At 53.8% G+C, this 63,122-nt stretch overlaps 1 protein-coding gene across 1 annotated transcript; it reads left to right on the top strand.

Annotated features, from left to right (window-relative positions):
* Positions 1 to 3,486: 3,486 nt before the first annotated feature.
* On the top strand, positions 3,487 to 59,015 carry ARHGEF17 (Rho guanine nucleotide exchange factor 17). The gene is made up of 21 exons (XM_006203358.3): positions 3,487 to 7,429; positions 39,800 to 39,877; positions 45,071 to 45,253; positions 47,437 to 47,553; positions 47,742 to 47,834; positions 48,062 to 48,238; positions 48,541 to 48,591; positions 48,835 to 48,944; positions 49,050 to 49,135; positions 50,723 to 50,841; positions 51,203 to 51,416; positions 51,961 to 52,034; positions 52,611 to 52,810; positions 52,988 to 53,286; positions 53,844 to 54,093; positions 54,343 to 54,429; positions 54,732 to 54,799; positions 55,038 to 55,186; positions 56,050 to 56,224; positions 56,339 to 56,608; positions 57,510 to 59,015. The coding sequence occupies exons 1-21, from the start codon at positions 4,235 to 4,237 to the stop codon at positions 57,704 to 57,706; spliced, it is 6,192 nt and encodes a 2,063-aa protein (XP_006203420.3). The 5' UTR covers positions 3,487 to 4,234; the 3' UTR covers positions 57,707 to 59,015.
* The last annotated feature ends 4,107 nt before the right edge of the window (positions 59,016 to 63,122 follow it).

Raw genomic sequence — 63,122 nt, 5'->3', positions numbered from 1 at the left:
CAATCCTTATTCCTTCCTGCCAGATCTCAGTATTCCTCCCGTAGAACAATCTGGCCACAGCTCTTGGCTGCTTGTAGGCCACGCAGACCCCATACTGACAGAACCAGTCATGGCAAAGGAGCCTTCCACCTGAGAAGGTTGAGTGGGCAGAGGGAAGGACAGAGGGACAGGGCAGGGAGGAGAAGACTGTATAACTTATTCAGTATTTTTCTTTTAGCTGCCTAATCTCCAAGGCATGTTGAGGACATTTAGAAAAAGACTCTGCAGGAGTTAAAACTCCACAGTAATGTCAGAAACATGCTTGCAGCTGGTGGAAAAAGGGGGAAAACCAGGCTCAAGCCATCTTGGGAATCCTTTCAAAATGCCCTTACTGGAGAGACTGACAATTTGGACAGAAGGAACTTTGATTCTTTGGGTCACAGTGAGATAGATGTCTGGGGACATCAGAAGACAGAGACTGGTTCTTAGTCCCTACACAATGCAGTGCTAGGTCAAGCAGCCCAGGTGTTACATGAGAGAGAAATAAATGTCTATCTTTTTTAAGCTACTAGTTTTTCAGGCCTTTGTTACCCACCGCCAAAACTAACCCCTTTACCCAGGTTCCATACTGAGATGGTGGACCTTGGTGGAGGCCAGGCAGTGTCCTGGCCTGGGGAGTGGGCCAGGGTCTAGCCTCGGGGTGAGGCCTCCACCTGAGTGGGAGCTAGGAATCAACAGAACCTGGAGACACCCAGGAAGGCTTCCTAAAGAGTTGCAAAGCCTCGGGAATGAACATCTGACTTTTGGCTTGAGGCTGGGAGAATGGATGGGCTTCCTGAGGGAGACAGTAAGAAAAAGAGAGGGTTCTGGATCAGGTCTTGGGAACTTCAACATTAGGGGGCTAGGAGGAGGAGGAGCCAGAGAGGTGGAAGGCCAAAGCCTAGGGTCTCTGAATGATGGTGCCATGATGGGGCAGTGGAGTTGGGTGAGTGAAGGAGCAGCTGGAGGGGAGGAAGTGGAGGTGATGGGTGGGGAAGAAAAGAGAGAGGAAGTTTCCAAAGGAGGCCAGGCCCAGGGAAGGTGCTTATAAGACAGGATACCTGTGAGTGTTGGCTGCGGGAGATTGAGGACCGGGAGCCAGAGGGCAAGGCCAAAGATGGAGAAGCCTCAGAGTTGGTAACTGGGGCTTGTCTCAGATTTCCATTCCAAAAGGAAAAGCCCAGGGGCATTGGATCTATCTTAACAATGGATACTGCTGGATCCTCCTTCCCTCATTCATTTGTTCAACAAATACTCTCCAGGGGAGGGTATAGCTCAGTGGTAGAGTGCATGCTTAGAATGCACAAGGTCCTAGGTTCAATCCCCAGTACCTCCGTTAATAACTAACTAGATAAATAAACCTAATTGCCTCCCCCCTCCAAAAAAGCCCCATTCTCAGCAGCCCTATCCTCAGAAATAATCCAGGGTGTTGAGGTACAGACAAGGATACAGTTCATCCAGTAAACATTTACTGAGCACCTGCGTCATATTGGGCAGTGGGTCCCTGCCCTCAAGGAGCTCCTAGGCTAATGCCAATAATGAAATAAACAAATACACATCTGGATCATTACAGGGAGAGGAGTTCAGAAGAACATAAAGAGGGCCGGGGCAAGGAAGTTCTCAAGAGGAAGATCTCAAGAGGAAGATAGTCGGGGTCCAATAAAGGCTGAGGACCAGGGGAATCCTGACCCAGTTTGAGGTACAAAAAAGTTGTTTTAGCCGAGTCTTCCAGCCTCTGAAGGCATTTGTTAAGTGCAGGAGGGCTGTTTCTGACTCTGTGACTTTGAACAAGCCCCCTTCACTTTTCTGAGCCTCTATTTCCTTACCTCTAAAACAGTGACAATTCTACGAGCCCAAGAGTATGGAGCATGGAAAAGTTAGGGCAGCATTTTCATATAGTACAAGAGAGTATTATAACCCAATAGAATGGGCAGGAGGCACAAACAGGCACTTCACAGAAAAGGAAACACAGATTATCAAAAAACATCGAAGAGATATTCGACACCAGCTTGACAATGCTTCCCAGATCCTGAACAATCGCATGGCCATTGCCCTAGCACTTCTCCGCATATGAACCTGAGGTTATGCACAATGCTCAGAGCAGCACTGTTCACAAGCGCAAACAGTTGCAAACACCCAAATACCCACTCACAAGAGAGTGGATGAATACCCTGTGCTATAGGCACACTTTGGACTATTACATGCAGCCAGAAGGTACTGTACTGACACGCAACAATATGGATAAATCATAACAGTATAATATTAAGCACAAAGAAATCCCCCAAAATTATACACAGCAAGATGTCCTTTTTATAAAGTTAAAAGTAACTTAAATGAAAAAATATATTTTGAAGGAATAAACAGATGCAATAAAACTATATAAAAAAGAAAGCAAAGGAATGTTGAACACAGGAGGTGACGGTTATTATGGGTGGTGGGGGACTATATAATGAGATGTAGGACATTGTAAAGGCCCTGGTTGTTTGGGGGTTTTTGGTGGGAATCAATTAAACAACTGGTGAGAATGTGTCATGAACAAAAGGTTACAAATAATCCAATTCTGTATCACATATAATTCGACACTAGCCAGACTAGGGCAGAGACGGGAGGGGAGTTCAGGGTTGTATCAGTGTGAAGCAAGAGAATTGAATCACACCTTGCCTGTCAAGAGAGTGGAGCAGCTGCCGGTAGGAATGTAGGTTTGGCAGTGGTAAATCGAGGAAGGGCCTTCCCGTAGAAGCGCCTTTTTTATGTGAAGCCGAAGGAGGGGCAGGGTGCTTTGAGAAGGGATTAGGTTCGAAGCGGTTCCTGAAGGGACTAGTAAAGGACTAGAAGCAAGTAAAGGAAGTGAAGTCTTCCCAACTTCCCGGGGTTTTTTTGGTGTGTGTAGGAGGCAGGGGCAAGGGGGTGGGGGTATGGGGGTGACGAGCGAGTCCAGGGTTCCAAAGGGTTGGGCGAAGTCGGCCAGTAGAGGGCGCAAGAGCCACGTACCATAGAGTGCAGGGGAAGGAGGGGGCGGGGCGAAGGGCGGAGCATCGAAGAGAGAGGTGCCTAGAGGGCGGGGGAAGGTGGAGGAGCTTGGGTAGGGCGGGCAGCTGGAAACATGGGGGCGTGGTAACAAAGGGTGGAGCTTCTGGAGGGGAGGGTTGGGGGAGGGTCGGGGGGACAGTCATTGCTGGACTGGCCGCAGAGGTGGGATGGGCGGGGCGTTCGGGAGCGCGAGGAGCTGGACCCGGTCTCAGTTACAGATGGGAAACCTGGTAGGAGGCGTGGCCTGGGCGGAGTGAAGGGGCGGGACAGGGAGCGGCTGTCGCCCAGGTCGGTCTGCGACGCGCACTGCTCCCCCTGGCGGCAAGTCCCGCCCTTTCTCTGCTAGGAGGGTGTTTCTGCGTGTACCTGAGTATCCGTGGTGTGTACGAGTTAGTGGGTCCGAAGTTGCCATGTTCGGGTCCCTTGGGCAGGAGGTGTCTCCGCCCGAAATCAGTGAGTGCGCTGCCCTGATTGGACTCCCGCGGAGCTGACCACATCCAGAGTGTGCGTTGTGTCGGACCGAGTGCGTGGGTCGGGGGACAGTTCAGCCCGCTGAGCTCCCGAGGGGCTTATCTGGAGGGCCGATTCTGTCTGCCAGTATTCAAGCAATCTTGTTTCTCCTTTGGCTCCTCCCCGATTCCCTCCCCCACCCCAACTCCGGATTCCCAGCCTTGCGTGCGCCGGGAGCCCACCCCCTCTTTTGGGCGCGAGGCCCCGCCCCCACCCCCTTTCCTCAGCCACAAAGTTTATTTGCAACAAAAGGGAGTGAGGAGCAAGCAGCCAAGAGGGAGGGAGCGGGAGCCGGAGCGGGAGCGCGAGGGGAAGCAGCCAGGCCGGCTGGCGGGCGCAAAGCCGAGGAACGGAGCGCTGGGATCCAGCCAAGACCGAGTCGGGCCGCGATGCTCCAGGCCTCACCGGGCGAGGCGGGGGCTGGGCCCAGGAGTCGACGCTGAGGCGGGAGGGGTCGCACGGGATGGAGCCGATGCTTCCCAAGGCCGCAGAAACTTGAGCCGCGGCAGATAAAGCTCTGCTCCGGTCTGTGCACGCTCTCCGCAAACCCCCTCGCACTGCGGTTGCGGGACCCAAGCCTTCAGACTCCCGCCGCTGCGCTCCTTCGGGGCGGGGGCGCAGGGGGGGTTGGCCGCGGCTCCCCGAGGCCAGCCCCCCCAGAGTGAGTGCCGCCACTATGGCGGACGGGGCGACCCGGTCCCCGCTTTATCGCAGCGTCTCGTTCAAGCTGCTAGAGCGCTGGAGCGGCGGACCTGGGCCGAGGGAGGAGGCCACAGATCTCCCCGGGCTGCGGCGCCGCGCCTCGTGCCGGCCGGCCTCGGCCGTCCCGGGCCAGCCCTCCCGGCGCGTGTCCAAGCTGGCGTCGGGGCCCCCGGCCGCCCCCGCGCAGCCGCGCCCGCTCCGCAGCCTCTCGCCGTCGGTGCGCCAGCTCTCCAGGCGTTTCGACGCGCCGCGTCTGGACGACAACTCCACTGGGACCCGAGACGGGGGCGTCTCCCCCGCGGCCGCGGAAGAAGCGGCGGAGGGAGCCGCGCGCGGGGCCTGGCCCAGCGTCACCGAGATGCGCAAGCTCTTCAGTGGCCCTGGCTCCAGGCGGCCCAGTGCCGACTGTGAGGCCTCAGGGACACCCAGCCCCGACGGTGCCGCGTGGGAGCCCCCGACCCGGGAATCCCGGCAGCCACCGACGCCACCTCCTAGGACTTGCTTCCCCCTGGCGGGCCTGCGTTCGACGCGGCCGCTGCCCGGCCCAGGGACCGAGGGGAGGAGGCGGCGGCAGCAGCAGCAGCAACAGGAGCGAGCGCAGCGTCCGGTGGATGGTTTACATTCTTGGCATAGCTTCTCCCAACCGCAGGCCTGGGCCCGGGCCTCCTGCTCCTCCTCCTCCTCCATTGCTTCCTCCTATCCTGTCAGCCGCAGCCGGGCTGCCAGCTCCAGCGAGGAGGAAGAGGAGGGTCCGCCGCCGCCGCTGCCCAGGGCACAGAGTCCGGCCTACCACGGCGGCCACTCCTCAGGCAGTGACGAGGACCAAGACGGTGAGGGCGGCCACTGCTGGAGAGGGAGGCCGGGGCCCAGGCCTGAAAGCTCTCTCTTGGTTAAGGACTGTAAGCCGGACAGTTATGGGTTAAATCTGGGCAGCATGGACTCGGCAGGGCGAGCCAGGAGCCCCGATCCCCCAATATCTCCAAGAGCCCCTATCGAGGAAGGACCCCCGGAATGGGGTACTGGCTCTCCTTGTGTACAAGGTCCCCAGGAAGGACTTCGGCCCTTGTCCGACACCGTGGGGGGAGCTTTTCGCGTGGCCAAGGTGAGCTTCCCCGCGTACCTGGCCAGCCCTGCAGGTTCCCGTGGTAGCAGCCGTTATTCCAGCACGGAGACCCTCAAGGATGAGGACCTGTGGGCTAGCCGGGGTTCTGGGAGCTGGGGCGTGTATCGCTCCCCTAGCTTCGGAGCTGGGGAAGGGCTCTTAAGGCCCCAGACGCGAACCCGCACCAAGGGACCTGTGGGCTCCTCAAGGGTGTTGAGGGATGGAGGATTGGAGCTGGACAAGAGCCGGCAACGGAAGTCCCTGTCGAATCCAGATATCGCCTCAGAGACCCTGACGCTGCTCAGTTTCCTGCGTTCAGACCTTTCAGAGCTGAGAGTCCGAAAGCCAAGTGGGGGACCCGGGGACCTTGGGAGTGGCCCCTTAGATGGCAGAGACTCACCATCAGCCGGTAGCCCAGTGGGGCAACTTGGGCCCATGCCCACCCCAGCCCCAGCCTTACCTGGCACCCGCCCCACACTGAAGGACTTGACAGCCACCCTTCGAAGGGCAAAGTCATTTACCTGCTCTGAGAAGCCCATGGCCCGCCGTCTACCCCGCACTGGTGCCCTGAAGCCCAGTTCCTCTGAACTCCTGCTGGCAGGCCCAGGTGCCGAGGACGACCCACTGCCCCTTGTCGTCCAGGATCAGTATGTGCAGGAGGCCCGTCAGGTTTTTGAGAAGATCCAGCGCATGGGTGCCCAGCAGGATGATGGAAGTGATGTCCCGCCTGGAAGCCCTGACTGGGCAGGAGACATAACCCAAGGGCAGCGGTCCCAGGAAGAGCTCTCCGGCCCTGAGTCCACTCTGACAGATGAGGGCATTGGGGCGGACCCTGAGCCTCCTGTTTCAGCCTTTTGCAGCCTGGGTACCACAGGGGTGTGGCGACCCCTTTCCTCATCTTCAGCTGAGACCAACCATCATGGCTCTGGGGCTGAAGATGGTCTGGGAGGGTGGGCCCTAGTGTCTCCTGATACCCCTCCCACACCAGGTGCCCTCCGCCGGAGACGTAAAGTCCCACCTTCAGGCCCTGGTGGGACTGAACTGAACAACGGAGAGGCAGGTGAGGCCTACCGGTCTCTGAGTGACCCAATTCCACAGCGCCACCGGGCCACCACCTCTGAGGACCCCTCTGGGTTCTCTGTGGATAGCAACCTCCTGGGCTCTCTGAGCCCCAAGACAGGGCTTCCAGCAGCCCCAGCTGTGGACGAGGGCTTGACCAGCGGCCACAGTGACTGGTCTGTGGGCAGTGAAGAGAGCAAGGGATACCAGGAGGTTATTCAAAGCATTGTTCAGGGGCCTGGTACCTTGGGGTGTGTGGTGGATGACAGAGTGGCTGGCAAAGCCCCCAAAAAGAAATCTCTGAGTGACCCCAGCCGCCGCGGGGAGCTGGCTGGTCCTGGATTTGAGGGCCCTGGAGGGGAGCCCATCCGAGAGGTTGAGCCCGTGCTACCTCCATCCAGCAGCGAGCCCATCCTTGCAGAACGGCAGGCAGAACCTGAAGAGCCCAATCCTGCCAGGGGCCGGGCACAGTCTGAGAGGGCCCTACCCGAGGCCCCACCTGCCCCCTCCACTGCCCATGACTTCCACCTTGATCCTAAACTGGCTGACGTTCTGTCCCCACGGCTCATCCGCCGTGGTTCCAAGAAGCGCCCAGCCCGGAGCAGTCAGCAGGAGCTACAGAGAGAGGAGGGCACTCAGGACCAGACTGGTAGCCTGTCTCGGGCCCGACCCTCCTCCAAACATGTTCGCCATGCCAGTGTGCCCACCACCTTCATGCCTATCATGATGCCTGAGCCGCCAACTTCCATTAGCCCCCCTGTGGCTGTGCCAGAGCCCATGGGCTTCCCTGCCCAAGCCCACACCATGTTGCAGGCACCATCATTTGAGGACATCACTAAGCAGCACATGCTGACCCTCCACTCCGGTGAGGTCCCTGCCCCAGTGCCAGTGGATATGACCTGCTTGACTCAGGTTGTACCGCCCTCTACTGAGGCCAAGCCACCTGAGGCAGCCCGGGCTGCAGGTGAGCCTGCTCCAGCCAGCAAGTGCTGCAGCAAGCCACAAGTGGTGAGTCTTTGTGGGGGGGGGGCCTTCAGGGTGGGGCTGAAGGAGGGCCATGGACAGTGACTTCTGCAGGAGCCTTTTGAGTGTGCTCATAGGACAGGTGTCCAGGTCTGAAGGAGCTTCACTGGTCCTGGAAGTGCCTAGGTAGTTTTAAGAATGTTAATGACACAGGACTCCTGTCTACTTGGGCCCCAGAGGCTTCAGGCATCTGCTGGTACTAATGTCAGAGGCTTTTAGCTGCTCCAAGATATTCTGGGTGATAATTAGAAGGAATTCTAATCTAATCGCTTAGATGTTTTTCAGGGACTGGTTTTAAAGATTCCTATCTGGTTCTTTGTTATAAATATATAAGGAGATGTAAGGCTCATGGAGCTTTCTCAAGAGCCTTGCTGCCCTACTGGCCAGACCCCTTATAGGATGTTTGAGTTTGGGGGCCCACAGTTGACATGGGTTTGCCCTTCCTCATGTGGCTTTCCTATAGCAGATCAAAATGTGGATCTGTCCGTGGGAAAATTGGAGAGGTACAGAGCATTACTTTATGTAATAGTGGAGAGGGTTCCATAAAGTACATTGGCAGCCCTGGCCTTTCTCTGTAATTCAGCCTCCCCTTCTGTGAAATCAAGAGGGCATGTGGACAAGATGATGCCTATGTCCTCATCCAGCTGTGCTGCACAGATTTGTAAGGAGTCTGTGGGTTGGAGTTGGGGGACTCTTCTGGCCTGAGATCTGTCAAGGCCTCTTCTGATTATACTGGGGGCTGCTGAGGGAGGGCAGAGTCAAGGAGGGGCCTTGAGAGAGATTGGGAGCAGTTCTGGCCCCCATAGGCAGGACTGTCTCTCTGGTTTAGGTTGGGGGCACTGGTCCCCCTTCCTGCCCGCTTACATCTTCTCCCCCACCACCCACTTCCTGGTGACTCTGTGATGGTTCCCTCTTTCTCTTCCAGACCCCAGGCCCTGGGGGCTTGGTCTCCCTGAGGTCTCCAGTTCTGCCTTATGGCTTCAGCTGTCCCTCAAGTTTTGGCTGTGGGTTCAGATGAGTTCTAGGCAGTGTGATACCCTGGAAACTGGATTCTAGGCACTGGGTTTTGGCCCTGGAGTAGGGATGGCCTGGGGTAATTTCAGCCATGGCCTGCACACCCATTGTGTTCCCTGCCAGAGTGAGGAGCCTGGAAACTGTAAACCCTGGGCTAATTTGGTCATCCCCCAGTTCTCAGCGCTCTCATGACCTGCCTGAACTCTCTCTGTTTCTCTCCCTGTTTCTCCCTTTCTCTAGTTGCCCCTGGTCCTAACTCTGGTGTCTCTCACAGAGGCCGCAGAGTCAGTAGGCAGGAAGTGGGGAGAGGGGAAGTTTGGGACCTGTCCTTCCTTCTGAGAGCCTGGTAGGACAGCTCAGGTGCTCTAACGCCAGGGCCAGTTGTCTTTGGAACATGGTGGGGTTGGGGAGGGTGAGACCAGGGGCAGCTCCTGCCAGGGGCCCCTTCCCCAGATGCTTTTCCCATATAATTATCTCCTCTAGAAGACTTGAAAGGTAAATTAGGGGAGAGAGTAGGAGGGAATTAAGGGACTCAGGGAGGGGGCTGCTCCTCAGAAGAAGCATTGAGACCCAGAGAGGAGGTGGGAGCTTTTGCAGAATTGGTTCCTGGTCTACTCCCTTCACATTGTCCCCTTGTCTTAGTTTGACCTCAGGGAAAAGCTTAGGGGTCCCTTCCCCAGGGGTTTATTAGGTGGAACATATCTGCCCATAACACAGGCTTCTCCCTGCCCTCAAAAGAAGCTGTCTCCAGCCTCCAAGCCTTTGCCCACTCCAGTCCTCCTACCTCTCCAGGCCCTTTTAGGGGAGAGAACTGGTGAGTCTGTCATTGGAAGAGCAGGATGTGAGCCCTGGCTTCAGATTCCTGTGTGGCCTACAATCAGTCACATCCCTTACCCTTCTGTAAAATGAGGGTAATAGTCTCTGCCTGGCAGACTTGTGTACTGTGAGTGGGTAGTGTAATCACTCTCTCCCTGGGGGAAGGAGAGAGGGGCAAAAACTGGCTCCATGGCCTCAACTGCTTCTCAGCGACCAGGCTTGGCACCTCCTTCCTGCCCCACACTGGTTTCTGAGCACAGGGCTAGGCATTATGGGCCTCAGTATAACCTGGCGGACTTGAATCAGCCCAAAAGAGATTTCACCATCCCCTAATTCCCCACCCACTCATAAAGCCTGGAAGTTCTCCCATCTGCTGGCCAGAATCCTCCTGCTGTCCCCTTCCTTCTAGCTCCAGGAAGGTAGGGAGCAGCTGTCCAGCCCTCCTGTTGGCCTCCATGGAGGAGACAATGTTCCCTTGTTCTGGGCTCGGGCCACCAGTCATGCTTCCTGAGTTGTGGTGATGGGTGGAGATGGTGTGGTGTGGGCTCCAGAATAAGAAGGGAAGAGGCAGTCACGCTTTGCTGATGAGGCAGAAACCAGTGTGAAGCCAGTCAGGGGCTGACAGGAGAGTCCCCGGGGCAGAGTGGGCCTCTGACCCGCCCTCAGCCTGCAGGGAGTCCCTCAAAGTCAGATCTTTCCCAGCCCAGAGTTCGTATTTACCCAGGCCTGGCTCAGCCTGTGAGTCTCTCTGAGACCTGGACAGAGTCATCTTGGGCCTCGGTTTTCCCATCTGTGCAGTGGGTAGTTAGACTTCCTGGTCTTTGAAGCTCTATAGGAAGGGCTCAGCCTGCAGGGTAGTCAAGGGTAACAAGATGAATCGGAGTGTGGCTGAAGGGAGGGAAAGGCAGCTCTATGCAACAGCTGTAAGAACCTCGGAGCCCAGGGAAGGAAGGATAACTCATGGTTGCCTTCATGAACGCCTGCTTGCGGATGTGCTGCGGGGAGGAGGCCCAGCTGTGGAGCCTCCCTGCCCTGCCCCCTCCCACGTCATTTCCACTTAGGCCACCATAGCCTGGATGATCAGCGATTCTTCATCCCAAGGCTTCCCGCACCCTGGCCTTAAAGTACAGAATCTTGTGATCCAACCTTCTGCCCTCAGGTACCTGATATCCATTTGACAGAAGTGACAATGATAGCCCAGAAACTGGAAGTGACTTGTGTCTCAGAATCAGATGGATAGACTCACAGAGCTTTAGTATATTGAGGCAGCAGTAACAGCGTCTAACACTGATTAAGTGCTTCCTATATGCCAGACACTCTGAATGTTTCATTCTTCAAATGTGAAAGCTGTGGGAATCTCACAGTGCTGAATTCTTAGAATTGCAGAGTCTTAAATTCCCACTGAATCCTAGAATGTCAGTGTCTTAGAGTTGAAGGGGCCTGAGGGTCCTTGTTTCTTGGTGGGATTGGCCTGCCATCTGAGTAGTGGGGCAGGGTTGGGGAGGCAATGGGGGCTTACCTGCATACCCCTAGCTGTCTGAACAGCTTCACGGTAGGTATTTAATTCACTGGGGCCTGGGTTTGCGGTGGAAAGAACTCTAAGACTCGTAAAGGAGAATGCCGACTTTAAGGTCACATAGTAAGGCAGGCAGAGCCATGTCCAAGCACCACCCTGACCTTGCCTCACCCCCTTATCTTGCCCCCAACAGACTCTTCCCCCATCCCCCAGCTTGCCCAGCCAGCTCCCTGCCTTGCTGCGTGTGGAAGGCCAGGCCAGCTGCAGTTCTTTGTCACCTTTCTTCTCTCTGTCTCTCCTTGGCAGGGAACCCAGGGGGGTGGGGGTTCTCTCCTTTCCCTCCTTAGCTCTGCTATGATTTTTCCATGGAAACTGGTTCTGGGAGGGGAGGCGATTAGGGCATTTGGAATTCTGAGCGGTACCAAATATCTATAATTAAATGTCTTGTCACCCACCCGGAGGAGGCTGAGAAGGGAGAGGACAAGCAGAGGGCTGTCCTTTTCCTCTGTTTATTCCCGCCACCTCCCTACTCCTTCCTAAGGGCGCTGGACTACTGGGGGAGTGTGGCCCAGGAATGGGTCATTCTTCCCCTCCGCCTCCCAAAAGGGAAAATTTGGGGGGGAACCAGAGTTGAGTCTGACATTTTCCAGCCCCACATTTCCAGGACCAGCTGGATTTGGGAGGCTAGGAGGCTGCTGCTAATCCTGTCCCCAGCCTCCTTCCCAGTGAAAGGACTTGCCCCCCTCTGTTTCCTTCCCACTCATCTGTGATCTCTCAGGCTACACATGCTGCCCCGCAGTGGGGTGGAGTCACCCCTAGGCTGTCTGGGGAGCTGAAACACTCAGAGTATTCAGGATCTAGAAGCAGCCTAGAAGGGGCTATAAAGTGTTGAGAGACTGGCCTGAGGGCTGTCAGGAGAGGCTTCCTGGAAGAGGCTCTGCAGCTTGGCCTTGAAAACTGGAAGAGTTTGAATATCCAGAGAAGAGATGGAAGGGTTCGAGGAGGAGGGCACAGCATGGGCAGAGGCCCGATGGTGGGAAAGAGCATGGCAAATTGTGCATTTATCCATTTAATAAATACTTGTTGAACCCCTAGACGCTCAGGCACTTTTCTAGTCCCTGGGATACGGGAGCAAACAAAACAAAGGTCTGGCCTCATGGAGCTTCCAGACTAGTGAGGAGACCTGTCTGTAAATGGAGACATTGTGCATCAGGGAGAGATGGGGGTTGGGGAGCAAAAGAAAGCAGAATAAGGGAATAGAGAATGATACGGAGGAGGCACTATATTAGATTAAGAGGTCTGAGAAGACCTCTTTGAGGTGAGATTGGAGCAGAGGCCTGGAGAGAGCAAGACAGGTGGCTGTCTTGGGTGGAAGAGGGGGAACAGCAAGTGCAAAGGCCCTGAGGTAGAAGTCAAGAGGATTGTGTGGATGGAGTTAAGTAGAAGATGAGGTCAGAGTTAAGGGAGGGTGGAAATGGGTTGGGACCAGATGAGGTAGATTTCATAGACCAATAGGGGGTCTTCCGCGTTTATTTGAGGTAAGATGGGACATGCACTGTTGGAAGGTTCAGAATAGAACAGTGACCTGAGCTGACTTAGGCTTTCACAAGTCTGCTCTGACCACTCTGTGGTAGTGGATTGCAGAGGCCCTGGGTAAGATCAGGGTGGCCAGTCAGGAGGCTACTGGAATAATCTGGGCAAGAGATGATGGTGGCTTGGGCTGGGGCAGAGGCAGTAGGGTAGTGGATTTCTGCAGCCTAGAGGGCTTTGAAAGGGCCTAGACTCCAGCTTTCAAGTTGAACATAGAGCTACTACAGCTCCTGTGTTTGGGCAGTGTGTGAGGGGTCACCTAAGTGGGGAAGGGAAGATTGACAAAGCCCCCAGGGTAGACTGGGGCAATAGGCTGCACTGGTCGCCCCCTGCAGACCTCTGCTGGCCTGGCTCAAAGGCTAGGAGGATGTAGCTGCCCAGGGCCCCAGTGAGGCAGGTGACAGTGCCTTATCCCACTGGTGTCTCCTCTGTATCCACTGTGACAGTTCCAACTTGCATGTCTCCTGAGACAGGGAGCTCACACTACCCCAAGGCAGCCCTGTCCTTTCCATCTGGTCCCAGTACATGGATGAAGAAGCAGGCCCAGAGTAGGCAGAGGTTTGCCCAAGTATAGGATTTGGCCCAAGGTGTCCTGACTCCCAGGCCATACATTGGCCCTACAGAGTTCTCACTGAGCAGAGTTGGCGGGGATGGTGGTAGAAGGGCGGGGGAAGGGGGAGCCCATGTTTCCCAGAAAGGCTCGCAGCCCTGGCGTACTTATTGGGAAATGTGCCCAGGCAGCCTGGCGCCTTGCTGGCAGGCCCTGAAACGGGGGCCCTGGGTCCCCTGGGAAGCAGGAGCCTATTAGAGCCATGCCCCACCCCCCCCCATGGGAGTCTATCCTTCATGCACCCCCACCACTTCCCACCCCCAGGCCTCCGGGGCATTCCAGGGGTGGACAGAGGCAGAGGAAGACTGCCAGGCTGCCATGTTCTGAGCTGAATGAGCCCCAGCCCATGACTTGCAGGGGCCTAGGGCCCCAGCCACGATATCTGGGCCCCCCTTCAGTAGCTGTGGGGCTCACGAGGGATGACTGGTATGGCACATGGAAGTCTGCTTTAGGGGTCCAGAGGCCTATTTTCCAGCCTTAGTCTCTCCAGTTTACTACTGTGTCGCCTTAAGTAAGTCCTTTCACCTCTCAGAGCCACAGATTCCTCCATGCTCTTGGGCACCAGGAAAAACGTCCTCTCCTGCTGGGAGAAGCAACAGCTGTCCTTAGTAGGATCCCAACTTGTAGACTGAAGTGCTGGTGGGTGGACCTTGGCTCCCAGCCCCCTTAGGCTGCTGAGGAGACTGAGGCTCAGATTAGGGCTTGGACTCCCCCAGGCCTGACCCCCAGGGTGCTTTTCCCTACCACCAGCTGCTGCTGTAGGCTCTGTCCACCTCCACACATATGGAGGGGGCCTCTCGCCCCAAGCTCATGGCAGGCTGTGGGGCTCACTCTGGGGCCTGTCCAAAGTGTTGATAATTCTGTCTCTAAGATGTTAAAACTTCCTCTGGGGCTTGGGGAAGTCACGGGGCTCTCAGACATTCCCTGGGCAGGGAGAGAGTGAGAGGATGAGTCTTCAGAGGTACCTAAGGTGGGAGGGACATGAGCTGATTCCAGGGTCTAGGCTGGCAGATAGATGGTGTATTAATTTCCTATTGCTGCTGTAGCAAATTACTATGCATTTAGTGGCTTAAAACAATACAAATATTATCTTACAGTTTAGAGGTCAGAAGCAATGGATTTCACTGGGCTAAAACTTAAGATGTTAGCAGGGCTGCATTCCTTCTGGAGGTTTTAGTGGAAAACCTATTTCCTTACCTTTTCCAGCTTCTGGGGGCTGCTGGCACTTCTTGGCTCATGGCCCCTTCCTTCATTTTCAAAGCCAGTAGCTAGCATCTTCAAATCTTTCACTCTGTACCAGACCTCCTGCCTCCCTGTTACAAGGACCCTTGTGATTACTTTGGGTCCACTTGGATCATCCAGGATAATCTCCCCATCTCAAAATCTTTCATGACATCTGCAAAGTCCCTTTTGCCATGTAAAATAACATTCACAGGTTCCGGGGATTAGGACATGGACATCTTTGGGGGGCCCATTCTGCCTATCACAGGTGGGCAGAGGGCCAGTCTGTTGAGTCTTGGGAGCCAGAGCCGCCAGTAGGTGCTGGTATGGGGTAAAGCCAGTGAACTCAGGCCCACTGCATTTATCCTGCGTTCATTTCTTTCCATGGTCATTTGTCATTTATTCGTTCAGCCGTCAATTGTTGAACCCCTTGATGGGCAGCAGGGACTCAGAGGGAAAGCGTGGACATTATCCCTGCTTGCCAAGAGCTCTCAACAGGGTCCTAGCCCTCTGAAGTGAGTGGGGTCCAGTGGCTGAGCCCTGGTTTGATGGGAGAGGGACAGAAGAATCAGTGGGTCCCCTGCAGACAGGCTTGGCTTCTAGAGGCACCTGGCTAAAAATTGGGATGAAGCAGCTCCCAAGAAGGGCAGTTGGCAGGAGACTTCAGGGCCAGGGCAAAGAGGGAAGGTAGGGGTGGGGTAGGGGGAGTCAAGTCTCTGCCAGGCTGGCCTGGTTGGACTCAAGGCAGATGGAGAGGAGCTCCCTATCCCCATGTGCTGGGAGCTCTGTGTTGGGGATTGGTGACCCTGGTGCTGTTGAACCAGAGGGCCTATCGAGTCCCTTCATGCCCTGAGGGGCCAAGGTGCTGCCCCGGAGGTGGCACCTGGAAGGCAGCATGTGGAGGGTAAGGAGTGTGGTCTGTATCCCTTCTCTCCCTGGGCTGGCTTTGGGACCCTGGGCAAGCATTTACAGACCCCTCTGAGTCCATAAAATGGGTGCATTATCCCCTCACTCCACCAAGGATTATTATTAAGATTAAATGAAATAATGCCAAGAGAGTTTGCTCAAGAAATGTTAGTTTCTCCCCTCATGACTGAGATGCTAAGATGTTAGGATTCTAAGATTCTAAGAGACACTGACTCCAAGATGCTCAGATTCTCAGCATCTTTCCAGCGATGAAGCAGAGGACAAAGCTCTGGACAGGAGGGCAGGCGGAGTCCTTGGCTACATCTGGGTGGGGTCGGTGGCCCCACAGTCTGGGCCTTTTGAGGCAGGTAGTGGGAGAGGGGCTGGGTGGTTAGGTGGAGGTGAGTGCCCACTGATCTTGCTTCTGTCTCCAGCTCCCCCTTCCATTTTGTTACCACCAGGCCCAACGTGGGAGCAGAGCAGAGTGGAAGCCCCAGACCCATTGGAACCAGACTATGAAGTGGGTCTTAGTCCCCTCTGCTTCCTATTCTGGGCTCAGAGCCCCTCCAAGGCAGGGAATCTGAGGTCTGTGTGCTCCATGGGCTTTGGGATCAGATGGATAAGGGTTAACATCTCAGACCTGACTGACTTACAGCTGAGTGATATCTAAGTCATTGCACCTCAGCTCTGAGCCTGAGTTTCCTGCTCTGCAAAATGGGGATGCTAAGGAGTTACTGTGAGGGCCGAAGAGATAATGCTTGTGGAACCATCAGCCGTGACCCCAGGTCTGGGAGCTCTCAGAAATGTGGCCACTTTTAAGTGTGTGCTTTTGAGATTGCCAGTTCAGAGTGTAAAATCTCATGGTTTCAAGATGAAGTCTGAGTTTTTTCCCAGAAGCCCTACCTCTTTGCTTGATTTATTTCGTGCATTTGAGATTGTCACTTCTTGGTTTTGAGATTCTGTGGCCAGGGAGAGGTGGGGTTGGTCTTGGGCCAGTGGGAGGGCAATTAGGGTACAGTGATGGTGGGGACTGCGATGGAGGGGGCCAGGCTGAGGGAGCAAGCACCAGGTTGGTGTCTGTTTCCTGTTTATTGGTTCCCAGGGGGTGAGCAGGCCCTGCTCCCGAGCAGCAGTGTGGAGCAGGAGGGAGGGAGGCCTAGGGTCCTGGCTGCCAGCCAGCCCCAAAGCGAGGCCTCCTGGGACTGCTGAGACCCCTCCCCCAAGCCCCCTTGGACAAACATCTAATCCTTTCCCAGGACAGGGCATTGGAGGTCAAGGAGCAGATGTGAAGGGAAGGGTGGAAGGACGGGAAGGGACCCCCCCCGCCCCAAATCCTACTGGCTCCATCTTTCTCGGCTGCCTGTGTCACAGAGGTCTTGCTCCTGTTTTCTCACTGTCCCCTCTGTCTCTCTCCCTGTCTCCCTGGGTGGGGCTTGGTAATGAGACATCCAACTTCTTGGCAGGCCTGGAGGCAGGAGAAGGAAGAAGAGTGACAAGGCCTTGAATGCCAGAATGGTCCACCCAGAAAGATTCTTAGAAACCAGCATTATTCAGAGGGGAAACTGAGGCCCAGCCAGGGAAGGGGTCTTGCCCAAGGCCATACAGTAGCGGAACAGGCCCAGCAATCTGCCCTCTGCAGCTCACTGCCGGGTGTCAAGGGCCACTGGGAGTTCTTGAGAGAGGAGGAGATGTGGGTCACTTGACATTTCAGGGAGCTGGGCTGAGCCAGGTGGAAAGGAAAGCTTTGATGTATGTATGGGGCCAAGAGGGCAGGGAGGTCTCTGTTTGGCCAGAGCACATGGGGAGAGGCTGTGTGTGCAGAAACCAGGTTGAAGGCCTCCAATTCGAGTTAAATGGTTGGGGCTTTGTCCTGTGGACAGTGGGGAGCTATGGAAGATGAGGAGCTAAGGAGGAGCAGCGTCAGATGGGTACATTAGAAAGCATCCTCTGGTTGTGGGGGAATGATTGGACTGGAGGGAGCTGGGAGATAAGAAGCCCGAGTTTAGAGGAGCAGGTGATACAGGGATTGAGAAAAAGACTTACTAGGGAGATAATTTGGAGGTAAAATCTGACATTTAAACTTAGTCTCAGAGGCCCTGTCAGAAACCTGGGTAGGGGGAGTAGGGCCTGCCTCCCTTATTGAGGTTAGAGAATGAGGCAGTGGGACAGGATGCAGTGTCATCTGAGACATCCCTGCCTCAAGGCAGAACTTTTCTCTGCATTTCTGGAAGGGTGAGGGGTCTCTGAGCCAGCTCAGCTCCCTGCCTCTGGGTCCCATATGCTTCTTGTCTAACTTCAGTCCCTCCTTCTCCAGCGGAAGTGCCCTGCTTCTCAGTAGGGTCACCAAAGAACAGCGGAGCTCCAGGCTGCACCCCTAATCCAGCCCTTCTGGGAGCAGCCTGGGTAGGGAGCATGTGCGGGAGAGGAGCAGGCCTGTGCTGCCTGGCTGGCTATGATGCAAGACAAGGCACCTGGCCTCAGTTTCCCCATCTGTGAAGTGGGAGTTCCAAATGTGGCAGAACCCAGGAGAGGTCTGGACATGCAGGTTCTCAGGAGCTGGGGGAAGAGTAACTGGTAGATGGACAGGCAGGCAGCCTTGCTAGCAGTGCTCACAGTGGGTCCTCATGATATTTGTACCATAGACCTCAAGACAAGTGCCATTCTGTAGCCGTACAGTCCTGGAGGCCTTCCTGGAGGAGAGTAGGACAGAGGCTGTAGGGAGAGGAGTAACTCAGATTTGGGGCCTGATCCTTAGCCTCAGTTTCCTCATCAGAGGCCTATGACCCTTCTAGCTCTTTGCTGCTCCTGGGCCCTCCTCTCTCCTCCTGCCTGGACCAGAGCTTCCACGCTTCTCCCCAAGGCCAGCGGGGGCGTTGCCCGGGGCGGGTGAGGAATTTCCGAGGGAACAGCTAAATTCAGCCCCTGGCTAAAAATAGTCCTGGGCCTGGCCCCAAGGCTGGAGGAGGAGGAGGAGAAGGGCCTGTGAGCAGTTCATCCAGCCTGCACCACCTCCCCACCTGGACCCAGGGCCAGGGCTTTGAGGCCCTCCTCCTTGCACCTCTTTCTTCTACTTACTCACGCCAGGCCTTTCCATCACAGCAGGCTCCTGGCTTTCTTCTCTTCTTCCTCCTCTGCCCTTCATCCTGCCTCCTCCCTTGGTCTTGCTCCTTCTGTCTGTCTCTTGTCTCCTCTGACCCTCTATATCTCCCTGCCTCCAACAGAGCCAGACAGAGGCCCCTGGCCAGGACCAGGTCTTTGGAAGAGGGCCCTGTATAGGGCAGTATCCCAGCCTGGGTGTCAAGAACCCTTCTCCCCTCTACTGCCCCAGGACTCAGCTATTGCAACTCTGTTCTGTTTGTGGAGGAGACAGACCTCAAAGCTCTGGGGTGTGGAGATGTGGGTGGGACCCCCAGTTTACCGTATGACCCAAAGCTTGATTCTGGCCAAGTGGCCCCACCCATGTGAGCCTTCCTGTTCCTGGCACATGGTGGGGCATCAAAACACATTGATTAAATAATGTGGAGGGGACTGGGGAAGGCAGGAAGAGAAGAGCTGGGCCCTGCCCTTGGGGAGTACCTAGGCTACTCTGAGCTCTTCCCACCAACAATGCCCTGCCTGAGCAACCAGGCAGATGGGCAAAGGGTACTATCTAAGCCAGTACCAATTGGGAATGGGGGTGGGAGCTAGACCCTGAGGCCCAGAGAGGGTGAGGAGCCAAGCTGAGATCCCAGAGCCCAGAAGGAGTGAGGTGATATTGGAGCCTAGGCTGGCCTCACTCCAAGGTTGCAGGAGAGAATCTTCTCTAATGCAGAGAGGTCAGGGAGGAAGCTGATGGAAAGTCTGAGGTGGTCTAGTCCACAGCACTTGCCTGAATATGGTTCAGGTCAGGGGATAGAGAGTCATCAGTCATGGTAGCAAAGCTCTTCCTGTGTGCCTGGCACTGGTCTGAGTCTTTTCCATGTATTCACTCATTTAATCCTCACAACTACCCTTAGGGAGGGACTGTTTCCTTGTTTCACAGATGAGGAAGCCAAGGTACAACATGGTGAAGTAGCTTGCATAGGTTAGGAAAGCTAACCAAGAGTTGGAGTTCAAGCCCAGACAATCTGGTTCCAGAATCTATGAATGTGACCCAGGCGCCTGGCTTTCAGGACTGCTGGGGGGTATCATCACCAAGGTGAGCACATGGGAAGAAAGAGCGTATTTCACTTTGGACATGGGGAGCACATTTCACTCTGCTGGATTCACAGTCCACAGACCTAGTCCCGGAAACTAGCACACAGTAGTTGCTCAGTAAATATCAGTTGAATGGCTCAGTTGACTAGGAGGGGCCCTTAAGGAGTGGAAGGAGGTGATGGTCAGGCAGAGGAAATGTTTCTTCCTGTTATGGGCCCAGGGTCCTTTCTCTTGGTGCTAGAGAACCTCTGAGGTGGGTGCTGGACTCCTGGCAGGTAGAGAAAGCTCTGGCTCAGGAGGTTGGAAGGGTGCTGAGCTGAGCTACAGGCAGGAGAAGGGGGGTGGTGGGCAGGCCAGGCAATGCTGGCACAGTCCCGCCTGCAGTATCTGGAAAGCAGATCTCTTGGGCCATGGCCGGCGTGACTCAAATGGAGACAAAAAAACCTCCCATATTTGGACAAAGAGCCCAGAGAGGCCCGGACCCATAGCCAGCCCAGCCCGCCTCCTCCACCCCCGGCCTCCTGCCCTGTCTCCTCCCTCTGGGCCCCTAGCCCTAAGCCCTGTCCCATGAGTTTAATTCTTGGTCCTCAGGCTGCACTGTGGCCCCCTCTCCTCAGTCATCAGGCCACCTTCTGTATGGCCAGGCCTGGGCCTTGGGTGCTAGATAAGAAACACCCAGTGTTGGTCCCTGAGCTCTGGCTGGAAATGCAAAGAGGAGCCCTGGCCAAGCCTGCAGGCTGGAGTGGGGACATACCGAAACCAACAATTCCCATGCTGTAGGGTAAGTTGACAGTATACCCCCCACCCACCCCAACATGAGCAAAGCTTGAGGTCCACAAGACATAAATGTGTGTACACACACACACACACACACACACACACACACGAGATCCCCAGAAGACCTCTATACCCACAAAGACATCTGGGCAGATAATCAGAGGTGAGAACCCTAGCCTGAGAACCCCTCATACTTTGCCTGGAGCAAGGTTTGATGGCAGTGAAGTTGGAGTAGATATGGGCAGCCAGATGTCAACTTAACAAGTGATGTAAGCCAGCATTATCCATCTGGGGTGATGTGAATAGAGCAGTTCATCCCTACATTGAAAGCCCTGAGTGACTGGGGAGAGGGCCTCAGCCTCCTTTTTGCCTGGAGTGGGACCTCATTCCCAGGGGGAAGCCTAGCGATCTGACTGAGGACTAGGGTGCTCATTGTCACTGGTGGAATAACTGAACTGACTGAACAGCTACTTCTAGCTTTTCTAATTAGCCTTGGGTAATTAACTCTGTGATCAGCCTGGGTAATGGGTTGGGAGACCCCAGGGTAACCTTTAAAGTTACAATTCCACAGCCATCTGCTAGTGCCTGTGTGTGCAGGTTGAGCACATGGGCTATAGGACAAACAGGAAGGGATTCTGCCCCAGGGAGCCCCATCTAGAGCTGAGAATCAGAAGGAAGCTAAGAGGGATGAGGGTGAGAGGCTAATGTGGGGCACTGGCTGGAGGCTTGAAGAACCAGCAGGGCCCCAACAGGCAGAAATGGGGCCAGGCCCTTCAGGCAGAGAGAACCCAGAAGGCAGAGGCCTTTGATGGAAAAGCCCTGGTGTGTCTGGGGTGCCACGAAAGCTCCCTAGTTTGAAGAAATCGGGTGGGTCCTGGGGAGTCTGGAGCGCCGGCACAGAAAGTCTGGATTTGATCCCAGGGTAGTAATTTCCAAGCTTTTAAAAATAGTAGAACCTTTTCTTCTAGAGGAATCTTAACACAGAGCTATAAAATAGGTCAACTTGGAACCTTGTTGATTTAAGAGAAGGTGGGGGTGTGTCTGCCCTCTTGACCACATTGCCCCACCATGTACTCCATGTACTTCATGGAGACCCCTGGGACTCAGGCAGAGAATTTCTGTTTGGGGTAGAGGGGCTCTGGTAGAGGGATTAAGAGCTGGACAAGCCCCTCCCTTCAGTTTCTCTGCAGGCTCAGAAGCTCAACCCAGCCAGGCTTCCTGGCTGTTGGGGGCCAGTTCTCCAGAGGGAGCCAGGTTGATGGAGCACCCCACCTTGGGGTTCCTATGAGCAGGTGATGCCCCGCTACCAGCGGCCTCTAGAGCTGGGCTGAGCCCCACTTGACCAGGAGGATGAGCTGTCAGAACGGTGTGAAGACCCTGATTACCAACTGCTGCTGCCTGGGAAGGTATAGGCCCCTTGTGGGAGGTAGGAGCTGGCAGCCAGCCATGCTTCCAGAACAGGCATGCTGTCTGGTCCAGCTCAGTCACTAACCGGGAACAGGTGAGGACAAACTCTCTAGAGATTCAGGAGTCTCATGGGCTCCTCTAGGGTGAGGTAATTTAGGTTAGAATCAGGAAGAATTCCCCAGAGTTGAGAGTGAGTAAAAGGAAGCATGAACAGTTGCTGGCAGGAGAAAGCCTGGGCTCTGAGCCTGGTGGATCCAAGGCCTCAGGACCCAGGCTTTGCCCACCTCGGGCACTGGCCTAACTTGGCCTGCCACACAGCTGAGGCCTCCAGTTCCTTGGCCACCAAAAACACGGGATGGGCAGGAAATTACCAAACATGAAGGCCAAGAAACCAGCAGATGCTGAGACCTAGGGTGTAAGAGAGTATGATAGGTTAGAGGAGCTACTGTGGCCAGAGCATGATGCAGCCGTAGTATGACACAGGTGGGGAAATTTGATGCTAGTGGGTCAGCAAGGGCCAGGTCACCCAGGGTGTCAGGGTCAGCCTGAGTGCTTGCATTCGATCCTGTGTCCAACTGTGTTGGTGTGATGGTTAGAGTACAGTGGAGCCAGACGGCTGAGGTTCAAATCCTGCTCTTCCTTTTAGATGTGTGACCATCAGCAAGTACTTTAAGCCTTCTGTGGCTCAGCAGTAAAATGGGGATAATTGTGATGGCATTTATTATAGGGTTTTGGTGAGAATTAAATGTGATAATGCCTATAGTGGCTGGGCTGGACCACTGACCACTAGGGGTCAGTGGGAAATCATAATGTAAATTGGAAGAAGAGGGAGGGAGGTGGTCTGGCCTGGCTAAGGAGGGGTCCTAGGGTGGGGCCAAGTGGATGGAGTTACCAAGAATAGCCTAGAGAGTCATCCTTGGAGGAGGAGGGTTATACCTAGTTTCCCAAGGGAGGCTCAAAATTTCCCTTTAGGCAGCTACCCTAGGAAGGGAGCTAAGGGGCTACACAGAGGTGGGGTGGGATTATGTGGGCTTGGGGCTCCGCCAGATTCTTACTGGCAAAAATCCCCACCCTTCTGTAAAGTTGCCAGTTGCCAACGTCACTTTATTGACATTATCTGTGGCCCAGAAAGGAGCAAGATTGCTAGTGTCACCCAGCAAGTTCCAGACCCGGGGACTTCATCCAGGCTGGGGACTCATTTCCAAACTGGCTGAGTCAAAGCCCAACCCTGAGGTCGCTCAACTTAAGGCAGGTGGGAGTGGGGGGAGTGGCCTATGAAAGAGGAATTCAGCAATTCTCCAAAGAAAGGACTGGCGTGCTGAGCTACTCTGTGACTGCAAGGTAGGCAAGGAGAGCATCCTGGAGAAGCCCAGAGATGAGACTGAAATTGTCCAAGAGGTGACCAATTAGGAAACTGGAGGGAGAAAGCTAAGACCAAACTCAGGGTCCCAGAGCAGTCCCCCTTTCTTTCATTGTCTTCATTCGCCTGGAGCCTCTCAAGACTTGGACCTGTATGTAGGCGGGAGCACAGGGCGATATGCAGACACTTGCACAGATAGCAACCCCAGGGGTGATCAGGGCTGGGACAGAGATGCCAGAGGCTGGGGGGGCCCAGGGGTTCCCCACCCAGGAGGGAGTGTAAAGAAGGGATGGTTACTGAGGAAGAGGCTGAAGCGAAGCCTTTGATGGATGAGGAGGATGAGGGCTGCAAAGGCTGTTCAAAGCTGATATATGAGCCAGGAGCAGACTAAGGGGCCGGACTATGAGATGAAGTTTTAAAAAATTCAATCTATATATTTTAAAATGTTCATAGATAATATATTCATGTGGTTAAGAAAAATCAAAATGGGTAAAAAGTCTCCCCCTGAGTAGCCACCTTGCCGTACCCCAGGACACTGGGTTATTAGTTCTTAGTTATTAGTGAATCCCTTTATATATAAACACCAGCAAATGCACTTTCCCCACTTTCCACACAGATGTGGTACACAGTCCACACTGCTCTCCACTGAGTATCACTTGCAGATCTTGCCTTATCAGTACTCCTAGAGCTTCCAGATTCCTTCTTGTACTGCGTAGTGTCTCACTGCACAGATTACCGAACTGTATTTAACCACATATTAAAGGATATTTAGGTTATTTTCAGTCTTTTGCTGTTACAAATAGTGCTGCAGTGAACAAGCTTGTTCATAGGTTATTTTGTATGGGGGCTGGTGTATGTTTATGGCAATTTCTTAGGTGTGGAATTGCTGGGACAGAGGGTGTATGTGATTTTAATTTTGATGCTCTTCACCGAGGTCCACCAACCTGAGTATGAGGCCTCTGCCACACAGCCTCACCAAGTCAGACCTTTCAGTGTTTTCCCAATCTGATGGATGGGCAGTGTATTTAATTTGCATTTGTCTTATAATGAGGAAGTCTGAGCATCTTTCCACATGTCCAAGAGACATTTGATTTCTCTTTTTCTGTGAACTGTTCACATCCTCTGCCCATTCTTCTATTATGTTGTTGGCCTTTTATCAATTTCTAGAAACCTTTAAAATATTAGGAAGGTTAGTCCTTTGTCTGGGTTATGAGTTGCAGATATTTTCCTGATTTGTCACTTGACTTTTAACTTTGTTTATGGTGTATTTTTGCCATACAGAAGTTTTTATTTTTGTGTGGTCTAATTTATCAAGCTTCTATTTTATGGCTTCTGGATTTGGAGTGATGGTTAGAAAGGCCTTTCCCTCTCCAAGGTTATAAAGCAATTTTCCCAAGTTTCCTCTGGTATTTTATGTTTTCTTGTGTTTTACATCATCTGCGCTGTGTGACTTTGGACAAGTCCCATCCCTATCTGGGCCTAAAGTATCCATAGCTGAAGGGACTCAAGATCACCCTGATTCCCTGGATTGACTGTGAGGAAGGACTTGGCCATCAGGAGAGGGTTGCCTGAAGGCAGGGGCACAGAAGATAGCCAAGGATCTAGTCCCCACTCAGGCCTGGCTGAAATGGAGGGTGGCTGGCAGCAGAATTCACTGTGTTCCTGGAGTAGACAGGCTGGAAGGCAAAGAGGCAAAGAGGCAAAGAGGGGTGGGCACCCATTTAAAAATACTCACTGTAGCCTGGTACTGCAGGGAGGGGTGGCGGCAGGCCATCTGCCAGCCCTCCGGTTGCAGGGGTGCGGGGGGTTGCTGGGGGCAGGCACAGTGTCCCTTGTCTCAGGACTGTGGACCCAGCCCAGCCATAGCCATTTTTGGAGGTCCTCTTCCCACCCCCACCATGAAGCAGGCATCCTTGTCCTCTCCAGTGGAGAAACAGGGAAGCCAGAGTAGACAGACCACCCCCCAGGATCTAGTCTTGGTATCTCCCTGGACTTGCTGTGTGATGTGGGGCAAGTCCCTGTCCCCTGGGGTCCCTATGCACCAAAGGCGCAACTGGCCTTGCTCTGTTTACTCCCCACTCCCCGCCGCAGCCCTCACCCAGATTACTGTTTGAATTAGAGCTGGAAAGAGAGATCTTGAGATCCATGCCTCTTCCTCTTTACAGATGGGGAAACTGAGGCCATGGAAGGGGCCTTGACCCCCTCCTGCCTTTGCTCTTCTTGGCTTTCCTGGGCCTCTAGACTCTCCTCCCTGCCCCCAGACCGACCTGTACCAACTCCCCACCCCCACTCCTGGGCCCCATGGTCAAATTCCAGGCCTGCCATTGCCATGGCAACAACCAGCTCAGACGGCCCCTCCTCTTGGGGTTCTCCACTAGTCCAGGGAGGAGGAAAAGAGGGCCTCCTGCCCCTGGGGGACTGGAGGGGTTGGGTGTAGGGTAGGGAGGAGGTCAGACCCAGCTGATTTCTTGTTTATTTTCCAAAGGAGAAAATAGAAAAGGCACAAAGTGCTGCAGCAAATGCTCCTTGGTCATCCCAGAGACAGTAGCTGGGGACAGAGGTCATCTCCTGGGCTGGGTCCAAGAGAGCCACCCAGAAAGCCCCTCCCAACCTTGCATCTGGAGAATCACCCCACTGAAGGGTCTAAGACCAGAGGATTTAGAATGGGAGATGGATGATCCTTTCCAAGGTCACCACCATCCAATGCTAAGGCCACCCAGGGACTGAGGGGCCCAGCCCATCTGGGGCTTTCTCCCAAGCAGACCTGCTCCATAGTAGACTGAGCTACCATGATACCATTGTAGTGGGTAAGCTCCTTGACCCTGCGGGTGTGCAAGCAAAGGCTACCAAGGGATGTCTCCCCTGAGTTGGGGGGCTGGTCCAGTCGACCTCTGAGATGACCTGTATTCTAAGGTTCTCTGGTTATGCATAATAGCCAATCTTTATTGCGAGTTCTTTGTTCCAGGCACTGTACTAAGTAAGCTCTTTGAGGCACAGATAGGGGCTTCCCAGAGGTCAGGGCAGCCATCAGTGCAGCGTGGTCTCTGGCTCTGCCCTCCTTTTTCCAGGGACCCTGCCCACCGTTAAAATTCTGGTGTGTGGTGTATTTGCCTCCAGGCTTTTCTCCTTGTATATACACATGTATATTTCATGATGTTGAGATGGTGCCATATGTACGTTTCTTGCTGCTTTTATTTAATATTACACTGAACATTTCTCCATGGCATTTTAAAGAGCTGCATCAGTACACAATTCACTCCACTCTGTGGTCATTCCCACTGCTGTTTCGAAGGCAGTATGAGTGTTCTCCTTGTGCTGGGGGCCTGGGCTGCTATCTGGGTTACTCCCTTGAGCTGGGGTATCCCCTCTCCTGTACTGTGGAATAGGTGTGGATAGCCTGACTCCTTGGCCCTCTGGTGGCACAAATCCCATCTGCTGTGAGACCTTGAGCCAGGCCCTTAACTTCCCTGTGCCCATCATCCTCTTGTATAAAGCAGAGTAATAACAGGGCCCACCCAGGAGGCTGATCTCGAGGTTAAAATAAATACCTAAGCAGTATAGTACCTGTAAGCAGTACATAGGAACCCCCTCAAGAGAGATTAACTCCTGTTTGTATGCCATTGCTCTTTTCCTGTCCTCAGGCATAGTAAGGTTAAGTGATTTACTGGATGTCCCACAGCAGGTCCAAAGCAGTTTGGTGGCAGAGGGGGGATTTGGCCCCAGGCCCACCACCTCTTAGTCTTGAAAACCTGGGCAAGTTATGGCTCCTCACTAAGTCTTGGTTTCCCCACCGAGATGCTGTGAGGATCTAATGAAATTAGGCCCTGCAAGCGTTTTGTAGACTGTGAAGTGTTGAGTGCTGCCCTTTATTGTCCATATCATGATAGCAAGCCTAGAGAGACTCTAAGGTTTCAAGGCTGCAACTCTAGAAGCCCAAGGAGCTCAGAGAAGGAGGGAAGTTGGCAGATCTGGGCTATCAGGACACCTTCCTGGAAGTGGTGGCCCTAGTCCTACTGTCTTCAGAGAGTGGATCTGGCTCAGGCTGACCTTCAGCTGTGAATCTTTTTGTGACCACACACACACACACACACACACCCATGGCTGCCTAGGCATTAGGGCTGATCACTAGTTGCTGATACAGTGCAATAAGGCTTAGAAACCAAGGCTGCATCTGATCAGCCTAAAGCAGAGACCACTTCTGCCAGCATGGCCCCAGCCCAGTGACAGCACCCTGGAGGCTGGGATGAAGGGATCGTTGAACAGGGCATGGTCACTGCCCCTGGGCACCACCCTAGACTTGTCTGGTGTGATGGAAGGGGCTTCCCTGGGCTCTGGGTTGGGCCAGGGTTACCAGGGCTCATTCCAGGGCCAGAGTGACTGATGGATGGAACTTGTCCCCTGGATCCTGGAATAGGGTAGGGTAGGGGCAAGGGAGGTGGGGGCCCTTTTGAACAAGCTGTTGTAGAAAAGCCCCAAGGGCCTGGTTCCAGCCTCAGCTGACTACCTGCTACCCTGGGGGTCACGAGACACTTTCCTTTCTGAGCCTCAGTGCCCATATGTAAAATGGGAAGGAACAGTCCTTTCTCTGGCCCCCTCCTTCATTGGAGGATCAAACATGGACATTCTGAACTTGCTGTTGCATACTCATTACACTGACATTTGCTTTCATTCATACACTAATTCACAAATATGTACGTCGCTTACTAAAGCCTGGGGTCTGTTCTAGGCACGGATACTGAATCCTGTAAACTCCAAAGGGGAGGGGGCACCTCTGCCTTGTTCCAGCAGCATCCATGCCTAGAACAGAGGTTAGGTTAGTAGGTTGGTAGGAGCTAGTAACACTTCAAACTTCCCTGGGCCTTTGTTGGTCTGAGTAGAATTTCTGGCAGCTTCTGGGGAAGATGGCCTCTTTTGGCTGCAGAGCTTCGAGAACCCCCATGATTATATCTACAGCTCAGGCATGCCCTGCCCCCTTCTCCCTATCTCCTAGCTCCCTGGGGCCCTGGCCTGAGGCTGGCCTGGCCTTTCCCAGGGTGCCTGGTCCACAGCTCAGTGAGTCATCTTCCGCTCTAGAGGCAGGCTACCCCATCCCACCCCAACAACACACACAAATGGAGCCCCCCCGCCCCCCGCCAAGAAAAACTGTGTCTGGGACTGAGGGAGGGAATGAGGGAGAAAGGGAGAGAACAGGAGGGGCTGGAAACAGGCACTGGATAACTTCCGTTCCCACGATCCCTCACCTCAGCCTCCCTGCATGCTGGAGAACTGGGTGGAGGTGACGGAATGGAGCGCTTCTTCGTAGAGCACCTACTGTGCCCTAGATCTTCACCCTCATTTTTGAAGTGAGAAAACTGAAGACGAGAAAGAAGGTGGTGGTGCTGGGCCCCAACCATATGGGCCTGATTCCCCGTGCAGTGTTCTATGCTGAGCAAGGTTTAGACATTGTGAATGAAATAATTTTTAGAACTGGGAGGGTTGGGCTCTGGAAGCAGACGTCATCCACAGGTTCTAAGCCAGGGCTGGGACCACAGGCCAGATCACCACTGTGAACAGAAATGCACACAGGGGTGGGTCAGTGCAAGTCCTGCTTTAAGGCTTTGTCAGATTCCCAGTGGTATCCTCATCCACCCCCACCCCCACCGCCACTCAGATGTGGGACCCAGAAGATCTGGGTTTCAGTTTCTCTGCCTGTAAAATGGGGATGACAGTCCCAACCTTTTAGGCCATGGAGATGAATAAATTCAGAGCTGACTAGCGCATCAGGAGACGATTTTCACATCTGTTGGGGTCTGACTATCCACTAAACCCCTACTGCTTCCGGCCATTATCCATGATATTAAGAAACTCTTCCTTCCCAGGCTGGAAGATCCAGCTGTATTTCCTTGAAATTAAGGAGGCCGGGGCAGGGGTTGGGGGGGGGTAGAGCTGTGGTTGTGGGAGGGCAGAGAAGAAGGGAAAAATCCACATGAAAAAAGACAGGAGTTAAATTCAAACCACATGCACAACAGCCCCTGCCATGCAGGCTTCTGATGCCACCTTTGGGTGTCTGGAGGAAGTGCAGTTCCTGGAGCTCCAACTTCCTCACTCAAGCCAGAAGGCTGCGTCCTGGCACCTGAAATCAGAGAGGAAGATCAAGTTAGCCACCCTCCATTTCTGGGCATGACCTCACTTACCTGTTTCCCTTGAGGAGCCTGGTGGGGAGTTTAGAGTCCACCTGTGCCTGCTCTCCTTCCCCATTGTTTACAGAAGAGGAGCTGAATCCCAGAGTGGGGAGCAACTTGGCTGAAGTCACAGAGTGTCAGTCAATCAACAGATAGGTATGTTGCACCTACTGTATGTCAAAGACACAGCTGTAAACATGGACAGATCTGCTTTTATGGACATTACAGTGGGGGAGGCACAGACACAGAGACCTTCTTACTTTCCTATTTTTATCTATTTCCAGTCATCCAGGAAAGAAAATACAGCCCACCACCATCTAATTCAAAGTGCCCTAGGCTTGACTTGAATCCTTATTTATGTGCTCTCTGACCCTGGTGAAGTCACCTTCTCTGATATGCTGATTACTTGTGATCAGATTCCAACTTCACCAAATCCCAGTTTTGCCACATCTGACTTCATAGCCCCAGGCAAGTTGCTTCACTTCTTGGAGCCTTTGTTTCTTCATCTGTAGAGTGGCAATAATAGTGATATATAACTCAGAGGATTGGTGTGAGAATTAAATGAGATAGTACATGAGAAACAGCATCTCACTAATAAACATGAGCTGGCAGTAAAAGTAAGTCCCCACCAAGTGTACAGGGAAGGCGTGTCATTCCCTGAGGTGAAGGGTCAGGAGTACAGTGAGTGGGGTGTCTCTTCTGGGCTGAAAGGTGGCCGTCATGGTTGAGCCTAAAGCCCCAGCATAGGGAGTGAGAGCTGCCCCTTCGGTCCTCCTTTCAACCATCAGAGACAGTTTCTGGAAGGGTGGTGATATTTTCTAGTGCTGCTGATGTTAGGGTCCCAGAGGGATTCCTCTGGATGAACACAGGAAATCTGAGTCTGGGCAGAAATCATCCTCTTGCCCTGTTCCTCCCGTCAGGACATTAAGGACCCTTAATGGATTCTTATCCCAGCTCTCCCACGTACTGGCTACATGACTGTGGCTTCTTGACTTCTCTGAGCCTGTTTCCTCAGAGAGATGGTTGTCACTGGAGGTGGGGGATCTTTCATGCAATTGCAGGCAGGTAGTAGCTGGGCTGGAATCACCTTGAAGGCATCCTCACTCACAAATCTGGTAATTCACGCTGGCATTTGAGTAGGAGCTCATCTGGGCTGTGGGCTGGAATACCCTACACATGGCCTCTGCATGTGGCCTGGGCTTCTTTACAACATGCCGCTGGGCTTTAAGAACAAGTGACCCAAGAGAGCAAAGTAGAAGTACGTGGCATGATTATGGCCTAGCTTTGGGTGTCATATAATATCCCTTCTGTTGTGCTCTGTTGGTCGAGGCAGTCACAAAGGTCCACCCAGTTTGAAGGGGAGGGAACGTAAACCTCACTGCTATAGGAACAGTGTCAGCACCACATTGTAAGAAGAGCGTGTAAAATGGAAAATATTGTGCTAGCTATCTGGAAAATACAGTCTGCCACACCTACCTGGGGTGCTTCAAAATGAGATAGTGACGTGAAGTACTCAGCCCATGGCTGGCACGTGGTGAATGCTCAGCTATAGCTATTTTTGGTTATTATTGAAGTGGCCTCTTCACTTCCCACCTGTGCCACAGAACCACATGGATGAGCACCCACAGAGGAGCTGTGCAGTCACATGGCCACAGAAGACCACTGACAGGGGCATACACAGACATGTGGATGAGCCACACCACTGGGACATGTGTCGTGTCTCTCATAGTCCCATCTCCAGGTGCACACAATGCAGTCTGACCTAAGCAGAGCAGTGACCCTGTGGCAGGAAGGACCTGAGGCTCCTTTGGCCCTTGATCTCCCCTTCCCATTCTCAAAGCACATTCCCGAGAATCCTGGGGCCCACCCAGAGCAGCCAGTCCCAAGGGAGACCTGTGGCTTAGACACTGCCTTTGCAGCTGCCTGAGGCCTGGGAACTCTGGAGCCTTGAGAGTTCCCCTCCCTCCCAGAAGGGAGGGTCTGTAAGGGACAGATCATGACCTGGGAAGTCAGGGGGAAAGGATAGATGATGGGAAGAAGTGGGAAGGGGTCTGAGACAGGAACTGATGGAGAGACTGAGGCCTCAAGAGGGGAAGTGTCTTGTTCAAGGTCACATCACCAGTAAGTAGGAGAGCCAGGATTTGAGTCCAGGCTGTCTGGCTCCAGAGTCTGCCCTCTTAATTTCTATACCTACAAGTCCCTCTTTTGGAACTTCCATTAGACCTGAGGACTTGAGGAGGGCAGCAGCCATCAGCAAAATGGATAGCCCATGAGGTTGGGAACATCCAGTACTAACTCCATGCCCGTGGACATCAGTGGAGTCATGAACACAGACAGTCCATCTGGGCCATTAGCCAGGGCTCAGTTCCCGGGGAAGAGGATCCTCGATCCCAGCATTGCCTGTGGACAGCATTTGTTTTTCACCAAATCCATCCTGGGTCAGGAGAATCTGTTATGCCACTGTCTTGGTACAGATGAAGCTGGAGAAAGGCCATTCAGGGTACCAAAGAGGCAGGGGAGGCTGAGAGGAGGTGGAGAGGGGCTCTCCCTCAGTGGAGATGGTGGTTTAAGATCATGGGCCCTGGAGGCAGCAGCCACCTGGGCTCCACCCCTTACCAATTAGATGACTTCCCTGAGCCTCAGTTTCCTTGTTTGTAAAATGGGGGAGTAACAGGAACAGAACCCTTGATGTAGGGCTGCTGTGGAGATTAACTGAGCCAGGGCTTGGAAAGCAACAGTGGGGCGGTCTGGCCCATGAAAAGTGTTAAAATAACATTAGTGATGGTGAGGATTCTAAGATTATGAAGTTGCCAGTGTTCTGGCTTGGGCAGCTCTGGGGCCCAGACACTGTTCTGGCAAATATCTATGTAGAGCAGTACACGTGAATGGCTGGAGCCCCCTCCCGACCCTGCAGGAGCCTAAGACCCGCTGCCCCCAGACATGCATTGTACTTGTCCTTTCATCTTCAATTCCTATCTCCCACAGCCTGTGGTGCCCAGAAGAGCACAGACCTCTTTTCTTACCATTAAGTCTCCAGCTTCATACTTGGTAGGCACTCAATAAATATTTGTTAAACTAATCAACAAATGAATAAAATAAAAACTCAATTAACTTTGCATCCATTGGACCATGTGTCTTTGTATCCATTCATGTTTTCATTTGTCATTGATTCATTGTTCTGTTCATCCATTTTATTCATCCATCACCAGTCCATCCTTTCATTTATTCATCTATCACTTATTATCCATCCATTATTCATCCATATGTCTTCTTATCATTTGTCCCCCAACTGGTCCAGCACTAGCTGCCCCAAGTCAGCAAGAGGCCTTGCAGGAGGTGTTTGGTGGGGCTCATAGTAGCAATGTGTCCAGAGGCAGGCAGGCAAGTTGTTAGGCTTCCCTCAGAGATGTGGAGGTTGTCAGCAGATTGGGTGGGTGTCAGGAGGGTTGGGTGTTCCCTAGGGCTGGCAGGGGGTACCCAGCCAGCCTCCTGGAGTGAGATGGTAGCCTTGTAGAGCAGAGCCCTTTCCTCTCCCTGCCTCTCGCCTTTCTTTGACTGAGGAGGGGTGGGGAACTGTTTGGTGGGGAGGGTGTATGGGGTGTGGTGGGGTTTCAGGTATGGAGATGTGGGCAAGATGGGCCTTTATCAACTACCTTATACACTTTCAAAACATATTCTGAGCCAGACCCACTCCAAACAACTGCAGATACCCAAAAGGAAACTAATGGCTGAATAAAGAGCTCAGGGGAACAACAGTAGAACCAGACCTGCCCAGGGGCGTCCCCATCTCCCACCCCAGCTGACCTCACCTTGAGGGGCTCTGATGCCTGTGCTACTGTGGGGATGGTCCCTGGACACCCTAGTTCAGCAGCCATTCCTGTTCCTTCTCTCACCTTTTCATTTCTCCACCCCCACCAGTCCTTGTGTTGCCACAGCAATGGGCTCCGATCTAATTAGCTGTCCTTAATGAAGCAGCAGCAGCCTGCAGTGCCTTCAGCACCAAGCCCCGCCCCCTTCTCCAGGGTTGGGGCCTCTGGTGAACTTCTGAGCACCCGCATGCCTCTGGATCTCTTGACCTCTGGAACTTGTTCAAACCCTGCCTCCTCCAGGAAATCTCCCCCAACCCCCCACTGTTCACACCCCTCCTTCCCAGGTGACTCCTGCTGAGCCTTATGTGTTGTCTGGGAGCTCCTGGGTACCAGCCAGAATGGATTCATCTCTGCAGGGCCTGGTCCTGCTGGAGGGAGTGAGGGGATGGGTGCACCTCACTAACACGCCCTAGCAATGAACTGCCTCCCAATCCTAACCACTTAGACGAAATGAGGCCCAGGTCATATAGTTGGAGGGAGGGTCCAATGGGGGAGAAGGTGTTCTGAATGAAAATCAAATGTAGGTTAAGTAGCTACAGTGATTGAGACCACCAGCCCTCGTGCTAGTGTGGGATTATCTTTGGGACTTGTCTATTTGGACTGGACGACGGGGTGTGTCCATTCTCCTTGTTTAAATCATCATTCAGTCAACTGGTCTGGCTGTTCCAAACCCTCCTCCAATATGATGGAGAGGAGGAGGAACAGGCTCCACCCCCAGGGGAGCACACAATCCATCCCACTGGAAGGGTAAGAGGTGGAGGGACTCCCTGGATTCCTTGGTCCAACCTGGAGGCAGAAGAGGGTTTGAGGCTCTCCTAGAGGACCTTCATTTCTGCCTATTTGGGGTGGAGTGGGGTAGGGGGGCAAGGACCTGCTCTCTGGTTGTGGTGGTCAGATAGGTTCTAGGCCTTGAGGGCTCTGTGCTGCCAGTGTACAGATTGCTGGGCTCCATTCCGGAGTTTCAGGTTAGTGGGGGGGTGTCAGGGAAGCTGATAATGCGCATTTCTAACACACTCTCAGGAGGTGCACAGGGACTGCACTTTGAGAACCATTGCCGTAGAGGGACCAGGAAGGGAGTTAGTGCAGAGCACTATGTTATGCCTTCATTCATTCTTTCATTCAACAAACTGGCCTAAGAGTTGCTCTGAGTCAGGCCCTCTAGAGACCTAGGGGAGACAAAAGGGCTCAGCACTTGTTCTTTGTGAACTTTGCGATGCCTGTCAGGTATCAGGCCCCACCCCCTAAGGCAGACTCTGGGAGCATCCCTACCTCCTGCCTGTGTAGTGCTCACTGCTCTGGGAGCTCCTGCCCGGTGCGGGTCATACCCGTATCCTCTTGCTACTTTCTTGGAATTCTCTGTGCCTGTTTTCATTGTTGGCTGCTTGGAAATTGTCTGTTGGGGAGTTAACATTTTGGTGTTGGATATTTTGGACTCTCTGAAGATGCCACTACTGGGCTGGGGTGTGGGCTATGGACTCATCTTGGTTGAGGGCTGAACAGGGGGTTGGGGGGCTGGGGGGCAGGACAGGATAGGAGGCTGCAAGGGCCAGCAGGAAAGGTTGATCCTGTGCCATGGGGAGGACGGAATGTTGATGAGCAGGAACCTGCATGGGCTGGTTTACCTCTCAGTGGTGACTGCTTGGTTTATGGGGAAAAGGGAAGAAAAGAGTTATTGTTCATTAGCCAGAATCTATGTGCAAAGTGCTGTGGCTTACACAAGGGACATAGACCCTGCCCTCTGGGAACCTAACGGTCTCCTGGGAGGAGATGGTCATCAATCTAGCAATTACTCAAATGTATAATTACAAACTGTGATAACCTGCTTAAGAAAAACTGAGACTTTCTGAAAGCAAAGAGCAGGTGCACCTGACCTAATCTGAGGATCAGGGAGGGCTTCCCTGAGGTGACATTTTTCACTAAGACTAGACTTAAAGGAAAAGCAAAAAGCATGTGTAGGGGAGAAAAGAGACAAAGGCCAAGACCCTGGGGCAAGAGAGAGCCTGGTCTATTTCTAGGAGTTAGAACGTAAGTGGTAGGGAGGGGAGAGCATATCAAGCAAGGGGGAGAAAGGAGGATGGGACTGGCTTGGGTGATGGGGTCAGGAGGTCTCCACTGTTCAGGAAACCTAGAGGAAAGCAGGTTTGGGAGAGGGAGTCAGTTGGGGGGCACTGGTGAGTGAGAGAGCCCTCAGTACAGAGTAGAAGAGTCGGAGGGGCCCCCAGTCAGCTGCAGGGTGCATCAGAGCCTCCTGGTAGGGGGAGGTGCTGGTGCAAAACAAAGCTCACCCCACCCCCTCCTGACTGAGTCTGTAATAGGTTTGGGAATCCCTGGGATTTGAGGGACAGGTCCTGAGGTTCCTGCTTGGAGACATCCCGGAACACCTTGTGGTGGTGGTGTTGGGGATAGGGTGAAAATGTCTGAGCACCTTCCTATGGTGGGTCATGGGGTTGGGTGGAGAAGGATAGTCCTGGAACTCTCTAGGACTGTCTCAAGCACAGGATATAGGTCAACTGGGTGGGATGGGAGAAGGGATGACTCGAGCGGGCCCTTTCCCTGATAGCCCCCCTCCATCGGGCCCAAGTGCTCTGGCCCTGGATGGGAGGACAGCATCAGTTTCCAGGGACATGTTTGTCTGTGCATCCCTAAATCTGTGTGCCTATTTATGCCTGGTTATAGTGTGAACAGGGAAGCATGTGTCACTGTGTGCAGCACTGGGTCAGGTTCATGTGTGTCAGGGTTCAGGTCTGTATGGGACTATGTTGTGTGTGCCCTTGGCTCTGACCCACACCCGTATACTAATCAAGGCCCGAGGGCACGTATCCATGTACGTGGGCCTGTTCTGTGTAGGTATGTGCATGCCCCTGCTTGTGCCTCCGTGCGTACAAGTGTGGACAAAAAGTGCACGTCGCCGAGTGTACTTGCCTTGGCCACGGGTGTCCGCGGACTTGTGTCCTCAGAGGGAAGTGGGTCCACAAGCGGAGAGGCAGCAGGGAGTAGGACAACTTTCCGTGTTGGAAGAGATGGGGCCGAGCAATGAGGGCGGTGGGGGGGGGTGTGGCGCGGGGGCGGGGGACTCCCCCCCTTCCCCGCGGCGACGCCGCGCGCGGGGCTCGCCGGGCGCACTCGCTGAGCGGAGGAGGCAACAGCGCCGCTGCCAGCCCGGCTGCCGCCATCAGATAGACGCTGGAACTGACTTGGCGACCGCCGCCGCTGCCGGGCTGAGCCCCCGAGGGAGCGACGGTGGGAGGGAGGGCCCCCGCCAGCCCCCGCCACCCCGGCGCCCCCGCCCCGGCGGCTTGCCGGCCGCATGCTGCAGATGGTGAAGACCCTGGCCCAGTTCACCATCGCGTTGGAAGACATGCGCGATCTGGGCCCGGCCGCCGCCTCCGGGGAGCCCGCCGGGGGGAGCAATGGCGCTGACGCAGAGGAGCCGGGGGAGGCCCAGGTAAGGGGAAAGGGAGGAGCAGCGAGGGACCTGGGCCAAGGCTTAGAACTCGGGCGACCCCAGACTGGGAGAGTCATGAGCAGATGCTGGGGCCTAGGGCCGGAAACTCGGATCAGGCACAGCAGCCTCCTGGCCCTGGGGCTGGGAGCTCAGTGACCAATGATGGGGGCAGGGAGATTGAAAGTGTGTGAGGAGCTCTGGCAGAGGTGGTGTGGCTGGCAGGGCCCTGAGGTTTGGTGCCACCAGGATATAAGCTTGGGATGACAGAAGGGTTGGCAAGCTCAGCTGGGATAGGAGGCCTGCACCCTGAGACCCAGCCTTGGTAAGGCTTGTTGGTGCTAAACATATGATATAGGTCAGCCATAGAGGCAGAGACTGTTGCCAGGGGTATCCTGGGTCCATAGGCTCAGGAAGGAAAGTTTTTTCCAGCGTCCCTCTCAAGCCTGAGGCAAATCCCAGATGAATGTGTGTGCCGGAGGAGGGGGTAGTCAATTTTGCTCCCTCCCTTGCCATCCTCTCCCTGCTACTGGACTCACTGGGCCTTGGAGGTATCATGCTGGGGTGGCGATGGTGGTGTCCCCATTCCAGGTTCAGTGTGCATTCCCCTGCGGGGGAGGCGGAGGCTTCCACAGGCTGTTTCCACGCCTTTGTGTGTCTCTCTGGGCCTGGACTCTGATTGCTTCGCTCTCCTGGGCTCCAGTGGGGGCTGTGGTTTTGTCCTCCCTGTGCTGTATTGTGTGTGTCTCTCTCCATTGCCTCACGTCTCTGGACGGAAGGACCTGGTTCTCAGCTGGGTGATGTGGCTGCTTTTTTTTCTCTTTGCGGGGTGTCTGGCCTTTATGGCTTCTCTCTGTGTACGTGTGTGTATAGGAGTCTCAGGCTTTGGGTCATGATGTCCCAATTACACTGGTAGGAGAGGCCCCCTACTCTGTCTTTCTGCTGTATCCCTTTGGCCCCATGTCCCCCTCCCCCTTCAGTGCCCCACATAATGAAGATCTTCAGATGGGGCTGTTGAGGGATGAGAGGCTCTGAGGGAGGCTGGGCCTACAGGGCTGTCCCGCCCAGAACAGGTGGGCCTGCTGATCTGGTTGACAGCTGCATTGCCTGTCTCCTGCTTCCCCTGGCCCCCCTATCCCCACATATACTCACACCCGTGTCTGGGCACGTGCAGAAGGGGCTCTTGATGCAGTGACAGGGAGCTGTCCTTGTTTTCTGTTCCTCTACCTGACAGCTGAGTGACAGCCCACTGTGCTTTTTAAGCAGGGAGGAGGCTGGGAAAGGCAGCCTTGCAGTGTCAGCCTCCCTGCATGAGTTACCCCAGCCCTGCCTCACTTAGGAGGCCTCCCTGCCCATGACCCTCACTGCTGGGCCTGGCAGGCTTGGGCTGGGGAAGTGGGTGGGGCAGGGTGGCTATGCCACCCAGGGCTGAGCTCTATTTGATCCTACTGTCAGGAGCTCCCTGTCCCACAGGGAGGTGAATGTAAATAAACAGCTTTGCTGAGGCAGAGTAAGAATGGACCTTGAAGACCCAGTATGTGTGGGGAGAGCCACCCTGCTCCCGATCGCCTTGCTTTCACAGCACTGGGAGGGAGGTATTATTCATTTCATTTCACAGAGGAGATTGTGGAAGCCCAGGTGATTAGGTGACCACCCAAAGTCACACAGCTGGGAAGGCAAGCTGGGGACCTTGTGGCCCATGGCTGGCTGGTCAGTCTGAGTGAAACTCTGGGTTCTTGGGCCCTGAGACTCAGCATGAGGTGGCTAAAGAGACTCTAGTGCCCGCTCTGCTGGTCACTGGCTGTGTGACCTCGGACAAGTCAGGCCACCTCTCACCTGTGAAGTGGAGATGACAAGCCCTGTCATAGAGCTGCAAGCATGAGGCTGAAGTGTGGCCATATTTATGAGGTGCTGAGATGTCCCTGGAGGAGAAGGGGAGGATTGGGCATCTGGGCCTTCCCTTGGGAGCCCCTGCTAGCCCCTGATGCTCTCCCAAGCTCTCCATCCTCGCTGAGGTGGGCCTAGCTGGTGCTGCCTCCTACTGGAAGCTGTCCTGGATTTTTTAAAGGCCTCAGAAGCACTGAAGATAGATGGGCTGGCAGTAGCTGGGGACTCTGAGGCGGAGTCCAGTGCCTTCTCACTCAGCAGAGCACAGGGCTGGTGGGGATGAAGCAAGCCAGCCTCCTCCCCTCCCTCAAGGGGGTGTCATTCACCCCCCCACCCCTGAGTTCCTAGCATAGGAGCCCACTTTTCTGAGCATGCTTCATTGTAGTACAGGTTTGGAGACAGGTGTGACTCCTGAGTCCCTGGGTCAGAGGGAGGGGGACCTGAGGTGTCCACGAACAGAGGGGTGAGCAGTGGCTTGATCAGGCAGGCTGGGCAGACCCAGGGCTCGGGCCTACTCAGCAGACATAGACCCAGGGCCACTCCACTGGTAACATCTCTGCCTTGAGGGGCTCCTAGGGGTGGGGAGTAGAGGGATGCCACAGATGTGGACACTCACTGTGCTGTTGCCACGAGCAAAGAGTGTCCACAAGGACCAGCAAGCTTTGATGGCTAGAGCCTGAGCTCCAGCTGAGGCCAAGCTGAGGCCTGGGACAGCGAATGGAGAGGGGAGAATAAACCACAGAGATCCAGGACCCAGAGGAGATATGGACCTTGCTCAGGACCACTCCAGGGACTTGGAGGAGACTTAGAGTGGAGTCTTTGCTTGGGAAGGGAAGCCGTTAGAGCTGTGCCATCTGGGACAGACTTCCTGGAGGAAGAGTGGATCAGAGGCATAGGAATTAGTGGCGAGAGGCAGCAGGTAAGCTGAGTCCCAGGGGTGGAACACAGAGCAGACATCTCCAGGCTGGCTTCCCAAAGCCTTCCCATAGAATAGGGGCTCCCCTGTCAGGGATACGCACCTTGTCCCTGGGGGTGTGGGTGCAGAGTCTGGGTAACCCCCCAGGGACTCTACTACAGATCATCAGATCCTTGGAATAGAGGCATCAGTGCCTGGGTCTCCTTTTCCCCATCCTTAAAATGGGAAGAATAATAACATCTACCTCACATGGTGCTCGGAAGGATGAAATAATAGTACACAATGCTTAGAATAGTGCCTGACGTAGAATAAGGCTCAGTTAACTTTTTTTACTGAGTGAACTGGGATCCAGCCTTGTCTGAGAGTGGCTGAACACTGCCCCTACCTTGCTGCATGACAATTTTCAACTCTCAGGGATGGTGTGAAGCCCAAGGTGGGTTCTGACCTGATGGTGCTGAGCCTGAAGGTGGGGTTTTCAGAGTGGGCAGCTGGAGTGGGGAGTGGCCTGGAGGCATTATCCTTTGCAAATGTGAGAGATTATTGATTTTTTTAGAGTCCTTTTCAGAAGCCCAACAGGAGAGCCAATTAGTAAACAGGAGATCTCCAGATCTCTGGACTCATGTGATGGCAGGTGGCTGGTGTGAGAGGAACAAGGCACTGCTCACCCTCTGCCTTCTGTCCCCCCAGGACATGCGGAAGCATGTGACCATGACCCTGCTGGATACGGAGCAGTCGTACGTGGAGTCGCTGCGCACCCTGATGCAGGTGAGGCTTGGGGCTGGCCTGGGCCCCTGAGAGCAGCCACTGTGAGTCTAGGAGGCTGTCAGATATGTGGGAACAAACCCATTTTGTGGACAGGGGACCGAGGTTAGAGAGGAATGACCCTGGAACATACCACCTGTTCATGGAGGAAGCCCCCTCCAGGGCTGGAGAGAATGTGGAGAGGCCTTAATGCTGCCAGACTGGGGCACCCCATGGCAGGTGCTCCCTCCTCCCACCACCCTTCCACTGACCCTTCCACTGCCCCCAGCAGCCCTGAGTCTGGGCTTAGATCTATGAACCTCCTCTGTTGTCCAGCCCCCACAACACTTTATTTATTGACTGGAAAAACATTGGTTGAATGGGATTAAATGCTGAGCACCTGCTGTGTGTTAGGCCCTATTGCAGGTGCAGGAAACACAAGGATGAATAAGAAGAAAGCCCCTGATGTGGGAGCTGACAGTCCTGCTGGGACATAGTTGAGGATATGGGCCCTCAAGGCAGCGAAGGGCACCTGTGAGGTGTGGGGTCAGGTATTTTCCCTGGAGGAGGTGCTGGCTTCCTCCTGCCCTGTCTCCTCAGTAGCAGGAACAGCATGTGCAAAGTCAGTTAAGGAGAGGCCTGGCACTTTCAGAGGTCCATGTGGCCAGCACAGGGGGTCAGTCCTGTGGTGATGCCAAGGGAGCCTGCAGAGCTCATGTGGAGGGAGCCCCCAGTACCAGGAGGAGTGTTTGGACCCTCCAAGGCACCAGAGACTGAGAGCTTTGAGCAGGGGCAGTGTGCAGCCTGGTACATGCTTTACCAAGTCTGCTGCCTGACTGCTGGGGAGGGGCTGCAGCAGCAAAGGAGGCCGAGGCCAGTTGAGGCCCGACCAGGGCAGAGGCTGCAGAGAGAGAGAGCTGGGGACAGACACTTAGGAAGTGGACTGGTCAGGTCAGCTGTAGTAACTGGTTGGTTGTGGGGAGCCCCTCCTGTGCTCATCCTTGGTGACTGAGGCACTAGAGGAGCCCTACCTGGGAACGGTGGGGTAAGACGGTGAGTTCAGGTTCAGGTGTGTGGGTCTGGGAAAGTCCAGGAGCTGGGTTGCACATTCGGGTCTAGGGCCCAGGATAGGTAGCGTGGGTCTAAGCCGAAGAGGGGCCTGGTGGTCATGGTTGAGGACAAGTTTGCTCAAGCCACCTGGGCAGAGTGAGAGCAAAGGGTGGAAGGGAGAGCCCTGCAAACACCCAGAGTATTCATTCATTCACTCCACAAATTCGCAATGGGCACCTTCTGTGTACCAGGCAGTGTTCAGGAGGTGGGGGGTGTTCAGCAGTGAGCATGAGTGATATGGTCCTGTCTCCTGGGTCTCACAGTCTATGGCAAAAACTGACAGTAACAAGACAGACCATGTGTGAGGACAAATGGTGATGCAAAAGTGCACCAAGAGTATATACTTAAAACAGAATATTGTTCAACCTTAAAAAAGAAGGAAATTCTGACACATGCTATGATACAACATAGATGAACTTTGAAGACATTATGCTCAGTGAACTAAGCCAGTCACAAAAGGACAAATACTATATGATTCCACTTACATGGGGTACCTAGAATAGGCAAATTCATAAAGAAAGTGGAATGGGGTTGCCAGTGACTGGCAGGGGGAGTGGGGAGTTATTGTTTAATAGGTACAAAGTTTCAGTTGGGGAAATGAAAAACAGTTCTAGAGATGAATGGTAACAGTTCCATACGATGTGAAAGCACTTAATGTGAGTATACTGAACTGTCCGCTTGAAAGTGATTACAACGGCACATTTTATGCTATATGTATTTTACCACAAAAATACATTACTTTAAAAAAATGCATAGAAAGATGAGAACACAGAATGAGGGCCTGCCCTGGTGTCGGGGCCACTGTGTTGGGCATTTAGCTGAAACCCGGAGGGTAGGTAGGAGTAAAGCAGGGGGAGTCCTGAGGGGATTATTCCAGGTGGAGGGAACAGCAAGAACAACAGCTGGGAGGCTGGAGGAAACCTAGAGCGGTTAAGGATGGGGAGGTGGCCAGTGTGGCTCCTGGCCTTTATTGTGAGCACAAGGAAGTCACAGGAGGGCCACAACTGGAATTCCATCTTTAAGAGGTGCCCCTGGCTGCCCGGCGGGTGGCAGGTGTAGATGTGCAGGGGTCTGGGGCGGGGGGTGGGGCGGTTCTTTGTGGTCCTCTAGGTGGAAGTTGAAGGCATGGGAGTCAGTCCAGAGTTTGAGTCATTCACCTTCCTTCTGGGTGATGCTAGCCTAATCACCTCACTTCTCTGAGCCTCTGCATTTTTGTCTGCAAAATGTAACTAATCCTACCCTGCTTTCAGCGGGAAGATTAAAAGGTGATGAGGCCGCCCATGTCTTGTTCTCAGACTGGAGGCAGGCAGGGCGGGGTGTGCCTCTTTGCCTCCGAATCTCCCAGCGGGTACAGGGCTGCACACGTGGAGGCTTGCAGGGCCTGCAGGCAGAAGAGCTAAGGGACAATGGTGCTGAGGATGCCAGACTGAGAGTGTTGGGTAGGGAGGGGTGGACGTGGGCAGGACAGTGTCAGCTCAAGACAGCCCTAGTGTGTTCGAAGGACTGAGGTCCATCCCAGGGGTCAGGAGCACAGTTCTGGAGCCAGACTGCCAGGGTTCAAACTTGGCAGTACCTCTTGACCAGCTGTGTGACTTGAAGCAAGTTACATAACCAGTTTCTGCCTCAGTTTCCTCATCTGTATAGTGGGAATAATAATACTACCTGTCTCAAATGCAGATTACAAGAGAGATGCATGAGTAATTTAGCACACTGCTTGGCAGTTCTGCATGTGCGTGTGTGTGTGTGTGTGTTTATAAAAATCACCTCTAATCCTTGTCTTAACCTTGTGAGGCAGGCATTATTGTCCCCTTCTTCGTATGAGAAAATGAAGGCTCAGAGAGGTTAAGAAGCCTGTCCAGGGTTGTCTGTCTGTTAAGTGGTGTCCTAGCTTATTTGGGCTGCTGTAATAAAAATTCCATAAACTGTGTGGCTTAAGGAAATAGAAATTTATTTCTCATAGTTTTGGAGGCTGAAAAGTCCAAGATGAAGGTGCAGGCAGATTTGGTGCTGGTGAGTATGGCTTCCTGGTTCATAGACAGCTGTCTTTTCACTGTGTCCTCCATGGTGGAAGGACCAAGGGAGCTTTCTGGTGCCTCTTTTATCAGGGCACAAATCCCATTCACAAGGGCTCCACCCTCATGACCTACTCACCTCCCAAAGGCCCCGCCTCCAGATACCACCGCATCAGGGTTTGGGTTTCAACATGTGAATTTTGGGGGAACACAAACATTCAGACCATAGCAAGTGGTAATACTAAGAGCTGACATTTATTGAATGCTTACTATGTGCACTTTATATAAGTGAATTCATATAAACCTCACTATAACCCCCATTTTACAGATGATGAAACTGAGCACAGAGAAGTAGAGCAACTTATTCAGGTCCACAGAGCTGGGACGTGTCATAGCCTGGGTTGAATCCTTGTCAGCTTCACTCTAGGGTGCTCCCTACATAGGTGGTATGCAAATGGAGATTGATCTCTACAACCCTCACAGTGACCACTGCCACCCAAATTGATAGGTATTGTTCCTGCAGGCCAGGAGTTTAAAATGAAGGAAGAAGTTAATTACTAAGGTTAAAGCCAGAAGGAGATAGGATTTGAACCCAGGTTCTAAGATTACACTGAGTGTCACCCTCACCCTTTCAGTCTTTCTTCAACCCCCAAATTCCTAGCTAACAACCCCATTTCCCTGACCTTCCCTCCTGCCTTTTTCTCCCACAGCACTCACTGTCTTCTAAAATACTGTGTAATAATTTCGTTATTTATGGTGCTTATTTTTTGCCTCCTTCCACTAAACTTTCACCTGCGGGAGCACAGGCCTTCTGTCTGCCCACTGATGCAGCCCGTGCTTAGAAGACAAGACACACAGTAGTGCTCAGCAAGTATGTGCTGAGTGAATGCAGGTATTGGCTCCTAGCAGGTTCTGTATTGGGTTCTCAGTTGCTGTTTATTCTTTCCTCCCACTGTGCACCTGCTTCTGTGCAAGGCGCTGGGACCCAGAAGTGAGCAGTTTAGCTCTTGCTCCTTGTAGGGCACCAGACCCTGTATGGATATGGCACTGGCTCAGACTGGCCTAGGAGCTGCAAGAGGGAGGCTGCCTGTCTCCACACCATCACCCTCCCACTTTTTCAGAATCCCACACCAGGCGAGAGGATTCTGTTGAGCTTTACTTTCTCAAGCTTGTTTTACAACAAGTTAGGTTTAAAAAAAAAAGTTTGATGTAAATTTTATTTCGACATGGGGTAATACTTTTTCAAATAGCCTTGTTTCTTTGGCTTGTAGTTACAGTTTACGCCAGCAGAGGGCGACGTCTCTGTGAGATATCAGCGGCTGAGCAGGGCTATTCATGCTTTGGAAACACCACTGAATGCAGATTTGAGATGAAATTTGGGAGTTTTAGTCACCGATTGACCAGAATGTCTGAAAACTGTTCAGATAGTGTCAAGAAGCCTTCAGTAACTTCCCACATGGCCTCCCATGCCCCTCCCTGCTTTGTTTTCCCCGCAGCAGTTATCACTCTTTAACTTATCACAGGATTTCCACATGTAATTGATTCTAAGACATATTCTTCACATTTTGCCATCTTTGAAATCCAGGTTCATCCTATAATTGATAGCCTTTAATAACTTAATTGGCAGCAACTTAGATTTGATGAAATGTGGTTTGTTTTTTTATTTTATTTTATATGTGTGTTTCCTCTGACTAGCTCTGTCAGGGCAGGAGTTTTGGTCTTTCTTGTTCACTGCTATCTCCCAGTTCTTAGTGCCTGGCACATAGTAAGTGCTCCATAAAATACTTGCTGAATTAGTGTGTGGGGTCCCCCAGAAACCCAGTCTTCTTGCTTTCCTCACTCCAAGTTCTGTTTATTCAGGCAGCCAGCACATCTTTTCCTGAGACCCCTCACTCCCATCTTGTGTGAGGCCCTGGGCAGTGCAGGGAGAGGCGTGGGGATAGGTCTTCTCATCTCCCTCCCAGAGTCTAATGAGGGAGGTCCAGGAGGCAGGGCCACTGAGCTGCAGGTCCAGGTGATTTTATGCACACCTGTGCCAGTGGGTTGGGGTGCCGTCTCTCTGAGGGGACCTGTACTGACCCTGTGAGTCTCCTAGGGCTACATGCAGCCACTGAAGCAGCCAGAGAACTCCTTGCTGTGTGACCCATCGCTGGTGGATGAGATTTTCAACCAGATCCCGGAGCTCCTGGAGCACCATGAACAGTTCCTAGAGCAGGTGCGGCACTGTGTGCAGACCTGGCATGCCCAGCAGAAGGTGGGAGATCTGCTTGTCCAGTCGGTGAGTGGCCCTGCTATCCAGTGCTACAGCCCCACAAGCTCGGCCTCTCCTAGAAGGGGCTGGATGCTTCCATGTATGGACCCCCTGACCCCACCCTACCCCTACCTGGAGACTGACTCTAATCCCTGATCCAACCCCAGAGCTTGGCTGGACTCTGGCATGGACCCCAACCCCAGTCAGACACTGACCCTGATCTTGGGCCCAACCCTAGTTGCTGGCACAGACCTGACCCTAATACTGACCCTGAGCTGGCCCTAACACTGATTTAGACTCAAATGGATGCTGATACTGACCTCAACCCCTACCTTAATCTGAACCTAAACAGTTGCTTTGTTCCTGACCCTGGACTTGGGCTTCATGTTGACACTGACCTAGTCTTGATTAGCTCTTTTCCCCATCAGGCATTTTAATAACAATAGCTAGCTATCTGGCACTTATTATGTGCTAGGCATTCTAAATACATTACACATATCTACAGCTCTAAGGGGGAAGGTGCAGTTACTCCCCTGAGTTTAAAGATGACTCTGCCACATAGAAAGCAATCTGATCAAAGTCATGGTTAGTAAATGGTGGCTTCAACCCCAAGAAACCTGGTTCCAGCACCCATGCTCTACCCCACCTGTACTCCCTTTCCCCACAGGCAAGATCTCCACTTGTGAGATTTTCAAGATCCTACAATAGTACTTGGGATCTTAGGAAAGGTATTGACTTCAAAAGTCAAAAAGAACTACAAAAGCAAAACTAATAAACATTCAACTAAATGTCTGTAAAACATAACATGCCATTTTCTTTCATTGTTAAATTTAGTATTCATTTATATGAATTTAATTACATTTGAAAAAAATTTTACTTACATATGTTATTTTGCCAGAATTTCAAAAAAAGCATGATGATGAATGATAAATATAGTGAAACACAAACTAAGTGCTTACTCAGAGCCAAATAATTTCAGAAGTAAAATTGTAAAACTTTCCAAAAATTTTACTAGCAAAAAATACTATGTCTGTTTTTGTGGAATGTGGGTGTGTTTTCATGTATTTGTGATGTTGTGGTGTGGGCCTTGGGCCCAAGAAGGTCTTTGAAGGTCCCTCCTGACCTGGAAACTGTTGTGACGAGAACCATGGCCCAGTGGTGATGAGACTCCAGCTTGAGTGCTGACCTCTCCAACCCATCACAACCCTCAGTATCACTAGGCCTGTCCCTCTGCCTGGACCTTGCCAAGGACAGCAGTGGAAGCCCTGGCCCCACTGGAGGGGTCAGCATAGGATGCTCTGTCTGAGGATGGGGGAAAGAGGTGGGGACTGTTGTCCTCCCTAAGCTGCTTCAGCCTCTGCCTTAGAGCACATCTGGATGGGGAAGGGTGCAGTCGGCATCTAGAACCTAGAGACACAGGGGTTTCAAGGCCCAGAGGGGCCAGAGATACCACACAGGTCATGTCATCCATCCATGGTGTAGCTGAGACAGGAACTGGGGTGTCCAACTCCCAGCCAGGGCTTCTGACAGAGAACATCCACATTTAGCTCAGCCAGCAACTGGCCAGCAAGTATTAGCCACCAACCAGCATGTCCTGGCCCTGAGCAGGGCTTTACTGGGCAAGATGGGAGCATCTGTCTCCTTGGAGAGGAAAGACTTGTTTTGGATCAGGGGAGGCCAGAGGCCAGGTATAGTTCTAGGCAGAGCCCTCAGTGGGGCATGGAGTGCTTCCTGGAGGCAGGAGAACTGGGGCCTGGGGTAGGTGAGATTTGGATGGGGCCAGGGCATTCCTGGTGGAGGGAGTTACATGAGCAAAGGCCAAACAGCAGGAATGAGTCAATGTCACTCAGCAAAGAGTGAGGAGGGAGACCTGCCTGGGTGGACTTGGTGGGCCTGGAGACCAAGGGATGGAGATGCCCAGCTGGAAGGGAGAGAACCTGATCTCAGCACACAGAATGTTCCCAGGCACATGTATGTACATGTACACTCAAACACGGGTGAGACACGTGTGTACGTGTATATACCTAATCACACAGGCACATGTGCAACGTGTACATACAACCCAGGAGCACATGCCCGATCTTTTAGAGACGGGATCATTTCTAGTTGGAGGGAAAAGATGTTGGCTCATGAATCACTGGAAACCAGGACAGGGTGAGGTGGGGTAGGGGACACCTTGAGGGTTTCCCAGCCTGCCTCTTCACCCACAGTTCTCCAAGGATGTCCTGGTCAACATCTACTCTGCCTATATCGATAACTTTCTGAATGCAAAGGACGCCGTGCGTGTGGCTAAGGAGGCGAGGCCTGCCTTTCTCAAGTTCCTGGAGGTACTGGGGCAGGGAGAGGGAGGCCATCCTCACAATGGGCCAGCTTTGGGGCCCCAGGAGCCCCAGCCTGTGGGTCAACTTCCTCCCTGGGGCTGAGCTGGAAGGGCTCACTGGGGACCTGTTTCTGGACGTTTCCTTTGCATGTCTTTCCTCATGTATGTGCCCATCCTCCCTGTCTGGGGTTTCAGCAAAGCATGCGTGAGAACAAGGAGAAGCAGGCGCTCTCTGACCTCATGATCAAGCCCGTGCAGCGGATCCCACGCTACGAGCTTCTAGTGAAGGTGGGCATGGGGCAAGGCAGGCAGGTGGGCAAGGCCTGGAGGTGTGTTGGGGCACAGGGGGTTCTGAGGCTCCTACCTCGTCAAGCCTGGCATGCAGGTCCCCAGGGCTCAGGTAGGGGACCTCTCTAGGGTCTACCCACAGTCCTTCCTGTTCTAGCAGTCAATGTAGGGGCTTAGGGCATCACTGGGGCAGCTAAGCAGGGGTCTGGTGCCCATTTCCACCCCAGGACCTCCTAAAGCACACGCCTGAGGACCACCCGGACCACCCACTCCTGCTGGATGCGCAGCGGAACATCAAGCAGGTGGCTGAGCACATCAACAAGGGTGTGCGGAGTGCTGAGGAGGCAGAGCGTCACGCCCGCGTGCTGCAGGAGATCGAGGCCCACATCGAGGGCATGGAGAATGTGAGTGCCACTTTGCCCCACCTGTGCTGGTGTCCACATCTATGGTCATCTGGAATCAGGTCCAAATCCACAGCAGTGTCTACAGCGTGTTTGCATACATCTCTGTCCACATCTGTGTCCTCTTCCACGCCTTCCCTATGGCCACACATCCCATAACCTGAAGACACAGCATTGAGAGGGTAGATGAGATGTTGCTTCCACTGGGCTGGCCCCTGGAGAGGGGCCCAGGGGTCACCAGGGTCTGGGGAGGGGATGGGATTTATAATGAGCCTTCAAGATGCCTTGTCCCTCCTGCCCCACAGCTCCAGGCCCCTTTGCGGCGGTTCCTGAGGCAGGAGATGGTCATTGAAGTGGTAAGAAGTGTCCTGACGTCTGCCCACCTCCCCACTTTGTTCATACTTCTGCTCACAGCTGCTACGCGTGGGTCTCCCTGCTCTTCCATCTCAGCAGGGGCCCTGGGTCAAGTCCCAACTCTGCCTCTGCCTCTGAGCACCTGGGGAAGACCCCTACACCCTGCCTGAGCCTGACTGTCCTCTTGGGCTACAGTGGGCAGGAAGGTGGGCCTCTGGGCCTGAATCCTGTGTCTGGCCCCACAGAAGGCAGTTGGTGGCAAGAAAGACCGGTCCCTTTTCCTGTTCACCGACCTCATCGTCTGCACCACCCTGAAGCGGAAGTCTGGCTCCCTGCGGCGCAGCTCCATGAGCCTGTGAGTGGCCGGGATGCAGCTGAGGGACTTGGGCAGGGGGAGCAGTTGTCCCTCCCCAGTCCCCTCTGCCCGCCCTGGCCAGAACACCCCCTCGGCTCCTCACAGGTACACTGCAGCCAGCGTCATCGACACGGCCAGCAAGTACAAGCTGCTGTGGAAGCTGCCACTGGAAGACGCAGACATTATCAAAGGTGCGGCTGGCTCAGGCCTTCTTGGGGCTTCTGAATATCTGGGGGTCTTCCTCTGAGAAGCCTGCCTGGGGGCTTTGAGCCATGGCCAGGTTGGCTGGCTATTCCATCTGCTTTTCTGCTTTTGGGCCTTGCTTTCCCATTCAGTCCAAGGGAGCTGATGTGTGGGATCTGGTTTGACCCCTGCAGAGCCAGACCAGGGCCTGTGCATACAGACCATTTTCTGATTGGACAGGACCTGCTATAGGCTGGCAGGTGGACTGGGCTGGGGTGGTGCAGGGAGCACAGACGTACCCGTAATTAGCCATCGATTCACTGCACAAATACATTTAAATTCCTCGTAGTAGATGACAGCATACTGTTCTGGTCCAGCAGTTTTGTGCATGGGGAACAGACTCACTCAAGTCAGTACAATCAAAAGGCTGGTTTGAATGATCCTTGTTTGGGGCTGAGACTAGGTAGCTGAGCTGGTTTCAGAGAGCCTCTCCCTCTGCTGTGTGAGCATATCCCTCCCTCTTTTCCCTCCCCACACTGTGATCCTTCATGGCCTTTCTCCCTCAGCTCTCGGCCCCAGCTGCTCTGGGATGCACAGTTCACCTTCCTGAGTTGGGTGCTTGGTCTGGGATGGTGGTGAGGGCACCTCTGGATCAACAGGCAGTTCATGCCCAGACTCTGTCCCCAGGCCCACCTGAGGTGGCCCCCAGGGTAAGGGAGGGGCTGGCTCAGCCCCTAGGTGGACCCAGGCCTGCCCTCCAGGGGTCCTTGTGTAGGAATACAAGCTGATTATTGGTCCAGTTCATCTCTTCTCACTAGAGAATGGGCCGGTTGATAAAATGATTACCTTTAGGTCAGGTATCCACACTTGGTCCAATCAGCTGTGGTCAGAGTAGGGCAGGGTCATAGGGAAGAAAATGTGGCTGCCCAGGTGGTGAGGGTTGCCGGGGGACAGTTTCCCTCAGAAGGGGCAGGAGCTGTCCTCAGCCCTGGCTTGTCTGGTCCACTCCACTGCCATCTACTCTACTCATCTACTCCTGTTTGTGGCCACTGATCCAGGGCGTGTGCTCCAGCTAGACAGCGTGGGGTGTGGGGGATGCTGAGCTGGTCTGCGGGGTCAGCTACTTGGCAGTGGTTGGGTATGGGATAGGACCAGAGAAATCTAGGTCATCAACTAATTCGTCCCTCCTTTGTGGGGGAATTGAGTCGCTGGATCAGCAAATTTAACCACCAGAGGCTCTGGCTGCCCAGCTGCCTGCCCTGCGGGAGGCTGCAGCCCCACAGTCCAAGGCCAGCCTGCAGAGCCAGCTGTGGTTTATTCTTCGTGCTCTCTCAGGGGGCTCTCCAAGGGACCCCCTGTGCCAGGTGGGTGTGAATCACGCCCAGTCCCCTGCTCTCAGGCCTGGGGTTTCTCTCCAAGCTGCCTGTTAACTTGGGGGTTAATGTTAACCTGAGGTCGTAGAGTTTATAAGCTCTTGGTTTGTCAGGCTGCTCCCTGCACCAACTGCAATTTGTGAGGGGAGGGGAGGAGTGTCTGTCCAAGCCTGACCTTGTCTGTCTCTGGTTCTGCCCATGGCCTTCCTCTGTCCCCACCAGGGGCGTCACAAGCTGCCAATCGGGAGAACATCCAGAAAGCTATCAGCCGTCTAGATGAGGACCTGACCACCCTGGGCCAGATGAGCAAGCTCTCTGAGAGCCTTGGTTTCCCCCACCAGGTCTGTACCTTCTGCCTGAGGTTCCCTGACCCAGACTGAGGGAGAGATAATAGCCTGTCATTTGCCTGAGGGAGAGGACATCCCTGTCAGTTATCTGAGGGGAAAATACAGCCTTACCCCGTCTGAAGGAAGTAATGTGTTCCAGGTCTGGGGGTGGAGACACAGCTCCATCCTCAGCTGAGAGAGGAGAGTGGGCAGTTGCAGCTGTGGGAGGGAGGATCCAGGTTACCTCTTGGGACAAGGAGGGAAACAGAGTCCTATTTCCCATCTGAGGGAAGAGGCAGATCCCCAGTCCCATCCCCAGGGCAGGACAGGCTCTAAGGAGATACTAGGCCTGAGACCTGGGACCTCCACCCTGCAGAGCCTGGACGATGCACTGCGGGACCTCTCGGCTGCCATGCACCGGGACTTATCAGAGAAGCAGGCGCTGTGCTATGCGCTTTCCTTTCCCCCTACCAAGCTGGAGCTGTGCACCACGCGGCCCGAGGGCACCGACTCCTTCATCTTTGAGTTCCCCCACCCTGATGCCCGCCTTGGCTTTGAGCAGGCCTTTGATGAGGCCAAGAGGAAACTGGGTAAGCCAGGGCCCATGCCACTGCCCTCCCACCAGAACCTTCAGGCAGTGGGCAGTGAGCAGCACCTTGTAGCTGACTGACATCAGGAGCCAGAAATCCCGGGGCTGCCATGTCCTGTGCTCCAATCCCTGCCAGTGGAAGGGTGGACTGAAACTTCTGCAGAGAAATATAGGACTTCCTCAGGGCTTCCTTGGTAGGGATTCCATGGATAGGATCAGCTTAGAGCAGGGGCCCAATCATGGGAGTAGATGACTAGGATCCACCCCCTCCTTACCCACACACGCACTCAGCAGACCTGGATCAGGGAAAGCTGTGGATCAGGGTCCATCCACAGATTAGAAGAGCCTTAGTGACCTCTAGGTCTACCCCTCACACTGTACAGATGGGAAAATTGGGGCCAAGGACAAGCAGGGAATAACCCCTGCCACCTCATTCTCCCTGGAGAGAACTTGAGGGGCAGGGGAGAAAGGGAAATGAGCAGGGTAAGGACCAGGGTGAGGTGGATGCTAAGCAGTGTCTGTCTATCCATCTATCTCCACTACAGCTTCCAGCAAAAGTTGTCTAGACCCTGAGTTCCTAAAGGCCATCCCCATCATGAAAACCCGCAGCGGTATGCAGGTGTGTGTATGCACCTAGGTACCAGGGTGCATTATTCTAAGCCAGCACATGTTCATGTGTTTTTGTTCTATATACAACATTGTGTACATGTCTTGAACATTGCAATGTCTCCCTGTGTCTTTGAGTGTACAGCTCTCTGGACAAACACATGGACACTGTATATGTCCACATATACGTTACATGCACATTGGTATGTTCCTGCACGTATGTATCTGTGCATGTGAACAAAACTATACCACTGATGTGAAAATGTCTTACGTGCTTGTATGCGTCTGCATATATATGGGCAAAGGTTACCATTTTTTCACATTTGTTACACGTATATGTGTGTGCTCATATTTGGGGTGTATATGTATGTGAATATATGCGTGTACACATGTATATGAATGGATGATCCCTGTAGCACAGGCATGTGTGTATTTGATGTGTAGAGTGTCACGTGTGCCGTGTGTGCGTGCACACATGTATGCAGAGGGTCTACTGAGAATCCATTCACGCCCATGAGGACCTGGAGAGCCGTGTGGAGGTGGCAGCGATTCCCATTTACCTTCCCCTCCCGCTTGGTGCCTTCCGCAGTTCTCGTGCGCAGCCCCGACCCTGAGCAGCTGCCCCGAGCCCACGCCTGAGGTGTGGGTGTGCAACAGCGACGGCTACGTGGGCCAGGTGTGCCTGCTGAGCCTGCGCGCCGAGCCCGACGTGGAGGCCTGCATCGCTGTTTGCTCCGCCCGCATCCTCTGCATCGGGGCGGTGCCCGGCCTGCAGCGCCGCTGCCACAGGTGAGGCTGCGGCGGCGGGCGTGGAGCGGGACTAAGTCCCTGCCCCCAACGCACGCTGAGCCCGCCCCTACGAGGTGTGGGCGTGTCCTGCGAGTGTGGACGGGGCCTGGCGGGCTTGCGGGCGAGTGGGGCCGAGCCTGCCTCCTAGCGGCTCTTAACCTGATCTTTGTCTCCCAGGGAAAGGCCTGCATCGCTGAGGAACCCCCCAGAGACGGCAACTGAGCCCGCCGGGCCGGAACTGGACGTCGAGGCCGTGGACGAGGAAGCAGCGACTCTGGCCGAGCGGGGACCCCAGCCCTGCCTGCACATCTCCATTGCGGGCTCAGGCCTGGAGATGGCTCCAGGCCCCGCCGAGGGTGACCCGCGCCCAGAGTTGGTGCCCTTTGACAGCGACTCAGATGATGAGTCTTCGCCCAGCCCCTCAGGGACCCTGCAGAGCCAGGCCAGCCGGTCCACCATCTCCTCTAGTTTTGGCAGTGAGTGCCCAGCTTGGGGCTGTCAGGCAGGGCAGACTGCCCAGAGGAGAGGGCAGCCTAGGCCGTGCTGATGGGTGAGGAGGGACCAAGCTAGGCAAAGACATGAAATCAAGTCTCAGGATGTTAGCACAGAGAGCAGTAGGGGCTAGCAAGCTATGCAGGGGCTATGACACCACGGATCCAGAGGGCAGTGGGATAGTCAGACTGGATCCTAAGAACCCTGGAATGTCCAGTTGAGGAAGATGGAGTAGAGAGGGTGGAGTTGTTGGTCCCTCTGTCCGTGGTGGTGGATTGGAGGGGCCAGTCTAGGACCAGGAGCCTGTAGTCAGCAGGGTAGCAAGAGCTGAGCAGATGCGGAGACCTGGGGCGTCAGAACAGCAGTGGGAGGCCCTGGGCAGGACCTGGCCCAGAGGGATGCATTGAGGGGAAATTGAGGCCTAGAAAGACATCAAGTCTTGGGTCTGGCAGAGGGGAATGCATTGAGGGGAAATTGAGGCCTAGAAAGACATCAAGTCTTGGGTCTGGCAGAGGGGAATAAAGACCTTTGTCTCCCTCAGATGAGGAGACACCGAGCTCCAAGGAAGCCACAGCAGAGACGACCAGTTCAGAAGAGGAGCAGGAGCCTGGCTTCCTGCCACTGTCTGGCTCCTTTGGGCCTGGCGGTCCCAGCGGTACCAGCCCAATGGATGGGAGAGCCCTTCGCCGCTCCAGCCGTGGCTCCTTCACCCGTGGCAGCCTGGAGGACCTGCTGAGTGTTGACCCTGAGGCTTACCAGAGTTCTGTGTGGCTGGGCACTGAGGATGGCTGGTAGGGACAGGCGAGGGGCTGGGGTCACAGTACCAGAACCCTGAGCCCCTTTCTTTAGGAAATATGTGATGTCCTGAAGCAGAAGCAGGAAGGCTTTGGGTCAGACTTCAGGGTTGCTGCCAGTGGGTCTGAACCCACAGGGAGGCTGTGGGATCTCGGTACCTTCATGGAGGAGATGGTGGTGGAGGGATGACTCCAGGGATTGGTGTGCCCATGCACTTGTCACAGGTCCCTACCCCTGATCCACAGTGTCCATGTATACCAGTCGTCCGACAGCATCCGTGATCGCAGGAACAGCATGAAGCTCCAGCACGCAGCCTCTGTGACCTGCATCCTGTAAGGTCCCTCGGTGTTCCTTCTGGTCCAAACCCTTCTCAGCTACACGTGCAAACCTCCTTCTGTTCACCTGGGTCCCCTGCTCTACTGGCCCCTCCTTTCAGTGGAAGCTGGAGAGGCCTGGCCCTAGGCTAGCTGTGCTTCTCACACACTGTGTGACCTTGTGCAAGTCACTGCTCCTTCTTAGACTCAGGTGCCCCTCACCTGGAGAACAGGGAAGGAGTGGTCTCTTGGGAACCATAGCTGTTCTATCTGTGATTCCCTGTGGCCTCTTGAAACCTCTGACTCTTTTTCCTTGCTAGGTATTTGAATAATCAGGTGTTTGTGTCTCTGGCCAATGGAGAGCTCGTGGTCTACCAAAGAGAAGCAGGTGAGTGCCCCTGGAGCCCATTGCTGGGACTGGAGCTCCCTCCTAAGCAAGGCTGGTGCCTTGGAACCACAAGTCTGGAGATGTGACTTTAACTCCCTGGGAGGTAACTCCCAGGTCCTCTCCAGGCCTTAGTGTCCTCATTGATAAGTGGGGTTATCAGCACCTCATTTCAGGGGCGGGTGCAACTCAAATGCAATAATACTGGGTTGAATTTGCGATTTTCTTTACCTCACTCCAGGCCATTTCTGGGACCCCCAGAACTTCAAATCGGTGACCCTGGGTGCTCAGGGGAGTCCCATCACCAAGATGGTGTCTGTAGGTGGGCGGCTGTGGTGTGGCTGCCAGAATCGGGTCCTTGTCCTGAGCCCTGACACGCTGCAGCTGGAGGTAGTAGGGATAGGGATGGGTTAGGGGATTGGTGACTGGGGTGAGCCAGGCCCAGGAGAGAGAGGAGAGAGAACATGGGGCCCTAAAAAAACATCTAGCTGAGAGGTCAGGGCCTTCCCCTGACCACTGTGTGAATCTGAGCCAGCCCCTGTCCTTCTCTGATCTTCTTTCCTCCCCAGTTGATAAGGGTTATGATAAGTGCCCTGTGTACGTTAGAATTCTTTATTCATCCTTCCCCCAGAGACTCTCTCTCAAGCATTGGGGTCTTTTGGGGGCAGACAAAAGTCCTTCCTGATGTCAGCATCCCTTAGCATTACTTTGGCCTTCATTAGTCCTGAGTTCATTTAGATACACAACAGGGGTTGTCAGCCTGGTGGTATCTGTAGGTAACTGGTTCCCTTGATTTCACTCTCACTGATCCCATCCTTGGCTGAGCCGGGAATGCAGAACTCGGGTGCAGGCCCAGCTCTGTGACCGACTTTTTGACACCCTTTGACAGGTTCCTTTCCCTGTGAGGCTTCAGCTTCCCCATCTATCCAGGCTGAGGCCAACAATTGCCCTTAAAACCCTTCAAGCTTTGAACTTTTGTGATCATTAAATCATTCAACTTCCATGAGGGAAAGGGCACTTCCATTTTAATTTCTGAGATCTAAGTGGGGAGGTAGCAGTGAAACCAAGGTTTGAAAGGTTAAATCCCGACCAGGGAGCAAGGCTGCCTTTGCTGTCAGTCTGGGAACTTTCTGGAGAGGCTTGGTGTGAGTTCTAAGGAGGGAGGGGTGGGCAATGGTGAAGCACAAGGCAGGGAGGGGCCAGGGAAGGCAGGCCTGTCAGTCACCCATCTGCTCTCTACCCCTGCCCCCCAGCACACATTCTCCGTGGGGCAGGATTCCAGCCGCAGCGTGGCCTGCATGGTGGACTCCAGTCTTGGTGTGTGGGTGACACTGAAAGGTAGTGCCCATGTGTGTCTCTACCATCCAGACACCTTTGAGCAACTGGCAGAGGTAGATGTCACCCCTCCCGTGCACAGGATGCTGGCAGGTACTGACTTCAGTCTGTTATTGCCCCTTCCCTTGGAGCCTTTCTGTCCCTGTCACTGAGGAGGCTGAGCCAGGGCCAGGACTCAGCCCCAGCTCTGCTCTGTCTCCACCCTAGGCTCGGATGCCATCATCCGGCAGCACAAGGCTGCCTGCCTGAGGATCACAGCGCTGCTGGTGTGTGAAGAGCTGCTGTGGGTAGGCACCAGTGCCGGTGTCGTGCTCACCATGCCCACCTCGCCTAGTACCGTCAGCTGCCCACGGGCACCCCTCAGCCCTGCGGGCCTGGGTCAGGGACACACTGGCCACGTCCGCTTCTTGGCTGCAGTTCAGCTGCCAGATGGCTTCAACCTACTCTGCCCAACCCCACCACCTCCCCCAGACACAGGTGGGTCTGCGCATCCTACCCCAAGTCAGGGACCCTGGGCTTTGGGTTTAGGATTCCCCACTGTCCTGCCAGGAGAGGGTTAAGAGAGAGGAAAAGTGTAATACAGACCTGGAAATGGCATATATTACAGGAAGTAGGCTATGGAAACCCTAAAATAAAATCTAGTATACAGTTGGGGGTGTGTGTGTGTATAAAAGTCTGTCCAGAGAATGTCATAAGAGCCAAAGAGTGAACTATAAGCTAGAAATTAGAATATGACACAAGAAGGGATATATACAACAGGAAATAAAACAGGACTAGAAATGATGTTTAGGGCAGGAAGTAGAACCAGGGAGTGATGTGCAGAGCAGGCAATAGAAATAGCACTAGAGAGCAGAATAGAGAGTGGCAGACAGGACAGGAAATGGACTGTGAGAATTAGAAAGTGAAACATATTAGGAAATAATGTGTATCAAGGAGGTCCCAGTTAGCAAAGTCTTGCTTTGGCGGGGCAGGAAACCATATTCCTAAGAGGAGGAGATTGTGGGAATCAGGGAGCTGGGAAGCCTTGGTCAGATGTTGTCAGAGTCCAGAGAAGACAAGTTGCCTAATTGGGAAAGGGCTGTTGGAAGCAGGAAGTGAGTGGGAAGAGGACAGTATACGTGCAGTAATCAAGAGATAGAAAGTGGTATGGCCCTGGGATGTCATGTCACTCATGTCTAGAAAGTACAGAAGGGATATGAGAAGTTGTCTGACTGCCAGAAAGTGGGCATTTCTTTCCAAATAGGAAGTTCTTGGCTCACAGGAAGTGGGATCCCCCTTGGGAAGTACGTGTGTCTTTCTTGCTGTCTTCTGGGCCATGATGAGATAGTGCGGCCACTAGTCACCCCAGGCTAACCAGTCCTCCCCTTGGCTCCCCCAGGCCTCGAGAAGCTGCCCTCTCTGGAGCATCGGGACTCCCCTCGGCACCGAGGCCCTGCCTTGGCCAGGCCTAAAATGCTGGTTATCAGTGGAGGCGACGGCTATGAGGACTTCCGACTCAGCAGTGGGGGCAGTGGCAGCAGTGAGACCGTGGGCCGAGATGACAGCACAAACCACCTCCTCCTGTGGAGGGTGTGACCCTGTCCACGGTGGCCCAGGCCTTGCCTCCCCATCTGCCCTCAGCCTCCTTGCCTGTTCCAAGTCCACATGCAGACTCTGAACAGGAGTGTCCGACCTCGGGTACACCTGTGCCTGCGTGGGCCGCCTCCCATCCTCATGGAAGCATTCCTGATGGAGCACCTTTCTCAGCCCTCTGGCTGCTCCGGTGCTCCCAGTCATGATGGGGTGGGGAGGGGGACACATGGGCTGCCCAGGACCTCTGTCCCTGGAGCTTCTACCAAAGACACGGCCAGGCCTGGACCCCGTGGGGCTGGGGAGGGCCATGTGCAATATTTGGAGGGTTTTCTGGGGGCAGAGGGAGGGCTAGGGAATGGAACCCTTTCCCATGTACAGTATTTATGTTTCTTTTTAGATGTGTACCTTCCCAAGCACTTATTTATGCAATGACCTGGGGCAGGGAGTGATTTGAGGAAATGACAGAAGGAAAAAAAAAGAGCAAACCCTATTCCTGTCCTGGGAGCCATCCTAGGCTCCTAACCAAGCCTTCCTGCAGGGACCAGTCCCCCTCTCATTACATACGCACACACACACTGCATGTTTGGGGCACTGAAACACTGCCTCTTAACATATACTTTCCACGGCCTCGTCCTGATGGGCTGCCCTCCAGTATCCAGAGGAAAGGACCAAGTTCCCTCAGTCATCCAGAACAAGATGATGACTCCGGGGAAGGTGGGGAGGGGGAGTGACTCCCATCTGGAGGGCCTTCCCAGGCCATAACGTTTCCTTGCTTGTTGGCAGTGCCTTTAGTGGTTCCTGAATTTGGGAACACTGATGAGGCCTGGGCCAGGGCTTTCTCCTGGCTTGAGCAGGGAAAGGGCCCTTGCTCTCCTCACTGTTGCCCCTCAGACCCTGCATCTCATGCACTGGCACATATGGTCACCTTGGGAGGTAGACCTAGGAGCCCCCTCACTCTGACCACTGTATCCCTCTCCATACACCCCTCCTGCTAGGGGCAGCCCTTCCAGGAAGGATGTCCAAAGCAGAGAGTCTAGACGTAGCCTCTTAGGCTGGGAAGGCTACCACAGGGGGCAGCCTTTCCCCTGCCCCCCAAACTGCAGGAGCCAGTCTGACCTCAGCCCCCCACTTCTCCAGCTGCAGCTCCAAAGGTCTGGTGTCAGATGGGGTTTGTTTGGTTCTGTTTGGTTCTGTTTTTGTTTGGGGTGGGTAGGTCATTGTGGTCTTAGATTGTTTCTCTTGCTACCAGTCATGTATTAACTTTCCTTGGATGATGAAGTTTAAAGAGTCAATAAAAAGAAACACCAAACAACTGGTCCCCATCGGCAGCCATGGAGGCCTCCTGCCAACACCCTCTGGGTTCCCCAGCTGCGTGGACCTCCTGACCCCAACTCTCTGGGGCCAGGGGAGGGCTGGGACCCAGAAGAGTGCTAAGTTGGCGAGGCGTCCACTGACTTGCTGTGTTATCCCAGGCAGGTCACCCCGCCTGTCTGGGCTGGTTTCCTTATCAGAAAAACCAGGAGTTATGCTAGTCCAATGCCTTATAACCAGGGCTGTGTGTTAGAATCCCTTACAGTTTACATGCGTAAATACCAAGTGTAATATGTAAATTGTACATGTAAACACACATTTCCAGGCTCCCCCCAGCTCCTGTGTCAGTGGGTCTGGGATAAACCTTGGGAATCTGCAGCTGACACATGCCGTAAGGAAAAAAACGAGGTGACAACGAGCCTGTGTACAGCTCCTCCAGAAAGCAGTGCTCTCCAGCAAAGCCTCGTATGAAGCTCGGAATCTAAAAGGCCAAGGTGAGCACAGGTAGAATCCAAGTCTGTCTGATTTCTGGTCAGTAAATCAGACACAAGAAGACAAAGGCCAACAAGGGCTGTTCTTCACAGGGGCAGAGGGCCTTTCCCACCAGGGGGCACCCATGGGATGCAAAAGGATGACTTCTACAAAAGGGCCACTCGTGCCTCAGCTCTGCTGAACACGTTTGAACATTTTCCAACCTTAACAATTTAGACTTTACAAAAACCATATTTGCTAAAGGGGAGTGCTTTGTAGACTGGTATGTATCTCAGGGGCCTGCCAGGCCCTCAATGCCACGGGATGTGCATGAAACATCTCCCTCCACTCCTGGGATGCTCTGGGGAGGAGGGGACTACAGAAAACAGATACATCACAGAGTGGAAGGCAGTGTTTGTGTGAAATTTATGATAAAACAAAGAATAGAAGGAGCACAGGCTCTGAAACTGAACAAAATGTTGACTTGCCACTCTCTAGCTATGCGGCTTTGGATGAATTGCATCCTCTCTGAGCCTCTGTCTCCTCATCTGTAAATTGAGGCTGATAACCCTTTCCCCCAAGGGACTGTTGCTTAGTGTACAGGTTTTTGGATTGTAAGGAAGAGATTGTTTCTGCCCAGAAATAAAAGGTGGGGCTAATTAGTGGAGATGTGGCCTGGAAGCCAATAGCTGTCAGCACAGTGGCCCAGATAGTGCTGCCCCATCTCAGGACCCCTGGCTGCTCCACCTTGGAGCTCTGGTTCCTGCCTCGCTGCCAGCTAGCTGCCATTCTCTCTGCTTTACAGCTTCTGCTGCCTCAGGCCATCTTCCCTCTCTGGGTCCAGGGGCTCCAGACAGACTTCCAGCACTGGTTACCAAAGGCCGGATCCTCAGCATTTTCCCAGCTCAGGTGTCGCGGTAGGAATGGGCCCAGTCCAGCCCACTGTTCCTTAGGAGGCCATGTGGGCAGCCTGTGGAGAGGTGCGCAGCCTGAGCTGGTCAGCTGTGGGCTGAGAGGACCTGGGATGCATGGTTGCTAGGCCGTCAACCCAGGGGAGGCTCCTGGAAGGATCAGTTCCTCTAAAGCAGTGGTTCTCAATCTTGGCTGCATATTCTAATTACCTGAGAGGCCCAGGCCATATCCCAGACCAATTAAATCAGAATTCTGCGGGTGGGACCCCGGGATCAGTATTTTTTAAGGAAACTTTTAATTGAAGTATAACACTTGTATAGAAAAGTACTGAAGTCATTAGTGGGCAGCTAGATGGATTTTCATAAAGTAAACACACACCCAGATCAAGAAACAGAACATTCTATCACCTGAAAACTCCCCACATGCCCCTCCCAGTTACCCCTTCTAGGATAACCACTACTCTGGCTTGTTTTTATTTTTTTTTACTTTTGGGGGGAGTAATTTGTTTAATTTATTTATTTACTTATTTAATGGAGGTACAGCGGATTGAACCCAGGACCTTGTGCATGTTAAGCACATACACACACTACCACTGAGCTATGCCCTCCCCCCACTATCCTGGCTTCTGACAGCGTGGTTTAGTTTTGCCAGTGAGGTGGAGAACCACTGCTTTAAAGAGCACAGCCATGGCTGGTCATTGGGGTGGGAGGAAATGGGGCTTGGGTTTGGTGTGAAGAGGACACAGCTTGAGTCAAGGCCAGGAGGGGTGGGGTCTGAGGAGTAGCCCCAACTGGAGCAGAGGGGAAAGAAAGGCAGGGAGGTGGAAGGGGGAACTTGATCTTGTTCTTTGCTCCATCCCCAGGCAACCCGCACTGCCTGACGTGCAATAGGTGCTCAGGAAATTATTTGTTGAATTAAATCTGGAGAATTTAGTTGGGATCTTTCTCTAGGTCCTAAATGTCACAAAGAAATAATGCCAGCTTCCATTTCTTGGGTGTTTGGTGCAGGCCAGTAGCATGGACCATCTCATTTAATCCTCAGTGGTCCTGGGAGGTTGGTACCATTATTATCCCCTTTTTTAGATGAAAAAACTGAGCTCCAGAGAGGTTAAACACCCTCCTCAAGGTCACCTGCCTACTAAACAGTGAGCCTGGATTCACATAGGATCTGTCTGCTCAGGTCTCTGTGCCTTGTGGAAGAGAGGAAGGACAGTCACACGGGGTGGCTGGAGGACAAAAGAGACAGAGTCTGAGCAGCCAGAGCCACATCCAGTCACTCATGAGGTGTCTGGCTCACATTCCTTGGGCCAGCCCTGGGAAGGATGTCCTGACTTCAGAGAAGAGAGTTAGGGCCAAAAGCTGTCTCTCCAAGGGGGTTCTCCAGGTGTTTCCTGGGGCTAGGGACAAATGGCAGGGTTTAGCTAGACATCTATGTCACAGGGAAGATGAGGCACAGAAAGGGATAAGGACTCACCTAATGTCACACAGCGAGGCAGCATTTAGGCGAGGGGTGGGTATAGAGGAGAGCAGGCAGGAAGGTTTCCTCTGGTCAGAAAAGTCAGACAATGACCCTGAGAACCCAGGAAGCACAGAGCTGGGTTAGCTGGCCTTCAGGGGCCCCATCATACACCTCAAATCAGGGTCAGCAGTAGTCTATAGGTCCAGAGGGCTCAGCAAAGGGAGCAGCAAGCATGTTAAGGCCCTAACTTAGATCTTCTGGGTGGGGTTTGGGGAGGGGATGGGGGACCCAGAGCTGAACTGAAGCCTCAGCTGTGGCCTCCCCTCACTGTGCGACCCTAGGCAAATGTTGGCCCTCTCTGGATCCAGGTGACCTCTGAGAACCCTTCACATCTTTTGCATGCCTGCCAAATACCAAGTCTCTCTTCTGTCCTCACAGACCTTAAGCCACAGGCTAGGTTGCAGGAAGTGGCAAAGGAGAGTGCTATTTTGGGCCCATTATGGCTTATGTGGAGCCCTGCCTGGCAAAGGCAAGCAAAGGGGCACCCCAAGTTGGGGGCAAGCAAGATGCCTGGCTGAATGTGGAGGGGGCAGTGTGCAGGTATCAGGGAGAAATGGGGGCAAAGCCCAAATGCTGGCTGTGGAGAGGACACAGGGCAAACACTGAGGGCAGGGGACCAGAGGAAGCAGATGATTTCCAGTCCAGCATCCTAGAATAGGCTGGTGCCTCTGATGTGGGGTCTCAGCAGATCCTCACAATACCTTGGACAGGCGAGCTTGCACTCAGAGAGCTGAAGTCACTTGCTTAAGGCCACATAGCCTGGCAATGGTAGAACTGGGACTTGATCCCTATCTGTGTGACACCAAAGTCCACCCTTAATGGGATTCCAGACCCAAGCCAGAGTCTGGACCTAAATGTGAACAGAATCCCGCGCTCAGGCCCAACAGCCTCACTTGCAGCTCCTGCCCTTCCCTATTTGAACCCACCTGCCCTCCCAGCCACAGTTCCTTCATAGATCAACCCCTTTCCCCATCCCCCTGCCTGGAGCTAAGGCACAAACACAGGAGAACAGCCCACCTTCTGAGGGGAGGATTTGGTCACTTGAGAGGTAAGCCAAGTGCAGAGCCTTGAAATTTCAGCCCCTATATTCCTCCCGCTTTGGACATCCATGTTGGAATTTAAGTATAGCCAGCAGAGGGCGCCACCATCTTGGTCCATAACCCCAGAGGCAGGCTCTGAACTACTGAACACAACTGCATTTCATGTC

Source organism: Vicugna pacos, chromosome 10, assembly GCF_048564905.1.
Source record: "Vicugna pacos chromosome 10, VicPac4, whole genome shotgun sequence".
Taxonomy (NCBI): domain Eukaryota; kingdom Metazoa; phylum Chordata; class Mammalia; order Artiodactyla; family Camelidae; genus Vicugna; species Vicugna pacos.
The sequence above is the reverse complement of the archived record's forward strand: the minus strand, read 5'-3'. Positions and strand labels throughout refer to the sequence as shown.

Excerpts from the sequence above, each read along its gene's own strand:
- ARHGEF17 (XM_006203358.3), top strand. The coding sequence starts at position 4,235 with ATGGCGGACGGGGCGACCCGGTCCCCGCTTTATCGCAGCGTCTCGTTC. Across the intron at positions 52,035-52,610 it reads AAACCCGCAGCGGTATGCAG|TTCTCGTGCGCAGCCCCGAC; the intron begins GTGTGTGTATGC and ends TGCCTTCCGCAG. Across the intron at positions 54,094-54,342 it reads CTGGGCACTGAGGATGGCTG|TGTCCATGTATACCAGTCGT; the intron begins GTAGGGACAGGC and ends CCTGATCCACAG.